Source organism: Pristiophorus japonicus, chromosome 27 (genome assembly GCF_044704955.1).
Source record: "Pristiophorus japonicus isolate sPriJap1 chromosome 27, sPriJap1.hap1, whole genome shotgun sequence".
Classification (NCBI taxonomy): Eukaryota; Metazoa; Chordata; class Chondrichthyes; family Pristiophoridae; genus Pristiophorus; species Pristiophorus japonicus.
The window spans coordinates 8,191,478-8,262,052 of NC_092003.1; the positions used below are offsets into that span (position 1 = coordinate 8,191,478).

At 54.8% G+C, this 70,575-nt stretch overlaps 2 protein-coding genes across 2 annotated transcripts in view; one reads left to right on the top strand and one right to left on the bottom strand.

Moving 5' to 3' along the window:
• The first annotated feature begins 9,334 nt into the window (after positions 1 to 9,334).
• Positions 9,335 to 46,449, top strand: prdx5 (peroxiredoxin 5). The gene is made up of 6 exons (XM_070868222.1): positions 9,335 to 9,491; positions 36,571 to 36,705; positions 38,740 to 38,871; positions 40,136 to 40,174; positions 41,800 to 41,864; positions 46,222 to 46,449. Exons 1-6 carry the CDS (start codon positions 9,393 to 9,395, stop codon positions 46,325 to 46,327), a joined length of 576 nt encoding a protein of 191 aa, XP_070724323.1. The 5' UTR covers positions 9,335 to 9,392; the 3' UTR covers positions 46,328 to 46,449.
• A 22,627-nt stretch (positions 46,450 to 69,076) lies between these two features.
• Positions 69,077 to 70,575, bottom strand: part of LOC139239341 (protein sel-1 homolog 1-like) — a 36,039-nt gene continuing 34,540 nt past the window's right edge. The window contains exon 9 of the mRNA XM_070868016.1: positions 69,077 to 69,223. Coding sequence (XP_070724117.1) covers positions 69,077 to 69,223 — 147 coding nt within the window. The remainder of the gene's footprint in view (positions 69,224 to 70,575) is intronic.

Here is a 70,575-nt window from a genome sequence, read left to right on the forward strand (position 1 = left end):
GGGGGGCAGTGCTGTGCGGCGAGGACAGGCTGATGGAGGACCTTTGTCTTACGGATGTTTAGTGTAAGGCCCGTGCTCTCGTTGACGATGGCTTGGAGTTCGGCCTCTGAATGTGCGCAGACACAAGATGTCGTACTGTACTGGAGCTCGACGACAGAGGTTGGGATGACCTTGGACCTGGCCTGGAGATGGCGCAGGTTGAACAGATTCCCACCGGTTCTGTAGTTTAGTTCCACTCCAGCGGGGAGCTTGTTGACTGTGAGGTGGAGCATGGCAGCGAGGAAGATTGAGAAGAGGGTTGGGGCGATGACGCAGCCCTGTTTGACCCCGGTCCAGACATGGATTGGATCCGTGATGGATCCGTCAGTCAGGATCACGGCCTGCAGGTCATCGTGGAGCAGGCGGAGGATGGTGACAAACTTTTGGGGGCATCCGAAACGGAGGAGGACGTTCCATAGACCCTCGCGGTTGACAGTGTCAAAGGCCTTTGTCAGGTCAAAGGAGGCCACGCACAAGGGTTGGCGCTGCTCCCTGCACTTCTCCTGTAGTTGTCTCAGGGTGAAGAGGGCGAAGTATTGGCCCCAGGACACGGGGGAAACCCCCCTGCTCTTCTTCCAATAGTGGCCGAGTAATTTGTTATATCCACCTGAGAGAGCAGATGGGGCCTCGGTTTAATGTCTCATCTGAAAGACGGCCCCTCCGACAGTGCGGGGCTCCCCCAGTACTGCCCCTCCGACAGTGTGGCGCTCCCTCAGTACTGCCCCTCCGACAGTACGGTGCTCCCTCAGTACTGCCCCTCCGACAGTGCGGCGCTCCCTCAGTACTGCCCCTCCGACAGTGCGGCGCTCCCTCAGTGTCGGTCTGGATTGTGTGCTCAAGTCTCTGGAGTGGGACTCGAACCCACAACCTGCTGACTCAGAGGCGGGAGAGAGGGAGATACCCACTGAGCCTGGACTGACAGAAAGATGGTTTGTGCTCAAAAGAAAACATTCTAATGTTGATAGAACTTTTTGTTTCATAGTTGATCCTTTTGTTCCTCCAGCATTGCCAACTTTAATGTACTATGTTTGTGTGTTTTGGCATATTTCCCTTGGAAGTTTAAAAAAAATATTTAAAAATATTTAAAAGATTACCACTTCACTCGAGCCCTGCTTGGTCTCTAAATTGTCAGGCTGCTTGTCCGACATCCCGTTCTGGATGAGCAGAAATGTTCTCCAATTCAATATTGGGAAGACCGAAGCCATTATCTTTGGTCCCCGCCACAAACTGCATTCCCTAGCCACCGACTCCATCCCTCTCCGTAGCATCAATCTGAGGGTGAACCAGGCTGTTCACAACCTTGGTGTCATACTTGATGCTGAAATGAGCTTCCAGCCACATATCCGTGACATAACTAAAACTGCACTTTTCCACCTCTATAACCTTGCCCGTCTCCGCCTCCTGCCTCAGCTCTTCTGCTGCTGAAGCCCTCATCCATGCCTTTGTTACCTCCAGACTTGACTATTCCAACTCACTCCTGGCCGGCCTCCCACATTCTACCCGACGTAAACCAGAGCTGATCCAAACCTCGGCTGCCCCGTGTCCTAACTCGCACCGAGTCCCGCTCACCCATCACCCCCTGTGCTCGCTGCCCCGTGTCCTAACTCGCACCGAGTCCCGCTCACCCATCACCCCCTGTGCTCGCTGACCCGTGTCCTAACTCGCACCCAGTCCCGCTCACCCATCACCCCCTGTGCTCGCTGCCCCGTGTCCTAACTCGCACCCAGTCCCGCTCACCCATCACCCCCTGCGTTATGTCTTTAATACTCTTATGAATGACTCCACGAGGACTAGTATTGTACTTGAGCTGTTGTGACCTTAGTCCCATTTATTGTATCTCCAGAGTGAGGCACAAGTGTGGTGGGCAGCCTTTTATACTGGGCCCAGCACACCTATACAGGTGACCCTCAGGTCTCCCACTGCAGTGCCCTCTGGTGGCACACCGTATGTGACTATACAGTTAGTATACATGGTCTACATACATGACATCACTTCCCCCCCCCCCCCAAGTCTTTAATGCAAATTGACCGGTACATTGACGGTGACCTGGGCTTTGCTCTTCCTGGTTGACCATTGGAGGGTCGTTTCTAACTTGGGTGGGTTGCTAGTGAGATTTGTTGCCAGTGGAGGTCCCAGTGGTTTCTGGTTGTGAGTCCATGACTACTCCATTCTCCCTCCCCCCCCACACAGAGATCATGCTAATGGCCCGTTACATACAAGTTCCATTCAAGTTCATCACATGGGTTTTACATTTATATCTTGGTACATTTTTGGGTGGATTACAGTTGCGTTTCTTTTTGTGTGGTACGTTTACATGATCAGTCCAGGTATCTCAGTACAGGTACTCAAGGACAGTCTAGTTCCAGCACGGCCGGATCAGATCCGGGTCGTCTGGTGGCGGTGCAGTGTCCCATGCTAGTGGGTCTGTGGGCGAGGTGAGCCCATTTTGCTCGAGTTGCCGGAGCTCAGGGCTCTTGCCGTTGCTCCTAGTGTCGGGCAGGCCCAAAGACAGCCGATGTGTCTGTGACCTCCCTGTCCATTTCGCCTGCACAGTGTCGCTGCTGCTCCCTGGGGAAGCGGTCTGAGCGAGTGAGCGTTCTGTCTAAGCGACGGTGGGGCTGCCTGGTCTTGTCTAGCAGTTCGCAGGGGACCGCTGACTCGTTTTCCTCGCGGGCACCGTTGTGAGCAGTCTCCAGTTTGGGATCCTGGCTGGTCCAGGTCCCGTTCGGAGGAGCCGTTGCAGGTGGCCCTTCGCTCTTGGGCATTGCCGTGGTGGCGAGTGGGCTTGTGGGCTGTGCCTTTTCCACCCGGTTGCTGGGCGACTGCGAGCATAGGCGCAGTTTACTGTTTCTGGCCCGTGGGGGTTCATGCCATCGGGTGCCTGCAATGTTAAACCGATCTGAGGCAGGGTATCGCTACCGGTGCCTCTGATCTCCGGGATCGTTTACTCTGCGGCTTGTCTACTTCTGTCAGCTGTGGGGACACTTTACGATCCATCGTTCTGGTCCCGGGGACGCAGGCTACAGCATTGGGTTACCCGCTGGACCTGTATACGACCGTTAGGTGTTCGCCCGCTACATTGGCTGATTGCAATTTGCACCCGACATCGCTCAACAACATTTTGCTCGTTACAGCTGGACTTTTACATTGGTGAACAATTTCAAGCAGCTCATTCAAAAATGGCGGGTTGCTGGCCTCCTTTAAAATGGCCTTACTACTTTTGCCCCAATGGTCTTCCTTGCGTGGAACCACGTGTCATTGCCCCATTGGCGCTGCACCTTGTGGTTGGACGCCATCTTTTCCCTGTCCATGATGTCGACTGCCGCGATCTTCTTTCCCAGGGATTCTGCCACTGAAGCTGGGAAGGCGCCCTCGGATCCAATCTTCCTCCCCAGGAGTTCTGCCACTGAATCCGGGAGGCTGTGTTCGGGCCGCCTCGGCCGGATCATCGCCACGCGGTCGTGATGAGCGGTCTGTGCCTCGGGGGGCTGGGCGGATCTGCTCTCCAGTGACCGGGCCAACCGAAGGTGGGGGCTTTCTCTGCCTCTGAGCACGGGGGACGTCGATCGATGGAGGGATGAAGTTCCAATGAATCTTCCCCATCCATCTTCTTCCAAGTAGCGTTGGTCCAGCACCTGAAACAATCCACAATGGTAAATTGTGCACCGCGCCATCCTGGAATACACTTACACCCGCACTACCAACAACTGATATCAGTTCCTTGGTGTAGGTGTGCAGCTTTGCCTGAACCGGGATAAGCTTGGGTCATTCAGCTTGATCCTTCCATAGCCTCTCAAAGGCCTCCTGGCTCATTACTGACTGACTCGCCCCCGGGCCCACTTCCATGAAGACTGGAACGCCATTTATCTCGACTTCCATTATCACTGGAGGACAATCTGTGGTGCAGGTGTATACTTATTTTAAAATTTCAAAATATACTTTATTCATATAAAAATGTGTACGGTACATTCAAAAGCAGTTCAGTCCGTTTAGCTGCGGTCAGCAATCCCATACACTACATTTGGGTGCTGACGGCCATTCCGTTCGATACATTTCCTTGCTTTTCAGCTCAAGTACAATTCGGTACAATTCGGGATACACTGCGGTACATTCAACAAATGACATTACACGTGTCACTATACGGTACACGGAATGGGTGACGGTACATTTACATTTTTTCTTTTCAACGTGCATTATGAAACAGACCTTGCATTGTACATGGGACTACATAGGTGTTTACAGATCATGGTGCTCCATGTACACAAAGAAGTTACAAGTACGGCCCGAGGGGGGTTTTGCGCTGATTCCTGCCCCCGGGTTGACCGCGGCAGGAGGGCTTTAGACTGCGGCCCTTCCCCACCGTGCCTTTGCGGCGACTGCACCAATTTTCAGTGCGTGCCTCAGCACGTACTCCTGGATCTTGGATCGCGCCAGTCTGCAACACGCAGACGTGGACATCTCCTTGCTCTGGAAGACCCGCACGTTTCGGCAAGACCAAAGGAGCGTCTTTGACCGAGTCGATGGCCCTCCAGCAGCAGGTGATGTCAGTCTCGGTGTGTGTCCCTGGGAACAGCCCGGAGAGCACAGAGTCCTGTGTGACGCAGCTGCTCGGGATGAACCTCGACAGCAACCACTGCACCTCTTTCCAGACCTGCCTCGCGAAGGGGCAGCCCTGAAGGAGATGGGTGACAGTCTCGTCCGGCCCGCAGCCGGCCCGGGGGCACCGTGCCGTGTTGCCGAGACGTCGGCTGTGCATGAACGCTCTGACGGGTAGGGCCCTCCTCACCGCCAACCGAGCTACGTCTTGGTGCAGGTACATACTCCATGCACTTCGTCCTGGGACTGAGCTGCCTCTCTAACCATCTGCTCGTAATCCGCGCTGGATTCACGGCCTCCTGCTGACTCCTCTTCCACGGGGTGAGTCACAGCCCTTTTGCACATTCGCTGGAGGTGGCCCTTTGTGCTGCAGACCTCGCTCACACACAGTCTCTGAACCGACACTGATGAGCCCTGTGATTACCTCCGCAACGCTAGCATGGTGCTACTCAACTTACGTTTGCAACCCTCGGTGGACTCTGAGTTAAAGGCCCTGGGGGGGGGGGGGCCTGTACGCTCTGCCCTGGGCACTCTGCCCTGGGCAGATTCACGTTCAACAGTTCTGCCTGTGAAAGGCACCATTCTATTTACAGGACTTGCCGGGTTTGAGTCCCGAGAGTGAGTCATCATCTGCTTGGAGCTGCAGCGTGAGGTCAGGAACGCCTGGCTGATGCCGACGGCCCTCTGCAGAGTGACGGTGGTCTCGGCCGACAGCAGCCTGTGAAGAAGGGCCTCACGACCGATGTCAATTACGAAGACGTCCCACAATGCATCGGCGAGGGATGCGCCGAATTCACACGGTCCTGCCAGCCTCCTGAGGTCGGCAGCGTACTTCGCGATTTCCTGGCCCTCGGAGCGGCGGTGTGTATAAAACCGATGCCTGGCCGTGAGGATGCTCTCCTTCGGTTTGAGTTGGTCCCGAATTAGCACTTTCAGCTCCTCGTGTGACTTGGTCGTTGTTTTCTCCGGTGCAAGCAAGTCCCTGACAAGGCCGTAGACCGCGGGCCCACAACTGGTCAACGGGATAGCTCTGCGTTTATCTGCCAGTGTGGCCGGGTCATCGCCCACCAGGTCGTTTGCTCCGAAATATTGGTCGAGCCGCTCCGTAAAGGCTTCTCAATCTTCACTCTGAGAACTTTTCTAACGCACCAACGTTAGTCATTTTTGCGTGAAAGTTCGTAATCTCGTCGCCAGTTGTTACATCTTTAATGCTCCTATGAATGACTCCACGAGGTCTAGTATTGTACTTGAGCTGTTGTGACCTTAGTCCCATTTATTGTAACTCCAGAGTGAGGCACAAGCATGGTGGGCAGCCTTTTATACTGGGCCCAGCACACCTATACAGGTGACCCTCAGGTCTCCCACCGCAATGCCCTCTGGTGGCACACCGTATGTGACTATACAGTTAGTATTCATGGTCTACATACATGACGCACTCTGTTTTCTGACCTACATTGGCTCCCGGTTAAGCAACGCCTCGATTTCAAAATTCTCTTCCTTGTTTACAAATCCCTCCAAGGCCCTCGCCCCCTCCCTATCTCTGTAATCTCCTCCAGCCCCACAACCGCCCCCCCCACCCCACAACAACCCCCCGAGATGTCTGCGCTCCTCTAATTCTGCCCTCCTGAGCATCCCTGATTATAATCGCTCCACCATCGGTGGCCGTGCCTTCTGTTGCCTGGGCCCCAAGCTCTGGAACGCCCTCCCTAAACCTGTCCGCCTCTCTCTCCTCCTTCAAGACGCTCCTTAAAACCCACCTCTTTGACCCAGCTTTTGGTCTCCTGCCCCTAATTTCTTCTTTTGTGGCTTGGTGACAAATTTATCTGTTTGTCTGTCACGCTGCTGTGAAGCATCTTGGGACGTTTTACTACGTTAAAGATGCTATATAAAATACAAGTTATTATAAAGTTATTATTATTAGTGTTATTGGAAAATAAGAGTCTAACTGGGATTAAGATGCAAAGGGATCCAGGGTACATATTCAGAAATCACCGGCGTGGACACGATGGGCTGAAATGGCCTCCTTCTGCGCTGTAAATTTCTATGTTTCTAGAGGTGGCGGGTTTGTGAGGTGCTGCTGAAAGAAGCCTTGGCGAGTTGCTGCAGTGCATCTTGTAGACGGTGCACCAGGGGGCGCCGGTGGTGGAGGGAGTGAGTGTTGAAGGTGGTGGGTAGCGTGGCCCATCAAGCGGGCCGCTTAGCCCTGGATGGTGTCGAGCTTCTCGAGTGTTTGTTGGAGCTGCAACTCATCCAGGCAAGTGGGGAGTGTTCCATCACACTCCTGACTTGTGCCTTGTAGATGGTGGGAAGAAGGTTCACCAGACTGATTCCTGGGATGGGGGGATTGTCCTATGAGGAGAGATTGAGCAGACTGGGCCGATATTCTCTAAAGTTTAGAAGAATGAGAGGTGATCTCATTGAAACACACACAATTCTTACAGGGCTTGGCAGGGTAGATGCCGGGAGGGTGGGGAGTCTAGAACCAGGGGTCACACAGTCTCAGGATAAGGGCTCGGCCAGTGAGGACTGAGATGAGGAGGAATTTCTTCACTCAGAGGGTGGTGAATCTTTGGAATTCTCTGCCCCGGGGTCTCTGAGTATATTCAAGGCTGGGATCGCGAGATTTTTGGATATTAAGGGAATCGAGGGATTAGGCGGGAAAGTGGAGTTAAGGTCGAAGGTCAGCCGTGATCGTGTTAAATGGTGGAGCAGGTTCGAGGGGCCGAATGGCCTGCTCCTAATTCTTATGTTTTTATGTTAAAGGCTTTGGGGAGTCAGGAGATGAAACACTCACCGCAGAATACCTCTGACCCGCTCTTGTTGCCACAGTATTTGTGTGGCTGGTCCAGTTAAGTTTCTGGTCAATGGTGACCCCCAGGATGTTGATGGTGGGGGATTCGGCGATGGTAATGCCGTTGAATATCAAGGGGAGGTGATTAGACTCTCGCTTGTTGGAGATAGTTGTCGCATGGGGCACTTGTTTGACGTGTGTCATGTATCGTACATGACTACTGTTGGTACTATATCAAGGGGTGCCACCAGAGGGCAGCGCAGTGGGAGACTCGTAGGTTACCTGTACAGGTGTGCCAGGCCTAGTGTAAGAGGCAGGCCACCAGGTGTGATCCTCACTCTGGAGTTAACAAATAAAGGACTAAGGTCACTACAGTTCAAGTACAACACACTGCCTCGTGGAGTCATTGTCCGAGCATCTAAAGACATAACAATTGGCGACGAGATTACGGACTTTCACGCGGAAATGGCTACCCTCGATACGTTGCAGCAGTTCGCCCATGGTGATGATCGGGACGCCTTTGTGGAGAGGCTGGAACATTTCTTCACAGCAAGCGACCCGGCCACACTGGCTGATCAGCGCAGAGCTATCCTGCCGACCAGTTGTGGGCCCACCGTCTATGGCCTCGCCAGGCACTTGCTGGCACCGGCGAAGACAACGCCCAAGACAGACGTACGAGGAGCTCGTAACCCTGGTCCAGGAGCAGCTCGAGCCCCAAGGGCAGCACCCTCACAGCCAGACACCGGTTGTACACCCAGCGACGGCCCGGAGACCAGGGCGTCCAAGGACAGAACAGCGCGAACCTTACTTGCCGCTGGTCAGCCCGAGCCTGGGCCTTGCCCAGAGCGTGCTGCAGGCAGGCTCGGACTGCTCCGCTATCGGAGGGGTTGCGAATGGCACTGAACACTGCACAGTCACCAGCGAACGAACTCCCCCACCTCTCACCTTATGGTTGTGAGTTGTGCAATTGTGTGTGCAGAGGGAGGAGGGTGCGGGCGCGGGCAAATATGTGACCGTGCACATTGTGTGCCAGCAGCGAGGGCGAGATAACGGCTCAATGCTCTCGTTATCAGTCGCTGTTTGCAATGGGGGAGGCAGTCCACATACTTTAATGCCAGTCACTGAGGAGGGGCAGCGCGCATGCTCAGTACCAATACATTTGCAGCGCCGGCGAGTGTGCAGGCTCAATGCCAGCACTCCCTGCAGAAGGGAGCAGAGCGCATGCTCCATACCAGCACTATTTGTAAAAGGATGCAGTGCGCATGCACCCTGTCGGCACTAGTTGTAGAAGGGAGCAGAGCGCATGCTCCACACCCGCACTATTTGTAAAAGGATGCAGTGCGCATGCACTTTGTCGGCATTAGTTGTAGAAGGGAGCAGAGCGCATGCTCCATACCAGCACTATTTGTAAAAGGATGCAGTACGCATGCACCCTGTCGGCACTAGTTGTAGAAGGGAGCAGTGCGCATGCTCCATGTCAGCACTATTTGAAGAAGGGAGCAGCGCGCATGCTCCATGTCAGCACTATTTGTAGAAGGGAGCAGCGCGCATGCTCCATGTCAGCACTATTGGTAGAAGGGAGCAGTGCGCATGCTCCATGTCAGCACTCCCTGCAGAAGGGAGCAGCGCGCATGCTGCATGCCAGCACGCCAGGCAGCAGGGAGCAGTGCGCATGCTCCTTGTCCGCACTATTTGGAGAAGGATGCAGTGCGCATGCTTCATGCCACGCACACCGACTGTAGAAGGGGAAAAGTGCGCATGCTCTATGCCAGTCACGCTGGAGGCGCACTGCGCACGCTCGGTGGCCAGTCATCCTGAGTGAGCAACTCTGCGGGTGACGTCAGCCGGGGGCGCGGGGGGGGGGGGAGAGAGTGCGCGGCGCAGGCGCGCTGGGGGGCCCCGGGTGGCCTTGGTTGTCAGTGGTGACGGCGCAGGCGAGGCGGGAGAGGCGCATAAAGGGCGGAGGATGAGGCTGCTGTTGTGTCAGAGGCTTCGGGGCGTCGTCAGCTGCAGTCACATTCACAGAGACATCCATCGCACCGCAGCCGCTGCAATGCCCTTCAAGGTAAGGGGGGAGAGAGAGAGAGAGAGGGAGAGGGAGAGGGAGAGGGAGAGAGAGAGGGAGAGGGAGAGGGAGAGGGAGAGGGGGAGGGGGAGGGGGGCCATGGCGGCAGGGGGGGGGGTCAGAGGTCACCCGCACTTGACCATTTTCTGGGCTTTTTTCGATTGCCTCGATTTCCCGGGGGTTGCCCGCAATCGTGGCACGCTGGACCCCCCCCCACGGGCCGTGCCCGAGCTCGCCCGCCACCTCTGCATTTGTATAGCGCCTCTCGCGACCGCTGCTCGTGCTCCGCTCGCGCTCCGCGGCCAATGGCGCTCGGTCGCTGTTGTGACGTTGGGGCAACCGCGGCGGCCGATTTGCGTGCATGGCCATCTCCCGCCAAGCGGCGATGTGATCACGGCCCGCGTCGTCTGTGTTTTTTTTAATTTTAGTGATGTCGGTCGAGGGATAAATATTGCCCCCCCCCCCCCCGGGGACATCGGGGCGCACTCGCCCCTTCCCCCTTCCCCCCCCCCCCCCCCCCCCCCCGCTCTTCTTTGAAATAGTTCCCGCGGGATCTTTTGCATCTGCCCCGAGAGAGCAGACACGGCCTCGGTTTATCGCCTCATCCGAAAGACTGCCCCTCCGACAGTGCAGCACTCCCTCAGCACTGCCCCTCCGACAGTGCGGCGCTCCCTCAGCACTGCCCCTCCGACAGTGCGGCGCTCCCTCAGCACTGCCCCTCCGACAGTGCGGCGCTCCCTCAGCACTGCCCCTCCGACAGTGCGGCGCTCCCTCAGCACTGCCCCCTCCGACAGTGCGGCACTCCCTCAGTACCGCCCCTCCGACAGTGCGGCGCTTCCTCAGTACCGCCCCTCCGACAGTGCGGCGCTCCCTCAGTACTGCCCCTCCGACAGTGCGGCGCTCCCTCAGTACTGCCCCTCCGACAGCGCGGCGCTCCCTCAGCACTGCCCTGGGAGTGTCGGCCGAGATTTCTGTGCTCCAGTCTCTGGAGTGGGGCTCGAACCCACAAACCCATGACTCCGGGGTGTGAGAGAGAGAGAGAGAGCGCGAACCAACTGAGCTGCGGCGGACACCTTCAGAAGCGGCTCCTCTCCCACGAGGAGGTCCCTATTGTTCCCCAATCCCCCCGGGCCGGGTCATTCTCAGCCCCGCCAATGGCCGGCTTCGCATGAGCGTTGGGCGCTTGTGATATCTGTCGCTGTTTTGCGGTGATTGTGTGAGCGCCCCTCCGATTTTTAAACCCACAGCTCCCTGCTCGTACAAGGAAAGCGTAGCTGATCGCGTGTCTGTTTGTGACGCATGGCCACTGTTTCTCTGAGGTCAGATGCAGCAGTGTGTTGTGGGAGGACACCGTGTTGCCAAACGTGTTAAACGTTTGTGGTTTTTTAGGCCAGCACGAGGGCAGACTTGATTTGAAGTTGAGCTGTGGCTGACGGGAGCATTCTGAGCTTCGAGTCTGGTTCTGTTGTAAACTCTGGAGCTGTAAATTATGAGAGCGTCCCAAATAAACCCAACGGGGAATTCAGGAGAAACTTCTTCACCCAGAGGGGGGGGGTGAGAGTGTGGAACTCGCTGCCGCAGGGAAGGGTTGGGGAAGAATAGCAGAGATATTTAAGGTGAGGCTGGATAAACACTCGAGGGAGAAAGGAATGGAAGGGTAGGGTGGGAGGAGGCTTGTGTAGGAGCATAAACACCGGCATGGAGCGGTGGGGCCAAATGGCCTCTTTCTGTGCCGTAGTCTCTGGCACGAAATCTGCAGAAGGCACGAAGGGATGAATTCACCTCCCTGGCCACGAGACTCCCAGAGCAAGCGCTCTACTCGGAACTCCTACACTGCAAGCGAGCCAAAGGTGGGCAGAGGAAACGTTACAAGGGACACCCTCAAAGCCTCCCTGATAAAGTGCAACATCCCCACCGACACCTGGGAGTCCCTGGGCCAAAGACCAGTCCGCCCTAAGTGGAGGAAGTGCATCCGGGAGGGCGCTGAGCACCTCGAGTCTCGTCGCCGAGAGCGTGCAGAAACCAAGCGCAGGCAGCGGAAGGAGCGTGCGGCAAACCAGTCCCACCCTCCCCTTCCCTCAACCACTGTCTGTCCCACCTGTGACAGGGACTGTGGTTCCCGTATTGGACTGTTCGGTCACCTAAGGACGCATTTTTTGGAGTGGAAGCAAGTCTTCCTCGATTCTGAGGGACTGCCTATGATGTGATCATGGATAGGACGGACCTGTTTCTCTTAGCAGAGGGGTCAACAACCAGGGGGCATGGATTTAAAGTAATTGGGGGGAGGTTTAGAGGGGATTTGAGGGGAAATGTCTTCACCCAGAGGGTGGTGGGGGTCTGGGGCGGAACTCGCTGCCTGAAAGGGTGGTAGAGGTAGAAACCCTCACCACATTTTAAACAGTACTTGGGATGTGCGCTTGTAACCTACAGGGCTACGGACCGAGAGCGGGAAAGTGGGATTAGGCCGGGTAGCTCTTGGTCGGCCGGCGCGGACACGATGGGCCGAAATGGCCTCCTTCCGTGTCATAAGTCGCTATGATTCTAAGACCACCTTGCAGGAGGACGTGGCTTTGGCTGAGGTGGGAGAAAGCGTCTGGCAGTGAGAGCCTTCGGAAGTGGGGGGGGGGGGAGATATTCGGGGAGGGAGATGGGAACCAAATTGTTGGTGCATCTCTTTATCAGGAGAAACCGTTACATAGCGAACTTTCGCGATGTGTTTAGGAGAAAGCTCTCTCTCTCGAGTGTGACTGCTATTGTTGTACAGCCGCGATAGCGATCTTTCTTTATCTCCGATCTGTATCTAAACCACTGTCTTTATTGACTGTACAACAGCTCTGACCGCATCGCTCGCATGATGAAAGAAAGACAGACTTGCATTTATATAGCGCCTTTCACGGCCAACGGACGTCCCAAAGCACTTTACAGCCAATGACGTACAGTTTTGGAGTGCGGTCACTGTTGTAATGTGGGAAACGCGGCAGCCATTTTGTGCCCAGCAAGCTCCCACACACAGCGATGTGATAGTGACCCAGATCGTCTGTTTTGCTCCCTCAGCACCGCCCCTCTGACAGCGCAGTGCGGCGCTCCCTCAGCATTGCCCCTCTGACAGCGCAGTGCGGCGCTCCCTCAGCATTGCCCCTCCGACAGTGCGGCGCTCCCTCAGCATTGCCCCTCCGACAGTGCGGCGCTCCCTCAGCATTGCCCCTCCGACAGTGCGGCGCTCCCTCGGCACCGCCCCTCCGACAGCGCAGTGCGGCGCTCCCTCGGCACTGCCCCTCCGACAGCGCAGTGCGGCGCTCCCTCGGCACTGCCCCTCCGACAGCGCAGTGTGGCGCTCCCTCAGCACCGCCCCGGGAGTGTCAGCCTGGATTTTTGTGTCCAACTCCCTGGAGTGGGACCTGAACTCCACAGCCTTCTGACCCCGAGGTGAGTGTGCTGCCCACTGAGCCACAGCTGACACACCATGTGGTGTAAAGGGTCACTGAGGGAGTTAGGGGAGGGTGGGGTTACCTCCTGTGTTTCTCTCATTCCCCCCCACCCTTCCCTCCCTCCTGTCAGTGTCCAGACTGCACTCCCAGCGGGCAGGGCCTCTCTCTCTGGCCGCTGAGCCCTTGGCGAACAGCTCAGGCAGTGACCCTGCTGTGTGCTTGTCCGCAGGTGTAGAGAGGGGGAGGGGAAGCTGGGGAGAGAGCTGAGTCACTGAGGTTGACTGAGACGCTCCTACCCTTGCCAAGTTGAAACTGGCCCAGTACTGGCTCTCGGGGCTGTGCCGTGATGTTTCCAACACAGTGAACACGTTCTACCAGTTTTGGGATGGGCAGAGCTCGAGAAGCCTGCACTCCTGGAGGTGGTTTACAGCGATCCAAAGTCTGCTCGAGGTAACAACAACTTTGTATTTATATAGCAACTTTTAAAGTCCCAAGGTGCTTCACAGGAGCGTTATGTGACACACAAATTGACACTGAGCTGACCATAAGCTTGGTGAAAGAGGCAGGTTTGAGGAGAGGAGAGGAGAGGAGAGGAGAGGAGAGGAGAGGAGAGGAGAGGAGAGGAGAGGAGAGGAGAGGAGAGATATAGGGAGGGATTTCCAGGGCAACAGAAGGCACGGCTACCGATAGTGGAGCGACTATAACCAGGGATGGTCAGGAGGAGCGCAGAGATCTCGGGGGTTGTGGGGCTGGAGGAGATTATAGAGATGGGGAGGGATCTGCAAACCAGGATGAGGAGAATTGTGAAATCTAGGCGTTGCTTAACCGGGAGCCAATGTAGGTCGGCGAGCACAGGGGGTGATGGGTGAGCGGGACTCGGTGTGAGTTAGGACACGGGGCAGCGAGCACAGGGGGTGATGGGTGAGCGGGACTCGGTGCGAGTTAGGACACGGGGGCAGGGAGCACAGGGGGTGATGGGTGAGCGGGACTCGGTGTGAGTTAGGACACGGGGCAGCGAGCACAGGGGGTGATGGGTGAGCGGGACTCGGTGCGAGTTAGGACACGGGGCAGTGAGCACAGGGGGTGATGGGTGAGCGGGACTCGGTGCGAGTTAGGACACGGGGCAGTGAGCACAGGGGGTGATGGGTGAGTGGGACTCGGTGCGAGTTAGGACACGGGGCAGCGAGCACAGGGGGTGATGGGTGAGCGGGACTCGGTGCGAGTTGGGACACGGGGTCAGCGAGCACAGGGGGTGATGGGTGAGCGGGACTCGGTGCGAGTTAGGACACGGGGGTAGCGAGCACAGGGGGTGATGGGTGAGCGGGACTCGGTGTGAGTTAGGACACGGGGTCAGCGAGCACAGGGGGTGATGGGTGAGTGGGACGCGGTGCGAGTTAGGACACGGGGGCAGCCGAGTTTTGGATCACCTTTAGTTTACGTTGGGTAGAATGTGGGAGGCCGGCCAGGAGTGCGTTGGAATAGTCAAGCCTGGAGGTAACAAAGGCACGGATCAAAATATTCGTCCGAAAACCTCACATCATCTTGAGAGGCAAAAGCAGAATCCACGAGTTTCCAGAGCGGGAGTGTCGCAAATGGTTTCGGTGACCCTTTGGGCTTTGGAGGATGGAAAGAACCTACCCCTTCGCTTTAATCCCCAGGTCCTTCCCACAGACCTTAGTTAACCTTTTTCCAATGATGACCACATTACAGGAAAGATGTGATTGCACTGGAGAGGGTACAGAGGAGATTTACCAGGATGTTGCCAGGACTGGAGAATTTTAGCGATAAGGAAAGATTGGATAGGCTGGGGTTGTTTTCTTTGGAACAGAGGAGGCTGAGGGGAGACCTTTTATTGAGGTGTATAAAATGATTTCCCTTAGCAGAGGTGTCAACAACCAGGGGGCATGGATTTAAAGTAATTGGTAGGAGGGTTAGAGGGGATTTGAGGAGAAATGTCTTCACCCAGAGGGTGGTGGGGGTCTGGAACTCACTGCCTGATGCGCGCGAGAGAGAGCGCGTGCCGCACTGTCAGAGGGGCAGTACTGAGGGAACGCCGCACTGTCAGAGGGGCAGTACTGAGGGAACGCCGCACTGTCAGAGGGGCAGTACTGAGGGAGTGTCGGAGGGGCAGTACTGAGGGAGCGCCGCACTGTCAGAGGGGCAGTACTGAGGGAGTGCCGCACTGTCGGAGGGGCAGTACTGAGGGAGCGCCGCACTGTCAGAGGGGCAGTACTGAGGAAGCGCCGCACTGTCAGAGGGGCAGTACTGAGGGAGTGCCGCACTGTCGGAGGTGCCGTCTTTTGGATGCCCTGTCTGCCCCCTCGGCTGGATGTAAAAGATCCCATGGCCACTATTGGAAGAAGAGCAGGGGGAGTTCTCCCCGGTGTCCTGGGGCCAATATTTATCCTTCAACCAACATCACTGAAACAGATGATCTGGGTCATTATCACATTGCTGTGTGTGGGAGCTTGCTGTGCGCAAAGTGGCTGCTGCGTTGCCCACATTACAACAGCGACCACACTTTCGAAACATGTCTCACTGTAAAAGCGTTTTGGGACATAAGGAGATGGTGAAACCCGTTATTGAAATGCAAGTGCTTTCTTTTGAAGTGAGGAAACGACAGGATTGTATCTTTGGAAGTTAGCATGTCGCTTAAAACAGAGAGAGAGAGAGAGAGAGAGAGAGAGAGAGAGAGGGGGAATCCCAGAATCCGAAATACTGGAACCCGAGGAGGAAGTATTGTTCCACTCCGTGGGTGGGGCCCAGGACGGGCGCCGTGCCAGCAGGTCTGGCATCATCCAGCCCGCTCCTCCGCCACCCAGCAGGTCCCTGACCCTGGTCACCTCGCCAGCCACAGCCCTCGCGCCCGCCTGCCAGCTAAAACCGCGGTCGTGGAGGTACGGATTCCTGATCAGCGGCTCCCGCAGGACAGCCGCCACGCCAGCCGTCGGAGAGCTGCGCTCGGTGGCGACTCTGTTCCAGACCCCGATGAGCTTCCTGGTAAAAGACAGGCAGCCCCTGGACGGCGGTCCTGATGTCCCCCACCCCCCCCCTCCAGGCTCACAAACAGGAGCTGCGTGTCGTAATTGAGGCTGTACTGCTGGCGGAAGAAATACGTCGCCACCTAGGGAGGGGGACTCGACGTACAGGGTCTGAAGACGTGAGCCTGGGTGCTCACACGCACCAACACCTGAGAGCCTTCTCTCCGATGCATATATTTCAGCGGGAAACCAGTGTGGGGAGATTTTCAGCTGGGAGATTTTCGGAAGAGAGAAATGATTGAGAAAAGTACAGGATTGCACAGGGAGGAAGCGTTTGAGGACAAGAGACAGTGTGGCAAGACCTGATTTCAACACAAGGAGGCGGGAATGATGCGTGTCATTTTCTGGCCCATCGTCATCATAGGCAGTCCCTCGGAATCGAGGAAGGCTTGCTTCCACTCAAAGTGAGTCCTTAGGTGGCTGAACAGTCCAATACGAGAGCCACAGTCCCTGTCACAGGAGGGACAGACAGTGGTTGAGGGAAAGGGATGGGTGGGACTGGTTTGCCGCACGCTCCTTCCGCTGCCTGCGCTTGGTTTCTGCACGCTCTCGGCGACGAGACTCGAGGTGCTCAGCGCCCTCCCGGATGCACTTCCTCCACTGAGGGCGGACTGGTCTTTGGGCCCAGGGACTCCCAGGTGTCGGTGGGGATGTTGCACTTTATCAGGGAGGCTTTGAGGGTGGTCCCTTGTAACGTTTCCTCTGCCCGCCTTTGGCTCGCTTGCCGTGAAGGAGTTCCGAGTAGAGCGCTTGCTTTGGGAGTCTCGTATCTGGGGGCATGCGGACAATGTGGCCCTGCCCAGCGGAGCTGGTCGAGTGTGGTCAGTGCTTCGATGCTGGGGATGTCGGCCCGGTCGAGGACGCTAACGTTGGTGCGTCTGTCCTCCCAGGGGATTTGCAGGATCTTGCAGAGACATCGTTGGTGGTATTTCTCCAGCGATTTGAGGTGTCTGCTGTACATGGTCCACGTCTCTGAGCCATACAGGAGGACGGGTATCACTACAGCCCTGTAGACCATGAGCCTGGTGCCGGGTTTGAGGTTCTGGTCTTCAAACACTCTCTTCCTCAGGCGACCGAATATTACACTCCCGAGGTATGGGAAATGGTCCACGTTGTCCAAGATCATGCTGTGGATCTTGATGACTGGGGGTCAGTGCTGTGTGGCAGGGTCCGGTTCATGGAGGACCTTTGTCTTCGGAATGCTTAGTGTAAGGCCCATGCTTTTGAATGCCTCGGTGAAGGTATTGACCTTGGCCTGATGATCAGCCCCTGAATGTACGCAGACGCAGGTGTCGCCTGCGTACTGTAGCTCGACGACAAGAGGATGGGACGACCTTGGATCTAGCCTGGAGGCGACGCAGGTTGAACAGGTTCCCGTTGGCTCCGAGGCGCAGACTCGAGCCTTGGCTCCACCATCACCGGGCCAGCTAACAGCGCAGACCAGGGGTCGAGCGTGGGACCAGGCCTGATTTTGTAGGGCGCGGAAATAATCGGACGCCCTCGCGTCATCTTCAAGCGGCACAATGCACGTTCAAAAGTGGAATCCACGAGAGCTTTTCTAAGGGGACGTGGGTATAGAAACTTAGAAATTCACAGCACGGAAGGAGGCCATTTCGGCCCATTGTGTCCGCGCCGGCCGACCAAGAGCTACCCAGCCTAATCCCGCTTTCCCGCTCTCGGTCCGTAGCCCTGTAGATTACAAGCGCACATCCAAGTACTTTTTAAATGTGGTGAGGGTTTCTGCCTCTACCACCCTTTCAGGCAGTGAGTTCCGTCCCAGACCCCCATTTCCCCTCAAATCCCCTCTAAACCTCCCCCCCCAATTACTTTAAATCCATGTCCCCTGGTTATTGACCCCTCCGCTAAGGGAAACCGGTCCGTCCTATCCACTCTATCCAGGCCCCTCATCATTTTACGCAGGAGTCCTCGCTCTATTTATCGGGGACTTGGCCTGGAGGCTGGTGCACGGAGCAGTCCCGTGCAATCGGTTTTTAAGTCGGCTCACGGGCTCCCAGGCCGCCTGTAAGTTCTGCGGTCTGGAGGAGTCCTTGTTCCACGTGTACGTTCAGTGTGTGAGGTTGTAGCCCCTCTTCCAATATTTGAAGGGGCTGCTCCTCAAATTCTGGTTGCACTTCAGTTCCACACTCCTGATCTTTGGGCACCCTGTGCGGAGGGGAGCGGGTAGGTCGGAGGGCCTCCCAAGGGGGCCATCAGCCGGTCCAGGCAGCGGGCGGTCGAGGGGAGTCGTTCAGCCCAACTGCCTGCCTCTCTTCCGCGGTTACATCCGAGCCCGGGTGTCCCTGGAGATGGAGCACGCGGTGTCCACCGGTACGCTCGCGGCCTTCCGCGAGAGGTGGGCACCGGAGGGACTGGAGTCCATCATCACCCCCGGCAACCAAATTTTAATTTGATTTAAGGTTCCGTTGAAAGTTTAAATTGTTAATTTGTGGATTCTGGCGCCCTTGTCAAAGGGAGTACTTGATTTAAGTTTCAACAAAAATAGTTGTAGAGCTGTTGAGTTGGGAGGGGCTTAGCCAGTCACGTGACATTCACAAGACTCAATAAAACCCCGGCCAGTTGGGTTCGGGGGGGGGAGAAATCCACGATGGGGCAGGTGGTTGTGAGCCTGGTGGATGAACTGGTAATGTGTCGTGTGAGTGTTAAACCTTTTGCTAGTTCTTAACTTGTTCGTAATAGCAATGTGTTGCTATGAATTCTTAAGCAAAGAACCCATGAGGATACCACTGCGACCTCAGCCCTTCAAAGAAAGACTTGCATTTATATAGAGCCTTTCACGGCCACCAGACGTCAAAAGTGTTTCACAGCCAATGAACCACTCCAAGGTTGGCGGACTGCCTGGACCCCGCTCTCTCGCTCTCTCGCTCTCTCGCTCTCTCGCTCTCTCGCTCTCTCGCTCTCTCGCTCTCTCGCTCTCTCGCTCTCTCGCTCGCTCCTCCTCTCGTGCGCTCGCTCTCCCCTCCCTTTTTAGACGCTCTTTAAAACCTACCTCTTTGAAGTTATTGGGTCACCTCGGTGTCTCAATTATCAAAAGAACAGACTTCCTTTTCATTCAGTGCTTGAATGCAAACCCCTTTCCCGGGTGTAGCTTGTCACGCTATTCCCCAGAGGGCGGTTTGAGCTCCTACTATTGCTGGAGAACAGTGGCCTCCTTTGTGCAGCCTGCTCCAGTCGAGGCACCTGACTGTAATGGAGAGCGCCGGGCCCCGTTGCAGTGACTGAGGAGTGACAGTCCGTGCCTAACCCTGTAACTGGAGACCAGGTCCACGTGCGTGTGTGGACAACGTGGCTCCCTATAAAAGAAAGCCATGCATTTACACAGTGCCTTTCACAACCACCCGGTGTCTCCAAGCGCTTTACAGCCAATTTGGAGTCGCTGTTGGAGGGTAGTCACTGTTGTATTGTGGGAAACGCCAATATGCGCACAGCAAGCTCCCACACACAGCAAAGTGATAATGACCCAGATCACCTGTTGATTGAGGGATTAAATATTGTCCCCAGGACACCGGGGAGAAACTCCCCCTGCTCTTCTTCCAATAGTGGCCCCGGGACCTTTTACATCCACCCGAGAGGTTTAACGTCTCATCCGAAAGAGGGCCCCTCCGACAGTGCGGCGCTCCCTCAGTACTGCCCCTCCGACAGTGCGGCGCTCCCTCAGTACTGCCCCTCCGACAGTGCGGCGCTCCCTCAGCACTGCCCCTCCGACAGTGCGGCGCTCCCTCAGTACTGTCCCTCCGACAGTACGGCGCTCCCTCAGTACTGTCCCTCCGACGGTGCGGAGCTCCCTCAGTACTGCCCTTCCGACAGTTCGGGGCTCCCTCAGTACTGCCCCTCCGACAGTGCGGCGCTCCCTCAGTACTGCCCCTCCGACAGTGCGGCGCTCCCTCAGTACTGCCCCTCCGACAGTGCGGCGCTCCCTCAGTACTGCCCCTCCCATAGTGCGGGGCTCCCTCAGTACTGCCCCTCCCACAGTGCGGGGCTCCCTCAGTACTGCCTCTCAGTACTACCCCTCCGACAGTGCGGCGCTTCCTCGAAGGAGCTTCAGTGTCAGCCGTGGTTCAGTGGGCAGCACCTTCGCCTCCTGAGTCAGAAGGTTGTGGGTTCAAGTCCCACTCCAGGGACTTAAGCACAGAAATCTAGGCCGACGCTCCCAGTGCAGTGCTGAGGGAGCGCCGTACTGTCGGAGGTGCCGTCTTTCGGATGAGACGTTAAACCGAGGCCCCGTCTGCCCTCTCAAGTGGATGTAAAAGATCCCACGGCCACTATTGGAAGAAGAGCAGGGGCAGTTCTCCCCGGTGTCCTGGGGCCAATATTGATCCCAGAGCCAACATCACTAAAACAGATGATCTGGGTCATTATCACATTGCTGTTTGTGGGAGCTTGCTGTGCGCAAATTGGCGTTTCGCACATTACAACAGTGACTGCACTCCAAAAGTACTTGATTGGCTGTAAAGCACTTTTGGGGACGTGTGGTGATCCACGAGACGTCTGTGAAAGGCGCTATTTAAATGCAAGTCTTTCGTTCTCCCTTTTAATCCATACGCTCTCGCCGTGTGTCTAACCCCTAGCGTGCCAAGGCTATTGAACCGCAAACAGTCAGTGTTTGAGCAGCCCTGTCCTGGCTTTACTTCTGTTTTTAATCTCTGTGGTTACTGAGCTATTAAAGCGCGACAGGGCTGCACAGGTTTGTCGAGGGTGGTTGCTGGAGATTGCCACAAGAGAATTATCGCAATCTGTTGCTCAAGGAGTGGTTTCGGGAGATTACCAACAGCCAGTCCTAGCTCTCCCACCACAAGACGTTGAGACACACACTGATTTCAACGTTCTGGAATTCCCCACACCCCTGCCCTCTGTCCTCCCCACCCACTGACTGGAAAAATACTTCCTCCTCCGTTTCCAGTATATAAGATTCTGCGATTATTTCCCCCCAACCTCCTCTCTCTCTCTCTTCTCTCTCTCTCTCTCTCTCTCTCTCTCTCTCTCTCTCTCTCTCTCTCTCTCTCTCTCTCTCTCTCTCTCTCTCTCTCTCTCTCTTTTGTTAACAATTATGTTTCTGTTTCAGGAAGTTTTAACCGAAAGGCTAACTTCCAAAGATACAACCCTGTCGTTTCCTCACTTCAAAGAAAGCACTTGCATTTCTATAGCGCCTTTCTCGACCTCCCGGATATCCCGAAACACTTTTACAGTGAGACGCTTTTTGAAAGTGCGGTCACTGTCGTAATGTGGGCAACCCGGCAGCCGCTTTGCGCACAGCAAGCTCCCACACACAGCAATGTGATAATGACCCAAATAATCTGATGTTGGTTGAGGGATAAATATTGGCCCCAGGACACCGGGGAGAACGCCCCCTGCTCTTCTTCCAATAGTGGCCGCGGGATCTTTTACATCCACCTGAGAGGGCAGACGGGGCCTCGGTTTAGCGTCTCATCGGAAAGACGGCCCCTCCGACAGTGCGGCGCTCCCTCGGCACTGCACTAGGAGTATCAGCCTGCGTTTTTGTGCTCCAATCTCTGGACTAGCGACGAGGAGTTGGACTGTAGAACCGGTGTCGGTTGTGGCTCAATGGATAGCTGTCTCTCTGTCTCTCTGTCTCTCTGTCTCTCTGTCTCTCTGTCTCTCTGTCTCTCTCTCTCTCTCTCCCCCTCCTGTGTCAAAAGGATCTGGGTTCAATTCCAGAGACTTGTACAAATATCTCGGCTGACACTCCGGTGCAGTACTCGATGGATGGGGAGAGATTGCACAAACCAGGGGAAGGGCATAACTAGAGGCCATCAATATAAGGCAGTCACTGATTAAACCCAAGGGGGGAATTCAGGAGAAACTTCTTTACCCAGAGAGGGGTGAGCATGTGGAACTCGCTGCCACAGGGAGGGGTTGAGGCGAATAGTATCGGTGCATTTAAGGGGAGGCTGGACAAACACATGAGGGCGAAGGGAATAGAGGGTTGTAGTGATAGAGTTGGATGAGGAAAGGCGGGAGGAGGCTCGAGTGGAGCATAAACGCCGGCACGGACTGGTTGGGGCCGAGCGGCCTGTTTCTGTGTCGTGTTGTCGAATGGAGGGACAGACTCGAGGGGCTGAATGGCCTGCCCTGTTCCTATGACCAGAGATGTTGTTCCCTGCCTGTTGCCGACTGTAGCAGCTTTGTTTGGCAAACGCATTGTTCTCCGCTTTTGAGGCGCGGCCCGAGTGACTAAGCACTCGCGTCAGTCAGTCCGTCCGTTCGCTGTTGGGACATTTGGAGCCCGGGGACTTTGTACAGCCTTCTCGCGGACACTGCCACGCCCAGTGACTGGGCAGATTTGAGCTGATGTAATCTGTCCGTCCAACATTCCGCACCTTGGGTGGCAATCCTGGTCCCCAGTCCTTCTTCTTTTTTTGTTTCTTTAGCCCCGCTGCGATCGCTCCCCGGGCCGAGGAGCTGGCTTGGTTTGGAGCCTGCCTGCCGTGCCTCGTTGACCGTTTCTCCCAGCGAAAGGGCGATTTTCCCCGTCTCTCGCGCTCGCTTGCGAGCCATCGCCTCAGGTCTCCGACTGGTTGCAGCACAGTCGGAGACCATTCATACAGCGCCAGTAATGTGGTGAAATGCACCCAAGGCGCGTCACAGGATCGTTATGAGATTTAAAAAAAAAAAATGTTGACACCTGAGCTGCATAATCTCACACATTCACAGCACGGAAGGAGACCATTTCGGCCCATCGAGTCCGTTCCGGCCGACCAAGAGCTACCCGGCCTAACCCCACTTTCCCGCTCTCGGTCCGTAGCCCTGTCGGTTACAAGCGCACATCCCAAGTACTGTTTAAATGTGGTGAGGGTTTCTGCCTCTACCACCCTTTCAGGCAGCGAGTTCCGCCCCAGACCCTCTATTAAATGTAGTATCTCCAAATTTGCGGATGACACTAAGTTGGGTGGCAGTGTGAGCTGCGAGGAGGATGCTATGAGGCTACAGAGTGACTTGGATAGGTTAGGTGAGTGGGCAAATGCGTGGCAGATGAAGTATAATGTGGATAAATGTGAGGTTATCCACTTTGGTAGTAAAAACAGAGAGACAGACTATTATCTGAATGGTGACAGATTAGGAAAAGGGAAGGTGCAACGAGACCTGGGTGTCATGGTACATCAGTCATTGAAGGTTGGCATGCAGGTACAGCAGGCGGTTAAGAAAGCAAATGGCATGTTGGCCTTCATAGCGAGGGGATTTGAGTACAGGGGCAGGGAGGTGTTGCTACAGTTGTACAGGGCTTTGGTGAGGCCACACCTGGAGTATTGTGTACAGTTTTGGTCTCCTAACTTGAGGAAGGACATACTTGCTGTTGAGGGAGTGCAGCGAAGATTCACCAGACTGATTCCCGGGATGGTGGGACTGACCTATCAAGAAAGACTGAATCAACTGGGCTTGTATTCACTGGAGTTCAGAAGAGTGAGAGGGGACCTCATAGAAACGTTTAAAATTCTGACGGGTTTGGACAGGTTGGATGCAGGAAGAATGTTCCCAATGTTGGGGAAGTCCAGAAGCAGGGGTCACAGTCTAAGGATAAGGGGTAAGCCATTTAGGACCGAGATAAGGAGAAACTTCTTCACCCAGAGAGTGGTGAACCTGTGGAATTCTCTACCACAGGAAGTAGTTGAGGCCAATTCACTAAATATATTCAAAAGGGAGTTAGATGAAGTCCTTAGTACTCGGGGGATCAAGGGGTATGGCGTGAAAGCAGGAAGTGGGTACTGAAGTTTCATGTTCAGCCATGAACTCGTTGAATGGCGGTGCAGGCTAGAAGGTGAGAGGGGAGCGACCTGTCAAAAGCCCAGCGGGAGATCCAGCCAGCGGCAGTTGGTGAGAGGGGAGCGACCTGTCAAAAGCATACCGGTGCAGCTACAGCGGGAGAGAAAGCAAAATAGAAGTAGAAAGTAATCAAAAAGTGACGTAACAGCCAATGGGGTAAGTGATTGGCTGGTGTTGGGTGAGTAGCTTTTCTTTTATTTTTTATATCAGTAAGTGAACTATAACATTGTTATTACCAATTTAAGGGTATCTAAGGTTAAGACATGGCAGGAGAGCTCAGTCATGTGATATGCTCCTCCTGTACCATGTGGGAACTCGGGGACACTTCCGGTGTCCCTGACGACTACGTGTGTGGGAAGTGTATCCGCCTCGAGCTCTTGACGGTCCGCGTTGCAGAATTGGAGCTGAAGGTGGATTCACTCTGGAGCATCCACGATGCTGAGAATGACGTGAGTATCACGTGTAGTGAGTTGGTCTTACCGCAGGAGAAGGGTCCACAGCCAGATAGGGAATGGAAGACCAACAGGAAGAGCAGTGCAAGAAAGATAGTGCAGGAGTCCCCTGTGGTCATCCCCCTGCAAAACAGATACACTGCTTTGAGTACTGTTGGGGAGGATGACTCATCAGGGGAGGGCAGCAGCAGCCAAGTTCATGGCACCGTAGGTGGCTCTGCTGCAAAGGAGGGCAGGAAAAAGAGTGGGAGCGCGATAGTGATAGGGGATTCGATGGTGAGGGGAATAGATAGGCGTTTCTGCGGACGCAACCGAGACTCCAGGATGGTATGTTGCCTCCCTGGTGCAAGGGTCAAGGTTGTCTCGGAGCGGGTGCAGGACATTCTGAAATGGGAGGGAGAACAGCCAGTTGTCGTGGTGCACATTGGTACCAACGACATAGGTAAAAAAAGGGATGAGGTCCTACGAAAAGATTTTTAGGAACTAGGATCTAAATTAAAAAGTAGGACCTCAAAAGTAGTAATCTCGGGATTGCTACCAGTGCCACGTGCTAGTCAGAGTAGGAATCGCAGGATAGCGCAGATGAATACATGGCTTGAGCAGTGGTGCAGCAGGGAGGGATTCAAATTCTTGGGGCATTGGAACCGGTTCTGGGGGAGGTGGGACCAGTACAAACCGGACGGTCTGCACCTGGGCAGGTCCGGAACCAATGTCCTAGGGGGAGTGTTTGCTAGTGCTGTTGGGGAGGAGTTAAACTAATATTGCAGGGGGATGGGAACCTATACAGGGAGACAGAGGGAGACAAAAAGGAAGCAAAAGCAAAAGACAGAAAGGAGATGAAGAAAAGTGGAGGGCAGAGAAACCCAAGGCAAAGAACAAAAAGGGCCACTGTACAGCAAAATTCTAAAAGGACAAAGGGTGTTAAAAAAACAAGCCTGAAGGCTTTGTGTCTTAATGCAAGGAGTATCCGCAATAAGGTGGATGAATTAATTGTGCAAATAGATGTTAACAAATATGATGTGATTGGGATTACGGAGACGTGGCTCCAGGATGATCAGGGCTGGGAACTCAACATCCAGGGGTATTCAACATTCAGGAAGGATAGAATAAAAGGAAAAGGAGGTGGGGTAGCATTACTGGTTAAAGAGGAGATTAATGCAATAGTTAGGAAAGACATTAGCTTGGATGATGTGGAATCTATATGGGTGGAGCTGCAGAACACTAAAGGGCAAAAATCGTTAGTGGGAGTTGTGTACAGACCTCCAAACAGTAGTAGTGATGTTGGGGAGGGCATCAAACAGGAAATTAGGAGTGCATGCAATAAAGGTGCAGCAGTTATAATGGGTGACTTTAATATGCACATAGATTGGGCTAGCCAAACTGGAAGCAATACGGTGGAGGAGGATTTCCTGGAATGCATAAGGGATGGTTTTCTAGACCAATATGTCGAGGAACCAACTAGGGGGGAGGCCATCTTAGACTGGGTGTTGTGTAATGAGAGAGGATTAATTAGCAATCTCATTGTGCGAGGCCCCTTGGGGAAGAGTGACCATAATATGGTGGAATTCTGCATTAGGATGGAGAATGAAACAGTTAATTCAGAGACCATGGTCCAGAACTTAAAGAAGGGTAACTTTGAAGGTATGAGGCATGAATTAGCTAAGATAGATTGGCTAATGATACTTAAGGGGTTGACTGTGGATGGGCAATGGCAGACATTTAGAGAACGCATGGATGAATTACAACAATTGTACATTCCTGTCTGGCGTAAAAATAAAAAAGGGAAGGTGGCTCAACCGTGGCTATCTAGGGAAATCAGGGATAGTATTAAAGCCAAGGAAGTGGCATACAAATTGGCCAGAAATAGCAGCGAACCTGAGGACTGGGAGAAATTTAGAACTCAGCAGAGGAGGACAAAGGGTTTGATTAGGGCAGGGAAAATGGAGTACGAGAAGAAGCTTGCAGGGAACATTAAGGCGGATTGCAAAAGTTTCTATAGGTATGTAAAGAGAAAGAGGTTAGTAAAAACAAACGTAGGTCCCCTGCAGTCAGAATCAGGGGAAGTCATAACGGGGAACAAAGAAATGGCAGACCAATTGAACAAGTAATTTGGTTCAGTATTCACTAAGGAGGACACAAACAACCTTCCGGATATAAAAGTGGTCAGAGGGTCTATTAAAGAGGAGGAACTGAGGGAAATCTTTATTAGTCGGGAAATTGTGTTGGGGAAATTGATGGGATTGAAGGCCGATAAATCCCCAGGGCCTGATGGACTGCATCCCAGAGTACTTAAGGAGGTGGCCTTGGAAATAGCGGATGCATTGACAGTCATTTTCCAACATTCCATTGACTCTGGATCAGTTCCTATCGAGTGGAGGGTAGCCAATGTAACCCCACTTTTTAAAAAAGGAGGGAGAGAGAAAGCAGGGAATTATAGACCGGTCAGCCTGACCTCAGTAGTGGGTAAAATGATGGAATCAATTATTAAAGATGTCATAGCAGCGCATTTGGAAAATGGTGACATGATAGGTCCAAGTCAGCATGGATTTGTAAAAGGGAGATCATGCTTGACAAATCTTCTGGAATTTTTTGAGGATGTTTCCAATAAAGTGGACAAAGGAGTACCAGTTGATGTGGTGTATTTGGACTTTCAGAAGGCTTTCGACAAGGTCCCACACAGGAGATTAATGTGCAAAGTTAAAGCACATGGGATTGGGGGTAGTGTGCTGACGTGGATTGAGAACTGGTTGTCAGACAGGAAGCAAAGAGTAGGAGTAAATGGGTACTTTTCGGAATGGCAGGCAGTGACTAGTGGGGTACCGCAGGGTTCTGTGCTGGGGCCCCAGCTGTTTACATTATACATTAATGATTTAGACGAAGGGATTAAATGTAGTATCTCCAAATTTGCGGATGACACTAAGTTGGGTGGCAGTGTGAGCTGCGAGGAGGATGCTATGAGGCTACAGAGTGACTTGGATAGGTTAGGTGAGTGGGCAAATGCGTGGCAGATGAAGTATAATGTGGATAAATGTGAGGTTATCCACTTTGGTGGTAAAAACAGAGAGACAGACTATTATCTGAATGGTGACAGATTAGGAAAAGGGAAGGTGCAACGAGACCTGGGTGTCATGGTACATCAGTCATTGAAGGTTGGCATGCAGGTACAGCAGGCGGTTAAGAAAGCAAATGGCATGTTGGCCTTCATAGCGAGGGGATTTGAGTACAGGGGCAGGGAGGTGTTGCTACAGTTGTACAGGGCTTTGGTGAGGCCACACCTGGAGTATTGTGTACAGTTTTGGTCTCCTAACTTGAGGAAGGACATACTTGCTGTTGAGGGAGTGCAGCGAAGATTCACCAGACTGATTCCCGGGATGGTGGGACTGACCTATCAAGAAAGACTGAATCAACTGGGCTTGTATTCACTGGAGTTCAGAAGAGTGAGAGGGGACCTCATAGAAACGTTTAAAATTCTGACGGGTTTGGACAGGTTGGATGCAGGAAGAATGTTCCCAATGTTGGGGAAGTCCAGAAGCAGGGGTCACAGTCTAAGGATAAGGGGTAAGCCATTTAGGACCGAGATAAGGAGAAACTTCTTCACCCAGAGAGTGGTGAACCTGTGGAATTCTCTACCACAGGAAGTAGTTGAGGCCAATTCACTAAATATATTCAAAAGGGAGTTAGATGAAGTCCTTAGTACTCGGGGGATCAAGGGGTATGGCGTGAAAGCAGGAAGTGGGTACTGAAGTTTCATGTTCAGCCATGAACTCGTTGAATGGCGGTGCAGGCTAGAAGGGCTGAATGGCCTGCTCCTGCACCTATTTTCTATGTTTCTATGTTTCTATAAATCCCCTCTAAACCTCCCCCCCAATTACTTTAAATCCATGCCCCCCCCTGGTTGTTGACCCCTCTGCCAAGGGAAACGGGTCCGTCCTATCCACTCTATCCAGGCCCCCTCATCATTTTATACACCTCAATCAGGGCTCCCCTCAGCCTCCTCTGTTCCAAAGAAAACAACCCCAGCCTGTCCAATGTTTTCCTCATCGCTAAAATTCTCCAGTCCCGGCAACATCCTCGTAAATCATAATGCCCAAGTAGAAATTAGCGCAGGTGACCAAAAGCTGGGTCAATGAGGTGGGTTTTAAGGAGCGTCTTGAAGGAGGAGAGAGAGGCGGAGAGGTTTAGGGAGGGAGCTCCAGAGCTTAGGGCCCAGACAGCTGATGGTGGAGCGATTATAATCAGGGATACTCAGGAGCGCAGAGATCTCGGGAGGGGTTGTGGGGCTGGAGGGGATTACAGAGATAGGGAGGGGGCGAGGGGTTTGAAAATAAGGATGAAATTCGGCCCGTCGAGCCCGTACCAGCTCTCAGCCAGTCCCACTCCCCCCCCGCCCTTTCCCCGTTGCCCTGCAATGTTTTCCCTTCAGGTACTTATCCAACTCCCTTTTGAAAGCCACGATTGAGTCTGCCTCCACCGCCCTCTCAGGCAGCGCATTCCAGATCCTAACCACTCGCTGCGTAAAAACGTTTCTCCTCGTGTCGCCTTTGGTTCGTATGCCGACCACCTCGATTGACTCAATGCTACTTGCACTTTCAACATGTGGTGGTGATAATCTGTGTGCTGGTGCAGGCAGGATGGAACTTGCATTTTATACAGCCCTTCGCAGCCAAGGAAGCATTTTTGGCCTCTGAAGCACTGTCACTGCTGTAATGCAGGCAACCCGGCGGCCAAACTCCACACAGCAAGCTCCCACAAACAACAAGACCAGAGAATCTGTTTTTTTTTTTGTATCTGCGCCGACTGGCAAAGATCCTAATCCCACTTTCCCGCTCTCGGTCCGTACCCCTGTAGGTTACAAGTGCACATCCAAGTACTTTTTTAAATGTGGTGAGAGTTTCTGCCTCTACCACCCTTTCAGGCAGTGAGTTCCGCCTCAGACCCCCACCACCCTCTGGGTGAAGACATTTCCCCTCAAATCCCCTCTAAACCCCCCCCCCCCCAATTACTTTAAATCCATGCCCCCTGGTTGTTGACCCCTCTGCTAAGGGAAACAGCTCCGTCTCTGTGTCTCTCTCTCTCGCGCTCTCTCTTTCTCTTTTTCTCTTTCTCTCTCTTTCTCTCTCTCTTTCTCTCTCTCTTTCTCTCTCTCTTTCTCTCTTTCTCTTTCTCTTTCTCTCTCTCTTTCTCTCTCTCTCTCTCTCTCTCTCTCTTTCTCTCTCTCTCTCTCTCTCCCCCTCTCTCTCCCTCTCTTTGATGAGTGTTACTGTGGTCGCTGCTTGCCCGTGCTTTCCTCTTCTCTACTTCTCCCCGAACTGCAACCGCGCCCTCCCCCACGGGCAGCTGCTTCCTCCCAGCCTCACCGCGATAACATCTTCACACACCAGGCAACGGAAATGTGGAACTCTCTCTTTACCCCCCCCCCCCCCCTTCCCCTCGTAAAAGCTGTCACCGCCGGGGCTCCATCGAAAATCTCCGCGCTGCGACGGATCGATTTTCATTGGGTAAGGGTGTTGAGGGTTACGGAACCAAGGCGGGCAAGGTGACTCGAACATCAGGGGTCGGCCATTCGGCCCCTCGAGCCTGCTCTGCCATTCAATATCACGGCTGACCTTCGACCTCAACTCCACTTTCCCGCCCGCTCCCCATAATCCCTTGATTCCCTTAATATTCTAAAACGAGACTCCCTGAGCAAATGCTCTACGCGGAGCTCCTTCACCGGTAAACGAGCCAAAGGTGGGCAGCGGAAACGTTACAAGGACACCCTCCCTGGTGAAGTGCGACATCACCACCGACACCTGTGAGACCCTGGCCGCAGACCGCCCGAGGTGGAGAAAGTGCATCCGGGAGGGCGTTGAGCTCACCAAGTCTCAGCGCAAAGAGCGTGAAGAGGTCACGCGCAGACAGCGGAACGAGCGCGCGGCAAACCTGCCCCACCCACCCCTTCCCTCGACGAATGTCTGTCCCACCTGTAACAGGGTCTGTGGCTCCCGTATCTGTGGACTGTTCAGCCACCAGAGAACTCCCTTTGGGAGTGGAAGCAAGTCTTCCTCGATTCCGAGGGACTGCCGATGCTGATGATGATGAAACGCAAATAAGATGCCGATCAACCGAGAGATAAATGGATGGCCTCTTCCTGTTCTTATGGCTTCGTGTACCCTCTCCACAAGTTCTCGCTGACCGACATTGGCTCCCGATCAAGCAATGCCTCGATTTCACAATTCTCACCTTCGTTTTCAAATCCCTCCCAATCTCTGTAATCTCCTCCAGCCCCACAACCCCCAGAGATGTCTGCGCTCCGCTAATTCTGCCCTCTTGAGCATCCCTGATTATAATCGCTCCTCCATCGAAACGTATAAGATTATGAGGGGGATTGACAAGGTGGATGCAGAGAGGATGTTTCCACTGATGGGATGAGGGGTGGGGGGGAAGACTAGAACTAGGGGGCGTGATCTTGGAATAAGGGGCCGCCCATTTAAAACTGAGATGAGGAGGAATTTCTTCTCTCGGAGGGTTGTAAATCTGTGGAATTCGCTGCCTCAGAGAGCTGTGGAAGCCGGGACATTGAATAAATTTAAGACCGAAATAGACGGTTTCTTAACCGACAAGGGGGCGGGCGGGGAAGTGGAGCTGAGTCCATGATCGGATCAGCCATGATCGTATTAAATGGCGGAGCAGGCTCAAGGGGCCTACTCCTGCTCCTATTTCTTATAATCCGGGATAAGGACATAATCGCTCAGCCATTGGGGGCCATGCCTTCTGTTGCCTGGGCCCTGAGCTCTCTGCCTCTCTACCCCTCTCCCCTCCAAGACGCTCCTTAAAACCTACCTCTTTGACCAAGCTTTTGGTCACCTGCGCTAACTTCTATTTATGCGGCTGGGTGTCCAATTGTTAGCGCATATTACGGATTTGGAAATAAGGGTGTAAGGTGTGCAACCTTCCAGGCGGTAGAGGTGGCGGGTTGCTGCAGTGCATCTTGTAGCCGGTGCACACTGCAGCCAGGGGGCGCCGGTGATGGAGGGAGAGGCACTCCATTCGCAGCGGTTACAGGCCTCACTCGATGGTAGGGTTCATAGAAAATAGGAGCAGGAGTAGGCCATTCAGCCCCTCGAGTCTGCACCACCATTCAATATGATCACGGCTGATCATCTATCTCAACACCATATTCCCGCTTTTTCCCCATACCCCTTGATGCCTTTTGTGTCTAGAAATCTATCTGTCTCCCTCTTAAATATATTCAGTGACTTGGCCTCCACAGCCTTCTGTGGTAGAGAATTCCACAGGTTCACCACCCTCCGAGTGAAAACATTTCTCCTCATCTCGCTCCTAAATTTCCCACCCTGTATCCTGAGACTGTGACCCCTTGTTCTAGACTTCCTAGCCCCGGGAAAACATCCTCCCCGCATCCAGTCTATCCAACCCAGTCAGAATTTTATGTTTCCATGAGATCCCCTCTCATTCTTCTAAACTCGAGTGAATACAGGCCCAGTCCACCCAATCTCTCCTCATACGACAGTCCTGCCATCCCAGGAATCAGTCTGGTGAACCTTCGCTGCACTCCCTCTCTGGCAAGTATATCCTTCCTTGGGTAAGGAGACCAAAACTGTACACAATACTCCAGGTGCGGTCTCACCAGGGCCCTGTATCATCATCATAGGCAGTCCCTCGGAATCGAGGAAGACTTGCTTCCACTCTTAACCCATTCTTGGGTTACTGAACAGCCCAATACCAGAACCACAGTCCCTGTCACAGGTGGGACAGATAGTCGTTGAGGGAAGGGGAGGGTGGGACTGGTTTGCCGTACGCTGTTTCCGCTGCCTGCGCTTGGTTTCTGCACGCTCTTGGCGATGAGACTCGAGGTGCTCAGCGCCCTCCCGGATGCACTTCCTCTGTTATGTATGGAGAAAAAGTCAGACTGAATACTGAGCTCAAAGTAAAGTGAGACCGTACTCTTTTATTGCAGGTCTCTGGAGTGCCCCTCCAACCTGCGAGGCCTCCATAAATACCTGTGCTCCCAAGGGATTATGGGTTCCGTTGAGACTCCAGGGGATGAGCCCTCTGGTGGCTGTACAGAGTAAATACAAGTTTACATATATAACATTCTCCACTTCGGGCGGACTGGTCTTTGGCCCGGGACTCCCATGTGTCGGTGGGGGATGTTGCACTTTATCAGGGAGGCTTTGAGGGTGTCCCTTGTAACGTTCCCTCTGCCCACCTTTGGCTCGCTTGCCGTGAAGGAGTTCCGAGTAGAGCACTTGCTTTGGGAGTCTCGTGTGTGGGGGCGTGTGGACAATGTGGCCCTGCCCAGCGGAGCTGGTCGAATGTGGTCAGTGCTTCGATGCTGGGGATGTTGGCCTGGTCGAGGACGCTAACGTTGGTGCGTCTGTCCTCCCAGGGGATTTGCAGGATCTAATGCCCTGTATAACTGTAGCAAGACATCCTTGCTCCTGCACTCAAATCCTCGCGTACCAGGGGCAGACCCTGTGGACAGGAGGGGCGAGGAGCTCGCGTAAAGGCCCAATGTCGGCCCTCTGCCGTCTCTAGGCTTCGAGCTCCTTGAAACGGATGACAAATTGACTGGGCAAGGCTGTGGCGTGACCCATGCTCCCAGGAGCTTGGCCTGCCACGGCAGGTTGTTCCATTACAGTGACTGGGCCTGCTCCCTGGTGGCTCCTGGGCGAGATAAACATGTTTTCTTGTGTTGGCTAACCTCTCTACTCCGCATCTTTTCATTAATGGGGCAATGTTCCTCCCGAAGCAGCAGCCTTTTAATTATAAATGGCTGCCTGTGCGGCCCGGAGGCTCTCTGGTTTGTCGAGTCCCCGATTTAACGCTGTGCGGCGGGGGATTAAATTGTAGGGGGGGAGTTTGTAAGCTGGGTTCCTTGCTTAAGAATTCATAGCAACGTCATCATAGATGGCCCCTCGAACGAGGATGACTTGCTTCCACGTGAGTTCACCGATGTTCCAGTGAAGGACCCGATGTTCCAGTCCTGAACTCCAATTGAACATAGAAAATAGGTGCAGGAGTAGGCCATTCGGCCCTTCGAGCCTGCACCGCCATTCAATACGATCATGGCTGATCATGCAACTTCAGTACCCCATTCCTGCTTTCTCTCCATACCCCTTGATCCCTTTAGCCGTAAGGGCCACATCTAACTCCCTTTTGAATATATCCAACGAACTGATCTCAACAACTTTCTTTGGTAGACAATCCCACAGGCTCACAATTCTGAGTGAAGAAGTTTCTCCTCATCTCGGTCCTAACTGGCTCACCCCTTATCCTTAGACTGTATGACCCCTGGTTCTGGACTTCCCCAACATCGGGAACATTCTTCCTGCATCTAACCTGTCCAGTCCCGTCAGAATTTTATATGCTTCTATGAGATCCCCTCTCATCCTTCTAAATTCCAGTGAATGTAAGCCTAGTCGATCCTTCAATGAAGGACCCGATGTTCCAGTCCTGAACTCTAATTGAAGGGTGGAAGATGCCTGTGGGTGGGTTTTGTTAACGTGGGGTGACCGTTGCACACCAGCCACCACACGGGCTTGACAGAGCGAGGTCTTGGTCCAGGGGCAAGGGTTAACCAGGACGACTGAAGACCAGCTCTGCTGCACTGACCCAGTGCGCGCACATATCGCACAGTGTGGGCTGGGCCCTCGCCTCTTCTGGGCCCCGTACCCTCATTCGCCGCACCTCCGCCACGATCCCGCACCGCACCTCCGCCACGATCTAATACGTCAGTGTGATCTCCTGGACTAGTTTCGATCGCCTGGTTGGGTCGGAGAGGGCTTTTCCCAGATATTTTTTTCCCAATTGGGCTGGGTTTTGATCTCTTTTTGCCTCTCCCAGGAGATCGCATGGCTCCATGTGGGGCGAACTCTTCCACAATAGCAACCCATTGCTATTAAGAACGAATACAAAAGCAAAATACAGCGGAGGTTGTAATCTGAAAGGGGGGGAAAAAACCCCCCCAGAATTCTGGAAATCTCAGCAGGTCAGGCAATGTCTGTGGCGAGAGAAACAGAGTTGACGTTGCAGGTCTGTGACCCGACCCTTCGTCAGAACTGGCGAATGTTCCAAACGAACAGATTCTTGAGCACAGAGGGGGAGGGGAGAAAAGAACACCAGGGAAGGTTGTTGATCGGGTGGAAGGCAGGAGAGATTCGAGAGACAAAAGGGGATGATGGGCTGACTTGAGATGGTAATGGCTGGAGTTAGAAAAAGTGAGTGTCTCGATAGGGTGGGAATGGCGGGATAATTACCAGCTGCCTTTGGAGACAAAGAGAAAAAAAATTAGATACGATCACGAAGGAGGGGAGGAGCCAAATGTCGGCAGAGGTTATGGTCTGAACGGCTATTCAGAACTAGTTGGTTTATTAGCAAAAGGTTTAATAATCACACTACACGTTACCAGTTCATCCACCAGGCTCACAATCACCTGCCCCATCGTGGATTCCCTGAACCCAACTGGCCGGGGTTTTATTGAGTCTTGTGAACATCACGTGACTGGCTAAGCCACTCCCAACTCAACAGCTCTACAACTATTTTAAGTTGAAATTATGAATCAAGTGCCCCCTTATTAAAGGGGCGCTAAAACCGACAAATTAAACTTTTAACATTAAATGGATCAAACTTTGAATTTGGTTGCCGGGGGTGACGATGCACTCCAGACCCTCCGGCGCGGAAGGCCGCGAGCGTACTGGTACCGTGTGCTCCGTCTCCAGGGACATCCGGGCTCGGATGTAAGCGCGGAAGAGAGGCAGGCAGTCGGGCTGAACGACTCCCCTCGACCGCCCGCTGCCTGGACCGGCTGATGGCCCCCTTGGCCAGGCCCAGGAGCAGGCCCACGAGGCGGCCCTCGGACCTGCCCGCTCCCCTCCGCACCGGGTGCCCACAGTTCTACAAACCTGTGAGCATACTCACCGGTGCATACGTTAGAGTTGACCTGGGCAACTCCTGCACAAAAGGCCAAAAGCTCAAAATAGCAGGAGAGCATTCGGTGTTTGCAAAGTTGGGAAATGAGGTGAGACCTTGCAGCCCACCGGCGATTTGAGTTGTGGAATAGTTCACCAGAGAAGGCTATAGGAGCGGATAATATAAATTGACTACAGGGTCTGTGTGTTTCTGGAGCAAGAGAGAAGGGATTGAAGGGTCTGGTGAGAAGATTGCGACTATTTCTGGAGCAGGAACGGCTAAAGGGAGCTTTAATCGAGTTTTTTATGGTTTTGCCCTCTTAACTCTGCTTCCTCTGGTTGGACAATCAAGTGACGAGGGCGGGGATCATCAAAACATAAGAATCAGGAGAAGGCCACAAGGCCCCTCATACGCTCTGCCATTCAATGAGATCACAGCTGATCTTTGACCTCAACTCCACTTTCCCGCCCGATCCCTTGATTTCCCCCAGCGTCCAAAATTCTATCGATCTCGGCCTTGAATATACTCAACGACTGAGACTCCACAGCCCTCTGGGGCAGAGAATTCCAAAGATTCACCACCCTCTGAGTGAAGAAATTCCTCCTCATCCCAGTCCTCAATGGCCGACCCCTTATCCTGAGACTGTAAAGCGCCTGGGGGGGTTTCACTACGTTTACGGTGCTAGAAAGTACAAGTTGTTATGTAATCCCTGACTGACACCTGCTGCAATCGGTCTATCGGATGAGATGTTAAACCGAGGACCTGGTCTGCCCTCTCGGGTGGACGTAAAAGATCCCACGGCCACTATTGGAAGAAGAGCAGGGGGAGTTCTCCCCGGTGTCCTGAGGCCAATCATCACAGGCAGTCCCTCGGAATCGAGGAAGACTTGCTTCCACTCTAATAGTGAGTCCTTTGGTGGCTGAACAGTCCAATACGAGAGCCACAGTCCCTGTCACAGGTGGGACAGACAGTGGTTGAGGGAAGGGGTGGGTGGGACTGGTTTGCCGCACGCTCCTTCCGCTGCCTGCGCTTGGTTTCTGCACGCTCTCGGCGACGAGACTCGAGGTGCTCAGCGCCCTCCCGGATGCACTCCCTCCACTTGGGGCGGACCGGTCTTTGGCCCAGGGACTCCCAGGTGTCGGTGGGGATGTAGCACTTTATCAGGGAGGTTTCGAGGGTGTCCTTGTAACGTTTGCACTGCTCACCTTTGGCTCATTTGAGAGAGAGAGAGAGAGAGAGGTGGGTGGGTGGGTGGGTGGGTGGGTGGGAGAGAGGGAGGGGAGAGAGAGAGGGAGGGGGGTAGAGAGAGAGAGGGGGGAGGGGAGAGACGCGGGGCGCCAAAGCGAGTGAGACTCGGGCGAGTAAGGGCCCCGCACACAGTAGTAGTGTTGAACTCACGGGGAGGCCGGGACATTGACCGGTAATGTTTCTGATTAATTCATTGTCGCAGGTTGGTGACAAGCTGCCCTCCATTGATGTTCATGAGGAGGACCCCCATACCATCGTCAACATCGCCAAGCTCTTCGAGAACAAGAAGGGCGTTCTCTTCGGCGTCCCAGGAGCCTTCACTCCAGCCTGCAGTAAGGTAGGTGGCAGTGGTCCTCTCCCTGTGGTGCCAAACCTCTCTCTTCCTCCCCCCCCCCCCAGCAACTTTCAGTACACTCGCTTGATGGGCACGGTACCCACCACCTTCAACACTCTCTTCCCTCCACCACCGGCGCCCCCTGGCTGCAGTGTGCACCGTCTACAAGATGCTCCGCGGCAACTCGCCAAGGCTTCTTCGGCAGCACCTCCCAAACCCGCGACCTCTACCCGCCTAGAAGGACAAGGGCAGCAGGCGCACGGGAACACCACCACCTCCACGTTCCCCTCCCAGTCACACACACACACCATCCCGACTTGGAAATATATCGGCCGTTCCTTCATGGTCGCTGGGTCACAATCCTGGAACTCCCTCCCTAACAGCACTGTGGGAGCACCTTCACCACACGGACTGCAGCAGTTCAAGAAGGCGGCTCACCACCACCTTCTCAAGGGGCGATTAGGGACGGGCGATAAATGCTGGGCCTTACCAGCGACGCACACATCCCATGAATGATTTTGTTAAAATTACCATCTCTCCAGTCCTCTCCAGAGCCTGGGCTGTGTACATCGAGAGGCTATTGGATATGGGGAGTCACCGAGCAAACCTTGCGAGCTCCGGTTTTTAGACAGCATCGATCACTTCGCGTGATGTTTCCTCCTCCGTAGCATCGCCCGTCTCCGCCCCTGCCTCAGTTCATCCACTGCTGAAGCCCTCATCCGTGCCTCTGTTACCTCCAGACTTGACTCTTCCAATGCACTCCTGCCTGGCCTCCCACATTCTACCCGACGTAAACTAGAGATGATCCAAAACTCGGCTGCCCCGTGTCCTAACTCGCACCGAGTCCCGCTCACCCATCACCCCCTGTGCTCGCTGCCCCGTGTCCTAACTCGCACCGAGTCCCGCTCACCCATCACCCCCTGTGCTCACTGCCCCGTGTCCTAACTCGCACCGAGTCCCGCTCACCCATCACCCCCTGTGCTCGCTGCCCCGTGTCCTAACTCGCACCGAGTCCCGCTCACCCATCACCCCCTGTGCTCCCTGCTCCGTGTCCTAACTCTCACCGAGTCCCACTCACCCATCACCCCCTGTGCTCACTGCCCCGTGTCCTAACTCGCACCGAGTCCCGCTCACCCATCACCCCCTGTGCTCGCTGACCCCGTGTCCTAACTCGCACCAAGTCCCACTCACCCATCACCCCCTGTGCTCGCTGACCCCGTGTCCTAACTCGCACCGAGTCCCGCTCACCCATCACCCCCTGTGCTCGCTGACCCCGTGTCCTAACTCGCACCGAGTCCCACTCACCCATCACCCCCTGTGCTCACTGACCCCGTGTCCTAACTCGCACCGAGTCCCACTCACCCATCACCCCCTGTGCTCGCTGACCGATACTCAGTGCCAGTTAAGCAACGCCTCGATTTCAAAATTCTCATCCCTCCATGACTTCGCCCCTGCCTGTCTCTGTAATCTCCTTCAGCCTCAAAACCCACTTCCCCCGCCCTCGCCAAGATATCTGCACCACTCTAATTCTGCCCTTTTGAGCTTCCCGGATTATAATCGTTCCAGCAATGGTGGCCGTGCCTTCTGTTGCCTGGGCCCCAAGCTCTGGAACTCCCTCCCTAAACCTCTCCAGCTCCCTCAGCACCGCCCCTCCGACAGCGCAGTGCGGCGCTCCCTCAGCACCGCCCCTCCGACAGCGCAATGCGGCGCTCCCTCAGCACAGCCCCTCCGACAGCGCAGTGCGGCGCTCCCTCAGCACAGGCTCTGGGAGTGTCAGCCTGGATTTTGTGCTCCAGTCTCTGGAGCAGGACTGGAACCCACAACCTTCTGACTCTGAGGGAGAGATCCGATTGGGGTCCTTGCTGAAAACTTCGGGGAAAGCGAGAATTCCAAAGGTGGTGGACCCGGATGCCCCTCGCTGTACAGCGCCATTCTTCCCTTTAAATGGGCCTAGGTCTGGCTGGGTCGGCTCGCTGGATCTTGTAACTTTCTTCAGGCGCTTCACTAACTCTGTTGTGTTTTTTTTTAAACTTCCAGACCCACCTGCCGAGCTACCTTAAATTTCGTGATGAACTGACGAAAAAGGGAATTGAAATTGTCGCTTGTGTCGCGGTCAATGACTCCTTTGTCATGAAAGCATGGGCAGCGGAAATGAAAACCGAGGGAAAGGTAGGCTCTGTCATGTGTCGTGCATGGATACTATTGGTACTATATCAAGGGGTGCCACCAGAGGGCAGCGCAGTGGGAGACTCGTAGGTTACTTGTACAGGTGTGCCTGGCCTAGTATAAAAGGCAGGCCATCAGGTCTGATCCTCACTCTGGGTCCAGGGTCGCTACAGTACAAGTCCAACACACTGCCTCCTGGAGTCATTGTTAGAGCATCCAAGGACACAACAGGTTCAGCCACGAGAGGCGCGAGGTTATTAAGCTTCGTCCTGTGACCGTGACCATCGCCATCACTGGCAGTCCCTCGGAATCGAGGAAGACTTGCTTCCACTCCAAATCACTCCTTCGGTAACCGAACAGTCCAATACGAGAACCACAGTCCCTGTCACAGGGTGGGACAGACAGTGGTAGAGGGAAGGGGAGGGTGGGACTGGTTTGCCGCACGCTGCCTGCGCTTGGTTTCTGCACGCTCTCGGCAACGAGACTCGAGGTGCTCAGCGCCCTTCCGGATGCACTTCCTCCACTGAGGGCGGACTGGTCTTTGGTCCAGGGACTCCCAGGTGTCGGTGGGGGATGTTGCACTTTATCAGGGAGGCTTTGAGGGTGGTCCCTTGTAACGTTCCCTCTGCCCGCCTTTGGCTCGTTTGCCGTGAAGGAGTTCCGAGTAGAGCGCTTGCTTTGGGAGTCTCGTGTCGGGAGCTGGTCGAGTGTGGCCAGTGTATGCACCGGTGAGTACGCTCACACAGGTTGGCCGAGCAGTTGAGTTGGGAGGGGCTTAGCTGGTCACGTGATGTTCACAAGACTCAATAAAACCCCGGCCAGTTGGGTTCGGGGGATCCACGATGGGGCAGGTGGCCGTGAGCCTGGTGGATGAACTGGTAACGTGTCTTGTGATTGTTAAATCTTTTGCTAATAAGCCAACTCGTCCTTAACAGCAACGTGTTGCTGTGAATTCTTAAGCAAAGAAGTCACGCGGCAAATACATTAGACGGGTAACCGAGGGGCGGGAAAGTGGAGTGGGGGTCGAAGGTCAGCCATGAGCTCATTGAAGGGCGGAGCAGGCTCGAGGGGTCAATTGGCCGACTCCTGCTCCTAATTCTTGTGTAGCGCCCCAATGTCCACCTCCGTACCGAGGACACCAAGCTGTGAGTGCCGGGGTGGGAGGGGAGCGGTGGGTCTGGAGCCGGATGCCTTGCGCCTCGGTTTGCCTGGCTGTGGTTGTGTGGGACTAATACCTCTCGTGCTCTCTCTCTCCCTCCCTCACCAGGTGCGGATGCTGGCTGACCCCACCGGAGCCTTGACACGGGTGAGTCCAGAGCCCGTCCCTAACCGCAGGCGGGAAACGCGGCCACCAATCTGCGCACAGCGCGCTCCCGCAAACAGCACTGTGTGATGACGATCAGATCGTCTGGTTCTGCAGATATTGATTTGAGGAATAAAGTTGGCCACAACAGCGGGGAGAACTCCCCTGCTCTTGCAATCGTGGCCGCGACATCTTTAATGCCCACTGGAGAGGGCAGACGGGGCCTCGGGTTTAACGTCTCGTCCGAAAGACAGCAGCTCCGACAGTGCGGCGCTCCCTCCGTGCCGCCCCTCCGACAGCGCAGTACGACACTCCCTCAGTACTGCCCCTCCGACAGCGCAGTACGACACTCCCTCAGTACGCTCTCCCTCAGTGCCGCCCCTCCGACAGCGCAGTGCGGTGCTCCCTCAGTACTGCCCCCTCCGACAGTACGGCGCTCCCTCAGTACTGCCCTTCCGACAGCGCGGTGCTCCCTCAGTACTGCCCCTCCGACAGTACGGCACTCCCTCAGTGCTGCCCCTCCGACAGCGCAGTGCGGCGCTCCCTCAGTACTGCCCCTCCGACAGTACGGCGCTCCCTCAGTACTGCCCTTCCGACAGCGCGGTGCTCCCTCAGTACTGCCCCCTCCGACAGTACGGCGCTCCCTCAGTACTGCCCTTCCGACAGCGCGGTGCTCCCTCAGTACTGCCCCTCCGACAGTACGGCACTCCCTCAGTACTGCCCCTCCGACAGTGCGGCGCTCCCTCAGTACTGCCCCTCCGACAGTGCGGCGCTCCCTCAGTACTGCCCCTCCGACAGCGCAGTACGACACTCCCTCAGTACGCTCTCCCTCAGTGCCGCCCCTCCGACAGCGCAGTGCGGTGCTCCCTCAGTCCTGCCCCTCCGACAGTGCGGCGCTCCCTCGGTACTGCCCCTCCGACAGTGCGGCGCTCCCTCGGTACTGCCCCTCCGACAGTGCGGCGCTCCCTCGGTACTGCCCCTCCGACAGTGCGGCGCTCCCTCGGTACTGCCCCTCCGACAGTGCGGCGCTCCCTCGGTACTGCCCCTCCGACAGTGCGGCCCTCCCTCGGTACTGCCCCTCCGACAGTGCGGCCCTCCCTCGGTACTGCCCCTCCGACAGTGCGGCGCTCCCTCAGTACTACCCCTCCGACAGTGCGGCGCTCCCTCAGTGCCGCCCCTCCGACAGTGCGCCGCTCCCTCAGTACTGCCCCTCCAACAGTGCGGGGCTCCCTCAGTACTGCCCCTCCGACAGTGCGGCGCTCCCTCAGTACTGCCCCTCCGACAGTGCGGCGCTCCCTCAGTACTGGGACTGATTGGAAGATTGGGGTGGCGGGAGATCCAAACGCAAGGGAATACAATCCATTTATGAAACCCGCTCATGGTTTAACAGTCTTAGCCCACCTGAGCGAGCTGACGGCGGGGGCGGGGGGAGGGGCCTCTGTTTAACCGCGCAGCCGACAGTCGGCCCAACCTTCGCTCCGAAGACAATCCCTCCATCTCTGGAATCTACCTCGTGAACCTTCTCTGAGCTGCCTCCGATGCAAGTGTACCCCTCCCTCCAGGCAGGGGGGGGTGGTGTGCGATCTACCTGCTGCCCGTACGCTAACCTTCCCTCCCTCTCTCTACAGGCCTTGAATCTAGAGCTGGACAAGGAGCAACTAATCGCCGCGCTGGGGAACAAGCGATGCAAGAGGTACAGCTCTCATTCTTTCTTCTGCGAGTCTCGCCTTCGGTGTTTCCAGACGAGGGCAGGGCCGCGTTGCCTGGCTGTTACCCCTTCCCGCCCCCCTCCTTCACCCCCCCCCCCCCCCCCCCCCCATTGGAAGTCCATGGTGGGACCTTTTGTTGGACTGGTGCATTATGAGGCTGCTTGAGGGACAACCACATGTAAGGGTGCCCGGCTTCTGGGCCATGCCCACGTGGGGCTGTACCTGGAATGTATTTGCTTCATGCGTTCTTTGCTTAAGAATTCATAGCAACGCATTGCTCTTAAGAACTAGTTGGTTTATTAGCAAAAGGTTTAATCACACGACACATTACCGGTTCATCCACCGGGCTCACAACTGCATACCTCATCCCCCGAACCCAACTGGCCGGGGTTTTATTGAGTCTTGTGAACATCACGTGACTGGCTAAGCCCCTCCCAACTCAACAGCTCTACAACTATTTATTTTAGATCGCACTTTTAAATCCAGTGCCCCTGTCTTTTAGTGAGGGCGCCAGAACCCACAGATTTCCAAATTAACTGGGAACTTTACATAGAAACATAGAAAATAGGTGCAGGAGTAGACCATTCGGCCCTTCGAGCCTGCACCGCCATTCAATGAGTTCATGGCTGAACATGCAACTTCAGTACCTCATTCCTGCTTTCTCGCCATACCCCTTGATCCCCTAGTAGTAAGGACTATATCTAACTCTATTTTGAATATATTTAGTGAATTGGCCTCAACAATTTCTGCTGTAGAGAATTCCACAGGTTCACCACTCTCTGGGTGAAGAAGTTTCTCCGCATCTCGGTCCTAAATGGCTTACCCCTTATCCTTAGACTGTGACCCCTGGTTCTGGACTTCCCCAATATTGGGAATATTCTTCCTGCATCTAACCTGTCTAAACCCGTCAGAATTTTAAACATTTCTATGAGGTCCCCTCTCATTCTTCTGAACTCCAGTGAATACAATCCCAGTCGATCCAGTCTTTCTTGATGTGTCAGTCCTGCCATCCCGGGAATCAGTCTGGTGAACCTTCGCTGCACTCCCTCAATAGCAAGAATGTCCTTCCTCAAGTTAGGAGACCAAAACTGTACACAATACTCCAGGTGTGGCCTCACCAAGGCCCTGTACAACTGTAGTAAAACCTCCCTGCCCCTGTACTCAAATCCCCTCGCTATGAAGGCCAACATGCCATTTGCCTTCTTAACCGCCTGCTGTACCTGCATGCCAACCTTCAATGACTGATGTACCATGACACCCAGGTCTCGTTGCACCTCCCCTTTTCCTAATCTGTCACCATTCAGATAATAGTCTGTCTCTCTGTTTTTACCACCAAAGTGGACAACCTCACATTTATCCACATTATACTTCATCTGCCATGCATTTGCCCACTCACCTAACCTATCCAAGTCACTCTGCAGCCTCATAGCATCCTCCTCGCAGCTCACACTGCCACCCAACTTAGTGTCATCCGCAAATTTGGAGATACTACATTTAATCCCCTCGTCTAAATCATTAATATACAGTGTAAACAGCTGGGGCCCCAGCACAGAACCTTGTAGTACCCCACTAGTCACTGCCTGCCATTCTGAAAAGTACCCATTTACCAAATCAACAGCTCGACAAACCTGTGGGCATACTCGCATGTGCACACATGACATTACCGGACATTGATCAGGAGCAGATACTCTCGCGTTCTTTCTCCGCCTTCCTGTCCCGTGCTGTACCTGCCCTGGGAGTGTTTGATGGGACAGTGTAGAGGGAGCTTTACTCTATCTAACCCCCTGTACCTGCCCTGGGAGTGTTTGATGGGACAGTGGAGAGGGAGCTTTACTCTGTATCTAACCCCGTGCTGTACCCGCCCTGGGAGTACATAAGAATTAGGAACAGGAGTAGGCCATCTAGCCCCTCGAGCCTGCTCCGCCATTCAACAAGATCATGGCTGATCTGGCCGTGGACTCGGCTCCACTTACCCGCCCGCTCCCCGTAACCCTTAATTTCCTTATTGGTTAAAAATCTATCTCTGTGATTTGAATACATTCAATGAGCTAGCCTCAACTGCTTCCTCGGGCAGTGAATTCCACAGATTCACAACCCTCTGGGAGAAGAAATTCCTTCTCAACTCGGTTTTAAATTGGCTCCTCCGTATTTTGAGGCTGTGCCCCCTAGTTCTAGACTCCCCTACCAGTGGAAACAACCTCTCTGCCTCTATCCTGTCTATCCCTTTCATTATTTTAAATGTTTCTATAAGATCACCCCTCATCCTTCTGAACTCCAACAAGTAAAGACCCAGTCTGCTCAATCTATCATCATCAGGTAACCCCCTCATCTCCAGAATCGGCCTAGTGAATCGTCTCTGTACCCCCTCCAAAGCTAGTATATCCTTCCTTAAGTAAGGTGACCAAAACTGCACGCAGTACTCCAGGTGCGGCCTCACCAATACCCTGTACAGTTGCAGCAGGACCTCCCTGCTTTTGTACTCCATCCCTCTCGCAATGAAGGCCAACATTCCATTCGCCTTCCTGATTACCTGCTGCACCTGCAAACTAACTTTTTGGGATTCATGCACAAGGACCCCCAGGTCCCTCTGCACCACAGCATGTTGTAATTTCTCCCCATTCAAATAATATTCCCTTTTACTGTTGTTTTTTCCAAGGTGGATGACCTCACATTTTCCGACATTGTATTCCATCTGCCAAACCTTAGCCCATTCGCTTAACCTATCTAAATCTCTTTGCAGCCTCTCTCTGTCCTCTACATAACCTGCTTTCCCACTAATATTTGTGCCATCTGCAAATTTTGTTACACTACACTCTGTCCCCTCTTCCAGGTCAACTATGTATATTGTAAACAGTTGTGGTCCCAGCAACGATCCCTGTGGCACACCACTAACCACTGATTTCCAACCCGAAAAGGACCCATTTATCCCGACTCTCTGCTTTCTGTTCGCCAGCCAATTCTCTATCCATGCTAATACATTTCCTGTAACTCTGCGTACCTTTATCTTCTGCAGCAACCTTTTGTGTGGCACCTTATCGAATGCCTTTTGGAAATCTAAATACACCATATCCATCGGTACACCTCTATCCACCATGCTCGTTATATCCTCAAAGAATTTCAGTAAATTAGTTAAACATGATTTCCCCTTCATGAATTCATGTTGCGTCTGCTTGATTGCACTATTCCTATCTAGATGTCCCGCTATTTCTTCCTTCATGATAGCTTCAAGCATTTTCCCCACTACAGATGTTAAACTAACCGGCCTATAGTTACCTGCCTTTTGTCTGCCCCCTTTTTTAAACAGAGGCGTTACATTAGCTGCTTTCCAATCCGCTGGTACCTCCCCAGAGTCCAGAGAATTTTGGTAGATTATAACTAATGCATCTGCTATAACTTCCGCCATCTCTTTTAATACCCTGGGATTCATTTCATCAGGACCAGGGGACTTGTCTACCTTCAGTCCCATTAGCCTGTCCAGCACTACCCCACTAGTAATAGTGATTGTCTCAAGGTCCTCCCTTCCCACATTCCCGTGACCAGCAATTTTTGGCATGGTTTTTGTGTCTTCCACTGTGAAGACCGAAGCAAAATAATTATTTAAGGTCTCAGCCATTTCCACATTTCCCATTATTAAATCCCCTTTCTCATCTTCTAAAGGACCAACATTTACTTTAGTCACTCTTTTCCGTTTTATATATCGGTAAAAGCTTTTACTATCTTTTTTTATGTTTTGCGCAAGTTTACTTTCGTAATCTAACTTTCCTTTCTTTATTGCTTTCTTAGTCATTCTTTGCTGTTGTTTAAAATTTTCCCAATCTTCTAGTTTCCCACTAACCTTGGCCACCTTATACGCATTGGTTTTTAATTTGATACTCTCCTTTATTTCCTTGGTTATCCACGGCTGGTTATCCCTTCTCTTACCACCCTTCTTTTTCACTGGAATATATTTTTGTTGAGCACTATGAAAGAGCTCCTTAAAAGTCCTCCACTGTTCCTCAATTGTGCCACCGTTTAGTCTGTGTTCCCAGTCTACTTTAGCCAACTCTGCCCTCATCCCACTGTAGTCCCCTTTGTTTAAGCATAGTACGCTCGTGTGAGACACTACTTCCTCACCCTCAATCTGTATTATAAATTCAACCATACTGTGATCACTCATTCCGAGAGGATCTTTTACGAGGAGCTCGTTTTATTATTCCTGTCTCATTACACAGGACCAGATCTAAGATAGCTTGCTCCCTCGTAGGTTCTGTAACATACTGTTCTAAGAAACAGTGGGACAGTGTCGAGGGAGCTTTACTCTGTCTCTCACCCTTTATTTTGCGAGGCTGTTTTCTCTCTCAGGTTTGTGATGTTGGTGGAGAACGGTGTTGTGACAAAGATGAACGTTGAAGAGGACGGGACTGGTCTCTCCTGCAGCTTGGCCAACCATGCCATGGAATTTCTCTGAGCAGTCTCCAGCAGCTTGTTCCGTAGCGCGCAGCGTGCAGTCAGTGCCTGCTGACCGTGCCTGGAACCCAATGTTGTGTGTGATCTGCTGAGCGTAACCCGATATTAAAGTAATCATAAGTGCACGGACTCTGCATTGGCTTCCTCCTCGTATATGAACATTTTCTGGTTGGCACCCAGCACGAGACACGTTTCACAAAAAAAAGGCTCACATTAATTGGCACCTTTTTTTTTTCTTGTGTTTTTTTTTCCAATCTGGCCTTGATCGGGCCCTTGCAAACCGAGAAGGACCATCATCGCCTCCCCTTTCCGCCCCCCACCCCATCTTTTGTCCTCCCTCCCTCTCTTTCACCCCCCCCACCCCTGCCCACCACGGCCCTGGAGTCTGCGGTAACCCAAGATTTGGCTCCGGGGCCCAGTGCCGTGAGCAACCGCTCCCAGGGAGGCAAAATCCTTGCGTAGGCCCCCCGTCACAAAACTGCTTTCAAACAGCTTTCATTTATCAGTTGTGAACGTACCGTAAGGAGGGATGGAGTTTGATTTCAACCGACAGTCAAGATTAAGAACTTGCCAATTAGCAGGCCGCTCGGCCCCCCCTCGAGCCTGCTCCACCATTCAATCAGATCACGGCTGATCTCCCTGATATGTCCTTACTGCACAGTATAAATGCACACGAGTCCCAGGCTTGAGAGAAGGTCACTCTGTGACCAGTTACCTTTATTACCAAGACCTCAAGTGATGAAGGTGGGTGGAGCTTCCCCTTTTATACCTGAAAGTCCAGGTTAGGAGTCTCTCCCACAAGTTCGCCCCCTTGTGGTCAGTGTTCTCAAGGTGTACAACTTAGGTCAGTTTATACATGGGTTACAATGCTGGTTGAATACATGACATCACCACCCCCCCCCCCCCCCAAAGTCTTATTGGGATCACCGGTTGAGTCTCTCTGGTGGTTTACGCTCCCTTGTAGAGCGCCTGAGTTGGGGCTCCGGTTGTTGGGCGCTGGCCTGAGTGTCTGCTGTTTGCGGTGCCTCAGGCCTGTCCGGACTGCCCACAGTGACTGGGCTCTCCTCCATTTGGTTCCGCTGTTCGGTCACCTGTGGTGGAGTGAACTCTATATCGTGTTCTTCCTCTGCATCTTCTATGGGGTTGCTGAACCTCCTGTTAGTTTGATCCACGTGTTTGCAGCAGATTTGTCCATTGGTAAGTTTAACTACCAAAACCCTATTCCCCTCTTTGGCGATCACAGCGCCTGCGAGCCATTTGGGCCCTGCAGAGTAATTAAGGACAAAAACAGGATCATTGACGTCATTACATCACGCCCTTGCATTCCTGTCATGGTAGTCACATTGTGACTGACGCCTGCTCTCAACAGTTTCTTTCATGGCGGGGTATATAAGGGATAACCTGGTTTTGAGCGTCCTTTTCATTAGCAGCTCTGCGGGTGGAACCCCTGTGAGCGAGTGTGGTCGGGATCTATTGGCCAACAGGAGGTGTGATAAGCGGCTTTGTAGGGAACCCCCTTGGAATCTGAGCATCCCCTGTTTGATTATCTGCACTGCTCGTTCCGCCTGGCCGTTTGAGGCCGGCTTGAACGGTGCCGTTCTGACATGGTTGATACCATTTGCCTGCCATGAAGTCCTGGAATTCAGTGCTTGTAAAGCACAGGCCATTGTCACTAACCAAGACGTCCAGTAGACCATGGGCAGCGAACATTGCCCGTAGACTTTCTACCGTGGCAGAGGATGTGCTTGAATTTAAAATGTCACACTCAATCCATTTGGAGTAGGCGTCTACTACAACCAAAAACATTTTTTCCATGAAAGGACCTGCGTAGTCCACATGGATGCGTGACCAAGGCTTGGTGGGCCAGGGGCTAAGGGGGGCTTCCCTGGGCACATTGCCCAACTGGGCACATGTGTTGCACCTGCGAACACAAAGTTCCAGATCTGCGTCTATCCCTGGCCACCAAACGTGTGACCTGACAATTGCCTTCATCGTGACAATGTCCGGGTGCTCATTGTGGAGTTCTCTGATAAACACCCCTCTGCCCATCTGGGGCATGACTACGTGGTTTCCCGACAGTAGGCAATCGGCCTGAATCGAGAGTTCATCCTTGTGCCTATGAAACGGTTTAAATTCCTCAGGGCATGCCCCATATGTGGCTGCCCAGTCCCCATTCAGGACACATTTCTTAACTAAAGACAGTAGCGGGTCTTTATTTGTCCAGACTTTAATCTGACGGGCTGTCAGAGGTGAGCTTTCGCTTTCGAAAGCTTCAACAGCCATGACCATCTCAGCAGCATGCTCGGTTACCCCCTCAGTGGTGGCTAGTGGGAGCCTGCTGAGTGCATCGGCACAGTTTTCGGTGCCCGGTCTGTGCCGAATTGTGTAGTCATAGGCGGCTAACGTGAGTGCCCACCTCTGTATGTGGGCCAACGCATTCGCATTTATGGCCTTGTTGTCGGCCAAAAGGGACGTTCGGGGTTTGTGATCCGTCTCCAGCTCAAATTTCTTGCCAAACAGGTACTGGTGCATTTTTTTTTACTACATATACACATGCGAGCGCTTCCTTTTCTACCATCCCGTAGCCCCTTTCTGCCTGGGACAGACTTCTGGAGGCATAAGCTACCGGCTGTAAGTGACCCTTGGCATTGACATGCTGCAACACACACCCGACACCATAGGACGACGCATCGCACGTTAAAATTAGTTTCTTACACGGGTCATATAACGTTAACAGATTGTTGGAGCATAACAAATTGCGTGCTCTATTAAAAGCCCTTTCCTGGCTGTCACCCCAGACCCATTCGCGACCTTTGCGTAGCAGCCCGTGTAGCGGCTCTAGCAGCGTGCTCAATTTGGGAAGAAAGTTACCAAAATAGTTCAGGAGCCCCAGGAACGAACGCAGCTCCGTCGTGTTACAGGGTCCGGGTGCTCTCTGGATCGCTTCCGTTTTGGACGCAGTAGGTCTGATCCCGTCTGCTGCTACCCTCCTCCCCAGGAATTCTACCTCTGGAGCTAAGAAGACGCACTTCGCCTTTTTCAGTCGCAGACTTACCCGGTCAGCAAAGCACCTCCTCCAGGTTGTGGAGGTGTTCTTCAGTATCGTAACCCGTGATGAGGATGTTGTCTTGAAAAACCACCATTCTTGGAATCGACTTGAGGAGGCTTTCCATATTTCATTGGAAGATCGCGGCGGCCGAGCGAATCCTGAACGGACATCTGTTATACTCAAACAACCCCTTGTGTGTCGTGATGGTGGTCAGCTTCTTTGACTCACTCGCCAGCTCCTGGGTCATGTAAGCTGAGGTCAGGTCCAATTTTGAAAAAGGTTTGCCACCGGATAGCGTCACACAGAGGTCCTCCGCTCTCGGTAGCGGGTACTGGTCTTGGAGTGATACCCGATTGATGGTGGCCTTGTAATCGCCACATATCCTGACCGACCCATCCGCCTTGAGCACCGGCACAATCGGGCTCGCCCAGTCACTGAATTCGACTGGCGAGATGATGCCTTCCCTCAGCAGGCGGTCCAATTCGCCTTCTATCTTTTCCCGCATCACGTACGGCACCGCTCTGGCCTTGTGGTGTACTGGTCTGGCGTCCGGGTTTATGTGAATCACTACCTTGGCCCCCATGAAAGTGCCAATGCTGGGTTGAAATAATGAGTCAAATTTGTCCAGGACCTGTGAGCATGATACTCGCTCCACAGAAGAAATTGCATTGACATCGCCCCATTTCCAGTTCATGACAGCAAGCCAACTCCTCCCCAGTAGTGCGGGACCATACCCCGGGACAATCCAGAGTGGCAACCTGTTCTCCGAATCTTTGTGGGTCACGACTACCGTGGCGCTGCCTAGCACTGGACTGATCTCCCTTGTTTATGTCCGTAGCTGTGCTTCAATCGGCAATAATTTTGGCCGCCTGGCCTTGGACACCCACAACCTTTCGAACTGTTTGATACTCATCAGGGACTGGCTGGCCCCCGTGTCTAGCTCCATTAATACTGGGATGCCATTGAGGAGCACTTTCATCATTATCGGTGGCGTCCTGGTATATGAATTGCATCTGTGCTCCACATGAACTCGCTGAACTTCAGCTTCCAGCGATTTCCCCCAGTATTCATTTGGCCTCGTAGGGCTTACATCGGGCCAGTCCTCCTCGTACATCAACCTGGCTGCAGGCTTCCTGCACATACGCGCCAAGTGACCGCTGACGTTGCAGTTTCTGCAGGTATATTGCTGATACCTGCAAGCTCTGGCTGGGTGTTTGCCTCCACACCTCCAGCATGAGCTGGAGGCCCCGTTGTTGGAAACAAAAGGTCCATTACCAGTCGATCGTCTCTGACTGTCTCTGTGACTGTCCTTAAACGCACCATTAACATGTGTTGATGGCCCCGTTACTGGCCGCATTGTCCCTTGCGATGGCATGAAGCGCCGTTCAGCTAGCCATTGTCTCTGTTGAATTCCCCCTTTGGGTTCGACTGCATGCTGGGGCATGTCCGATTGCCCTTGTCTGCCTGGAGAACTGTGCCGCGTTAACAATGTTGACTCCCTGGTTGTTTGCCGCATTTGAGCCAAGATTTTTGTCATACATCATTCTGGTCTCTTCCTCCCCTGAGATAAATGTCTGCGCTATCAGAACCGCCGCTTCCAAGGTCAAGTCTTTGGTCTCAATCAGTTTCCTGAAAACCCCAGCGTGCCCGATGCCCTCAATAAAAAAGTCTCGCAGCATCTCCGCTCTGCATGCATCTGGGAACTCACACAGGCTCACCAGTCGCCGGAGATCTGCCACGAAGTCTGGAACGCTTTGCCCTTCTCGCCGCCGGTGCTTGTAAAACCGGTGTCTCGCCATGTGCATGCTGCTCGCCGGTTTAAGATGTTCCCCGATCTCTTCAAAAGTCTTGTCCGCCGGCTTCTCTGGCGCTGGAAGGTCCTTCATCAGGGAGTAGGTTCTGGATCCACAAACCGTCAGGAGATGAGCCCTGCGTTTGTCGGCCGAATCCTGTCCCAACCATTCCTTAGTGACAAAACTTTGCTGTAGTCTCTCAATAAAATCGCCCCAATCATCACCAACACATTACCTCTCTTCTGTGCTGCTAGTGGCCATGCTCGCGTGGTTTAAATCCCAGTTTCTCGTCGCCAATGATATGTCCTTACTATACAGTATAAATGCACATGAGGCCCATACTTGAGAGACGGTCACTCTATGACCTGTTACCTTTATTACCAAGACCTCAAGCGATGAAGGTGGGTGGAGCTTCCCCTTTTATACCTGAAAGTCCAGGTTAGGAGTGTCTCCCACAAGCTCGCCCCCTTGTGGTCAGTGTTCTCAAGGTGTACAACTTAGGTCAGCTTATACATGGGTTACACTGATAGTTGAATACATGACACTCCCGACCTCAACTCCACTTTCCCGCCCGATCCCTCGATTTCCCCAGAGACTCCAAAAATCTATCGATCCCAGCCTTGAATATACAACGACCGAGCCTCCACAGCCCTCTGGGGCAGAGAATTCCAAAGATTCACCACCCTCTGAGGGAAGAACTTCCTCCTCATCTCAGTCCTAAATGGCCAACCTCTTATCAACAACAACCTACATTTATATAGCGTCCGCTGTTAACTTAGTGAAACGTCCCAAAGCAATTCACAATGAAAGACTTGCATTTATATAGCGCCTTTCACGACTACCGGACCGCTTTGAGCTTTACAGCCAATGAAGCACTTTTGAAGTGTAGTCACTGTTGTAACGCGGCAGTCAATTTGTGCACAGCAAGCTCCCACAAACAGCAATGTGATAATGACCCAGATCATCTGTTTTTACTGATGTTGATTGAGGGATAAATATTGGCCCCAGGACACCGGGGAGAACTCCCCTTGCTCTTCTTCAAAATAGTAGCCTGAGAGGGCAGGCGGGGCCTCGGTTTAACATATCATCATCCAAAAGACGGCACCTCCCACAGTGCAGCACTCCCTCAGTACCACCCCTCTGACAGTGCGGCATTCCCTCAGTACTGCCCCTCCGACAGTGCAGCACTCCCTTAGTACTGCCCCTCCGACAGTGCAGCACTCCCTCAGTACCGCCCCTCCGACACTCCCTCAGTACTGCCCCTCTGACAGCGCAGTACGGCGCTCCCTCAGTACCGCCCCTCCGACAGCGCACCCTCAGTACTGTCCCTCCGACAGTGCGGCGCTCCCTCAGTACTGCCCCTCCGACAGTGCGGCGCTCCCTCAGTACTGCCCCTCCGACAGTGCGGCGCTCCCTCAGTACTGCCCCTCCGACAGTGCGGCGCTCCCTCAGTACTGCCCCTCCGACAGCGCAGTGCGGCGCTCCCTCAGTACTGCCCCTCCGACAGTGCGGCGCTCCCTCAGTACTGCCCCTCCGACAGTGTGGCGCTCCCTCAGTACTGCCCCTCCGACAGTGCGGCGCTCCCTCAGTACCGCCCCTCCGACAGTGCGGCGCTCCCTCAGTACTGCCCCTCCGACAGCGCAGTGCGGCGCTCCCTCAGTACTGCCCCTCCGACAGTGCGGGGCTCCCTCAGTACTGCCCCTCCGACAGTGCGGCGCTCCCTCAGTACTGCCGCTCCGACAGTGCGGGGCTCCCTCAGTACTGCCCCTCTGACAGTGCGGCGCTCCCTCAATACTGCACTGGGATTGTCAGCCTGGATTTATGTGCTCAAGTGCCGGGAGTGGGACTCGAACCCTCAACGTTCTGACTCCGAGGGGAGCGTGCTACCCACTGAGCCATGGCCGAGCCGGCTCACAGGAGTATTTGGCGAGGGCAGTCCCACCCAGCTGGATGACGGAGGAGAGGCGTTGGAGGGGGGCGGACTGGCCAATCGTGCCGAAGGCTGTCGACGGGTGGGGAATGATCGGGCGGGACAGTGTACCACAGTCACATTTGTAACTTTGACGAGAGCCGCTCGGGTCCTGCGGCAGGTGCGGAAACCGGATCCGAGGGATTCAAACCTGGAACTGCGGGAAAGATTGGCGCAAATTTGGGAAGCGACAACACGCTCAAGGATATTGGAGCGGAAAGGGAGGTTGGCGACAGGGCAGTAGTTTGCAAGGACGGAAGGGGTCGAGCGTTGAGGAGAGGGGTGATGACGGCAGATTTGAGGGAGAGGGCAACAGTCATCATCATCGGCACTCCCTCGGAATCGAGGAAGACCTGCTTCCACTCTTAACACGAGTCCTTAGGTGGCTGAACAGCCCAATACGGGAGCCACAGTCCCTGTCACAGGTGGGACAGACAGTGGTTGAGGGAAGGGGAGGGTGGGACTGGTTTGCCGCACGCTCCTTCCGCTGCCTGCGCTTGGTTTCTGCACGCTCTCGGCGACGAGACTCGAGGTGCCCAGTGCCCTCCCGGATGCACTTCCTCCACTTAGGGCGGGACTGGTCTTTGGGCCCAGGGACTCCCAGGTGTCGGTGGGGGATGTCGCACTTTATCAGGGAGGCTTTGAGGGTGGTCCCTTGTAACGTTTCCTCTGCCCACCTTTGGGCCCGTTGGCCCGTGAAGGAGTTCCGAGTAGAGCGCTTGCTTTGGGAGTCTCGTGTCTGGGGGACATGCGGACAATGTGGCCCTGCCCAGCGGAGCTGGTCGAGTGTGGTCAGTGCTTCGATGCTGGGGATGTTGGCCTGGTCGAGGACGCTAACGTTGGTGCGTCTGTACCCGAGAGGTGAGAACCGTCAACAATGTCGGCCAACGTGGGGGCCAGGGAAGGGAAGTTGGCTGGTCAGCATTTGGGCAGGAATAGGAACATAAGAACGAGGGGCAGGAGTCGGCCATTCGGCCCCTCGAGCCTGTTCCGCCATTCAAGAAGATCGTAGCTGACCTTCGACCTCAACTCCACTTTCCTGGGATGGTCAAGGGAGGTGGAGGTGGGCCTGATGGACAAAGTGAGCTGGGAGAAGGCCTGACTGGAGATAGGAGAGTCATTGTAAGTTCAGGGTGGGGGAATTCTGAGGGGAGGTGTGGCCCAGTGGGCTCGGGGGACGGGAGGGCAGAGGCAGCTGAACAGATGGTTTGCATCTTAGAACCTAAGTGTTGGGAGCAGGAGTCGGCCATTCGGCCCCTCGAGCCCGCTCCGCCATTCAATGAGATCACGGCTGACCTTCGACCTCAACTCCACTTTCCCGCCCGATCCCTCGATTTCCTTAATATCCAAAAATCTATCGATCCCAGCCTTGAATATACTCAGAGACTGAGCCTCCACAGCCCTCTGGGGCAGAGAATTCCAAAGATTCACCCCCCTCTGAGTGAAGAAATTCCTCCTCATCTCAGTCCTAAATGGCCGACCCCTTATCCTGAGACTGTGTGACCCCTGGTTCTAGACTCCCCAGCCCGGGGGGGAAACACCCTCCCTGCATCTACCTTGTCAAGCCCCTGTAAGAATTGTGTCTGTCTCAATGAGATCACCTCTCATTCTTCTAAACTCCAGAGAATATCGGCCCAGTCTGCTCAATCTCTCCTCATAGGGCAATCCCCCCATCCCAGGAATCAGTCTGGTGAACCTTCGCTGCACTCCCTCAATGGCAAGTATATCCTTCCTTAGGTAAGGAGACCCAAACTGTACACAATACTCCAGGTGCGGTCTCACCAGGGCCCTGTATATTCTTAGAGACAAAGAAGTGTTTGAGCTTCTCGTGCTTGATGGGGCGGTGGTGGAGGGGAAAAATAGAAACATAGAAAATAGGTGCAGGAGTAGGCCATTCGGCCCTTCGAGCCTGCACCACCATTCAATAAGATCATGGCTGATCATTCACCTCAGTATCCCTTTCCTGCTTTCTCTCCATACTCCTTGATCCCTTTAGCCGTAAGGGCCACATCTAACTCCCTTTTGAATATATCTAACGAATTGGCCTCAACACCTTTCTGTGGTAGAGAATTCCACAGGTTCACAACTCTCTGAGTGAAGAAGTTTCTCCTCATCTCGGTCCTAAATGTCTTACCCCTTATCCTTAGACTGTGACCCCTGGTTCTGGATTTCCCCAACATCGGGAACATTCTTCCTGCATCTAGCCTGTCCAATCCCATCAGAATTTTATATGTTTCTATGAGATCCCCTCTCATCCTTCTAAATTCCAGTGAATATAAGCCGCGTCGATCCAGTCTTTCTTCATATGTCAGTCCCGCCATCCCGGGAATCAGTCTGGTGAACCTTCGCTGTGCTCCCTCAGTAGCAAGAACGTCCTTCCTCAGATTAGGAGACCAAAACTGAACACAATATTCCAGGTGTGGCCTCATCAAGGCCCTGTACAACTGCAGTAAGACCTCCCTGCTCCTACACTCAAATCCCCTCGCTATGAAGGCCAACAAGCCATTTGCCTTCTTCACCGCCTGCTGTACCTGCATGCCAACCTTCAATGACTGATGTACCATGACACCCAGGTCTCGTTGCGCCTCCCCTTTTCCTAATCTGCCGCCATTCAGATAATATTCTGCCTTCCTGTTTCTGCCACCAAAGTGGATAACCTCAGGATGTAGTTCGGGATCTGGAATATTAGGTCCTTCGTTGGAACACCTGTGGACTCACCCCTTTTTGTCCTGGAAGCAAGTCATCCTCGTTTCGAGGGACCGCCTATGATATCATTGCATTGCAGCGTGACCCTGGAATAGTGAATCGTTTTGGCACTCCACCCCGACTATGCTCACCTCACTCCCTCACTACACCCGTCTAAGTACCACCTATGTGAAGGATGACCAGTTGGTTAATGTATTTGCTTCATGGGTTCTCTGCTTAAGAATTCATAGCAACATATTGCTATTAAGAATTAGTCGGTTTATTAGCAAAAGGTTTAACACTCACACTACACATTACCGGTTCATCCACCAGGCTCACAACCACCTGCCCCATCGCGGATCCCCCCGAACCCAACTGGCCGGGGTTTTATTGAGTCTTGTGAACATCACGTGACTGGCTCAGCCAATCACAATGCCACAGCTCTATTTTGAGCATAACTTTAAATAATGTGCTCGGAAGGGCATTTGATCCCCACAAATTTCCAAATAAAACGTCAACGGAAAGTTAGCTCAAATTAAGATTTGGTTGCCGGGGGCGATGATGCACTCCAGTCCCTCCGGCGCCCACCTCTCGCAGAAGGCCGCGAGCGTACCGGTGGACACCGCGTGCTCCTATCTCCAGGGACACCCTGGCTCGGATGTAACCGCGGAAGAGAGGCAGGCAGTTGGGCTGAACGACCCCTCGACCGCCCGCTGCCTGGACCGGCTGATGGCCCCCTTGGCCAGGCCCAGGAGCAGGCCCACGAGGAGGCCTTCCGACCTGCCCGCTCCCCCTCCGCACAGGGTGCCCAAAGATCCGGGGCGTGGGACTGAAGCGCAACCAGAATCTGAGGAGCAGCCCCTTCAGATATTGGGCAAGAGCTCGCCAAACCTGTGAGCATGTTACAGGCCCATCTGAAGACCACCCCAGAATCGGGGCCTATCTGCTCCCCTGGCCATTGTCTGGGAGGGTTGGCCCAGCACCTTCTGTCGATCCACGTCACAGGGGCCGCAGGCTCAGGTCGTGACCCTCGACCCCTGCCCCTCCTGCACACAGCAGCAGGCGATAAAGTGCCTGCAGTCGGCAAAGGATAAACGCGCCGGGCGTGGGAGAAAGCCTTGCATTTATATAGCGCCTTTCACAACCACCGGACGTCCCGAAGTGCTTTCCAGCCAATGAAGTACTTTTTGAAGTGCAGTCACATTTGTAATGTAGGAAACGCGGCAGCTAATTTGCGCACAGCAAGCTCCCACACACAGCAATGAGGGAGCGCCGCACTGTCGGAGGGGCAGTACTGAGGGAGCGCCGCACTGTTGGAGGGACAGTACTGAGGGAGCGCCGCACTGTCGGAGGGGCGGTACTGAGGGAGCACCGCACTGTCGGAGGGACAGTACTGAGGGAGCACCGCACTGTCGGAGGGGCAGTACTGAGGGAGCACCGCACTGTCGGAGGGGCAGTACTGAGGGAGCGCCGCACTGTCGGAGGGGCGGTACTGAGGGAGCACCGCACTGTCGGAGGAGCCGTCTTTCGAATGAGACGTTAAACCGAGGCCCCGTCTGCCCTCTCAGGTGGATGTAAAAGATCCCGGGGCCACTATTGGAAGAAGAGCAGGGGGAGTTCTCCCCGGTGTCCTGGGGCCAATATTTATCCCTCAATCAACATCACTAAAACTGATGATCTGGTCATTATTGTTATGTTCAGAATAACTTCACAAGACTGTATATCTTAAGCTCAAACTGTTGTGACCTTGGTCTCATTATTGTAACTCCAGAGTGAGAAGGCAGCGTGGTAGTCTACCTTTTATACCTGCTTACCCAGGTGTGCAGGTGACCCTTGGGTCTCCCACAGGTGCGCCCCCTGGTGGCAAGTCTTACACACTGGTAAAGTTCACATCATCATCGTCATCGGCAGTCCCTCGGAATCGAGGAAGACTTGCTTCCACTCCCAAAGGGAGTTCTCTGGTGGCTGAACAGTCTGACTCGGGAGCCACAGACCCTGTGACAGGTGGGACAGACAAGCGTCGAGGGAAGGGGTGGGTGGGGCTGGTTTGCCGCGCGCTCCTTCCGCTGCCAGCGCCTGACCTCTTCGCGGTCTTTGCGCTGAGACTCGAGGAGCTCGACGCCCTCCCGGATGCGCTTCCTCCACCTCGGGCGGGTCTTTGACCAGGGTCTCCCAGGTGTCAGCGGCGGTGTCGCACTTTACCAGGGAGGCTTTGAGGGTGGTCCTTGCAACGCTCCCGCTGCCCGCCTTTGGCTCGTTTACCGCGAAGGAGCTCCGCGTAGAGCGCTTGCTTCGGGAGTCTCGTGTCGGGGGCATGCGGACAGTGTGGCCCTGCCCCGCGGAGCTGAGCGAGTGTGGCCAGTGCTTCCAACGCTGGGGATGTTGGCCTGGACGGGGACGCTGATGTTGGTGCGTCTGTCCTCCCAGGGCATTGAATTCTGCCCAGCTCGATCTCGGCTTTCTCTCACATCGCGCGTGGAACCGCTCGGGCCGTGTGACAAATGGGCCGTGCATCAGGGACCAGGTGGACCTGCACTTTGGCGCCTGTGAAGTTGCCGACGCCTGGCTGGAACAGCGACGGGAATTTGGTTAGCACTGGGCGCACGAGGCGTCATCCACCGAAGACAGAGCTTTGATGTCGTCCCAGTTCCGTCGGATCTTTCCCAGCCAGCTTCTGCGTTGGGCCATCGCCTGGTACAATCCATAGCGGTAAATCACGCGCAGCTCCAACGTACGATACCTTCACTGCCGCACTGCCGATGACTGGTATGAGCTCTTTGGTGTGAGTGCGCAGCTTGGTGCGGATTGGGCCTTTGTGCCTTGTTGCCCCACAGTTTCTCAAAAGCCTTCTGGCTCATAGTTGACTGACTCGCCCCCCCGCCCACCCCCCCGTGTCCAATTCCACGGAAACTGGAGTGCCATTTAATTTGACTTTCAACATTATCGGAGGGCTTTTGATGGTGAAGGTGTGTCACCCCCATACACTTCCAATTCAGCCTCGGGTTGAGTTGCCTCTCTTACTTGTTCAGCGTGATCCGCGCCGGATCTGTCATCTCCTGCCGACTCTGCCACGTGGTGAGTCGAAGGGCGCCTCTTCCCCCCCTCCCTCAGTACTGCCCCTCCGACAGTGCGGCGCTCCCTCAGTACTGCCCCTCCGACAGTGCGGCGCTCCCTCAGTACTGCCCCTCCGACAGCGCGGCGCTCCCTCAGTACTGCCCCTCCGACAGTGCGGCACTCCCTCAGTACTGCCCCTCCGACAGTGCGGCGCTCCCTCAGTACTGCCCCTCCGACAGTGCGGCGATCCCTCAGCACTGCCCCTCCGACAGCGCAGTACGGCGCTCCCTCAGCATTGCCCCTCCGACAGTACGGCGCTCCCTCAGTACCGCCCCTCCGACAGTGCGACGCTCCCTCAGTACTGCCCCTCCGACAGTGTGGGGCTCCCTCAGTACTGCCCCTCCGACAGTGCGGCGATCCCTCAGTACTGCCCCTCCGACAGTATGGGGCTCCCTCAGTACTGCCCCTCCGACAGTACGGCGCTCCCTCAGTACCGCCCCTCCGACAGTGCGACGCTCCCTCAGTACTGCCCCTCCGACAGTATGGGGCTCCCTCAGTACTGCCCCTCCGACAGTACGGCGCTCCCTCAGTACCGCCCCTCCGACAGTGCGGCACTCCCTCAGTACTGCCCCTCCGACAGTGCGGCGATCCCTCAGTACTGCCCCTCCGACAGTACGGCGCTCCCTCAGTACTGCCCCTCCGACAGCGCAGTACGGCGCTCCCTCAGCATTGCCCCTCCGACAGTACGGCGCTCCCTCAGCACTGCACTGGCAGCGCCAGCCGAGATTGACGTGCTCGGGTGCCTGGAGTGGGACTTGAACCCACGGCCCTGTGACCCAGAGGAGAGAGAGATGCCCACTGAGCCCGGGCCGACAGCCACAGAGAGATACGGGGACACGCAAAGCCGCGGGCGCGCCCTGGGCAGGTGCTGCCGGATATTAGCACGGTAAATGTGATGCTGACGGCTTGCGGGGGGGGCTGGTCACAGCACGGATTGTCGTCCTGTCGGATAGATCGGAGAGGCACCCACCCGACCGAGGTGAGCAGGGGCGGTGCTGCCCATGCTGGTCAGACAAGGTATTGCAACCTGATTGTGGCTCCTACTTCGCGGCAAGCGAGCCCCAGGCGGGCAGAGGAAACGTTACAAGGGACCACCCTCAAAGCCCTCCCTGATAAAGTGCAACATCCCCCACCGACACCTGGGAGTCCCTGGGCCCAAAGACCAGTCCGCCCTGAGTGGAGGAAGAGCATCCGGGAGGGCGCTGAGCACCTCGAGTCTCGTCGCCGAGAGCGTGCAGAGACCAAGCGCAGGCAGCGGAAGGAGCGTGCGGCAAACCAGTCCCACCCACCCCTTCCCTCAACCACTGTCTGTCCCACCCTGTGACAGGGACTGTGGTTCTCGTATTGGACTGTTCAGCCACCTAAGGACTCATGTTAAGAGTGGAAGCAAGTCTTCCTCGATTCCGAGGGACTGCCTCTGATGATGAGGAAGACACACAATAGAATTGAAAGGTCTGCTTGACCTGTATGGAACCACTTGGAGCACTGCGCACAGTTCCGGTCGCCGTGTTATACAAAGCAGATCGAGACACTGGAGAGGGTGCAGAGAAGATTTGCAAGGATGATACCAGAAACACGAGTGTATACATAATCAGGAAAGGGTGGACAGGCTGGGTCTCTTTTCTCTTGAGGGGTGTCCTACTAGAGGTCTTTAAACTGATGAAAGGTTTGGATAGAGTGGATACAGAGAGAATGTTCCCACTTGTGGGGAAGGGCATAACTAGAGGCCATCGATATAAGATCGTCACCCAGAAACCCAATGGGGAATTCAGGAGAAACTTCTTCACCCAGAGAGGGGTGAGAATGTGGAACTCGCTGCCACAGGGAGGGGTTGAGGCGAATAGTATCGATGTATTTAAGGGGAGGCTGGACAAACACACGAGGGAGAAGGGAATAGAGGGTTACGCTGATAGAGTTAGATGAGGAAAGGCGGGAGGGGGGCTCGAGTGGTGCATAGACACCGGCACGGACTGGTTGGGCCGAACGGCCTGTTTCTGGGCCGTGTATCCAGTGTAATGAAGAACTTAGTGGAGAAAAAGTGAAGAGGAAACGTGGAGATGGACATCACACGCTAATCGGGACAACAGCTTACTCCCAACTCCTGTCCGAAGCTGAACCAGACGGTTCGCGACCTCGGTGTCTCATTTGACCCTGAGATGAGCTTCCGGCCACATAGCCGCGGTATAACTAAAACCGCCTATTCCCCACCTCCGTAACATCGCCCGTCTCCGCCCCCCCCCCGCCTCAGCTCATCCGCTGCTGAAGCCCTCATCCGTGTCCCTGTTACCTCCAGACTTGACTATTCCTTCAATCTTCTTACACAGTCCTCCCTCGGAGTCGAGGATAACTCGCTTCCACACTAACACGCGTTCTGAGGTGGCCGATGAGACCAATGTGGGAGCCACAGTCTCGGACAAAAGGCGGTGTCTGGGGCAGACGGTGGTTGGAGGGACGGGTGGGTGGGGGGGGGGGGGCCTGGGTTTGTCGTGCGCTCCTTCCGCCGTTTGCTCTTGGCCTCCGCGTGCTCCCGTCGAAGAGACTCGAGGTGTTCGGCTCCTCCTCCACTTTGGGCGGTCTGGGGCCGGGGATTCCCAGGTGTCGGTGGCGGCGCGGGGAGGGGGATGTGACATTTGTTTTCCAGGAGGGTGTCCGCGAAGCGTTTACTCTGCCCTCCTGGGGCTCACTTGCCGTGACGGAGCTCGGAGGAGAGCGCTTGTTTCCGGGGTCCAGTATCGGGCGAGCGGACAATGGGGCCCCGCCCAGCGGAGCTGATCGAGTGTGGTCAATATATCGATGCTGGAGATGTTGGCCTGGGCGAGAACACTGACGTTGGTACACCTACCCTCCCATTGAATTTGCAGGATCTGGTGCGCTATATATGCAGACTATAGATATACCCTCTGTGTAGTCACTGTCTAGTTGCATAAGATGGAGGCTTGTTATCTGATGTACTGTCAATAAGGTTCACACTGTGATAAATACTATGCTGGGACCACTAGAGGGCGCAACTGGTGGAGACCGGGGTTTCATAGAAACATAGAAACATAGAAAATAGGTGCAGGAGTAGGCCATTCGGCCCTTCTAGCCTGCACCGCCATTCAATGAGTTCATGGCTGAACATTCAACTTCAGTACCCCATTCCTGCTTTCTCGCCATACCCCTTGATCCCCCTAGCAGTAAGGACCTCATCTAACTCCTTTTTGAATATATTTAGTGAATTGGCCTCAACAACTTTCTGTGGTAGAGAATTCCACAGGTTCACCACTCTCTGGGTGAAGAAGTTCCTCCGCATTTCGGTCCTAAATGGCTTACCCCTTATCCTTAGACTGTGACCCCTGGTTCTGGACTTCCCCAACATTGGGAACATTCTTCCTGCATCTAACCTGTCTAACCCCGTCAGAATTTTATATGTTTCTATGAGGTCCCCTCTCATTCTTCTGAATTCCAGTGAATACAAGCCCAGTTGATCCAGTCTTTCTTGATAGGTCAGTCCCGCCATCCCGGGAATCAGTCTGGTGAACCTTCGCTGCACTCCCTCAATAGCAAGAATGTCCTTCCTCAGGTTAGGAGACCAAAACTGTACACAATACTCCAGGTGTGGCCTCACCAATGCCCTGTACAACTGTAGCAACACCTCCCTGCCCCTGTACTCAAATCCCCTTGCTATGAAGGCCAACATGCCATTTGCTTTCTTAACCGCCTGCTGTACCTGCATGCCAACCTTCAATGACTGATGTACCATGACACCCAGGTCTCTTTGCACCTCCCCTTTTCCTAATCTGTCACCATTCAGATAATAGTCTGTCTCTCTGTTTTTACCACCAAAGTGGATAACCTCACATTTATCCACATTATACTTCATCTGCCATGCATTTGCCCACTCACCTAACCTATCCTGTCCCTGTGGCAGTGACTGTCCACCAGAGGGCACTGCGGTGGGAGACTTGAGGGTCACCTGCATAGGTGTGCAGGACCCAGTATAAAAGGCTGCCCACCAGGATGGTGCCTCACTCTGGAGTTACAACTAAAGGACCAAGGTCACTACAGTTTGAGTACAACACATTGCCCCGTGGAGTCAGTCACAAGTGCGTTACAGACATAACGTTGCGGAGGCAGCGTTGGTGGTACGTCTCCAGAGCTTGAGGTGCCCGCTGTACACGAGCCACGTCTCCGAGCCAGACAGGAGGGCAGGTATCACCACTGCTCTGTCGACCGTGAGCTTGGTGTCGGGTTTGAGGGGCATGGTCTTCGAACACTCTCTTCCTCAGGCGACCTTAGTTGGCCCACTGCACAAGCGGAGTCCCAGCCCGGCTTTCCAGCAAGCTCCTTGGAACAGGCAAGGCCAACCTCGGACATCGAGAGGTTGAACACGTGCATCAGTCTGACCAAGATTGCATCTCCAGTTTAAGGAGTGCGCTTGAATCAAATTGGGATTCAGACAACCCGAACCGTGCTTATTTGAGACTCCTATTGGCCGATTATGATAAAAGGAAAACTTGCATCTATATAGCGCCTTTCTCGACCAACGGACGTCCCAAAGCGCTTTACAGTCAATGAAGCACTTTTTGGAGTGTCGTCACTGTTGTAATGTGGGAAACGTGGCAATTTGCACACAGCAAGCTCCCACACACAGCAATGATCAAATCGTCTGTTTTTAGTGATGTTGCTCGAGGGATAAATATTGGCCCCAACGGTAACGCCCCCTGCTCTTCTTCCAATAGTGCCCATGGGATCTTTTACATCCACCTGAGAGAGCAGATGGGGCCTGGGTTTAAGGTCTCGTGGAAAAGATGGCACCTCCGACAGTGCGGCGCTCCCTCAGCACTGCCCCTCCGACAGTGCGGCGCTCCCTCAGCACTGCCCCTCCGACAGTGCGGCGCTCCCTCAGTTCTGCCCCTCCGATAGTGCGGCGCTCCCTCAGCACTGCCCTTCCGACAGTGCGGCGCTCCCTCAGCACTGCCCCTCCGACAGTGCGGGGCTCCCTCAGTACTGCCCCTCCGACAGTGCGGCGCTCCCTCAGCACTGCCCCTCCGACAGTGCGGGGATCCCTCAGCACTGCCCCTCCAACAGTGCGGCGCTCCCTCAGTTCTGCCCCTCCGACAGTGCGGCGCTCCCTCAGCACTGCCCCTCCGACAGTGCGGGGCTCCCTCAGCACTGCCCTTCCGACAGTGCGGGGCTCCCTCAGCACTGCCCCTCCGACAGTGCGGGGCTCCCTCAGCACTGCCCCTCCGACAGTACGGCGCTCCCTCAGCACTGCCCCTCCGACAGTGCGGGGCTCCCTCAGCACTGCCCCTCCGACAGTACGGCGCTCCCTCAGTACTGCCCCTCCGACAGTGCGGGGCTCCCTCAGCACTGCCCCTCCGACAGTGCGGCGCTCCCTCAGCACTGTCCCTCCGACAGCGCAATACAGCGCTCCCTCAGTACTGCCCCTCCGATAGTACAGCGCTCCCTCAGTACTGCCCCTCCGACAGCGCAGTACGGTGTTCCCTCAGCACCGCCCCTCCGACAGCACAGTACAGCGCTCCCTCAGCACTGGCTCTGGGAGTGTCGGCCTAGATTTACGCGCACAAGTCTGTGGAGTGGGAAGCGAGAGAGAGAGAGTGTTACCCACGGAGCCACGGTTTGCTCGAAGGAACGGCGACACACAACTGGTCAACACCGCCTGGTCAGCGTAAACCCAGCTTCGGCTGACCCTGGCGGACATGACCTTCCTGGGAGACGTCGGCCACAACCCAACGTCGGAGATCGAGGGCCCAAAGTGGCTGCAAACATCCGCGACTGGCTCGGTGAAAAATGACGGCGACATAAACAGGCAACTTGAAACACTGGCTGTTCTCCCCCGGGGCGTAAAGTCAGCACACGTGAGCATGCTCGGCTCGCGGGTTTGTCGAGTAGTCGCGGCCGATGTCATCGAGTCGCTAAAAACTGCTCCGGGCCCTGACTCCGTTAGGTGCGTCGAGGAGGCTCCAGCACGTGGGGGAGATCCCGCCCGAGCCGATCCCCCCCACCGTCCGGACGGAATTCCTCATCGGCGCCAAGCCCCGGAACCTCCCTCGGGAGCCGGCCCCTCACAACTTGAGCCACCTCCGGGGGGACATCCCCTCCGTGCCTTTCGGTTCTGCGCGGAGGGAGGGGTTTCCTGTACGGGCTGCTCCTGCGCACTCTCCACCTTGCCATCCTCGTCTGCCGTCCGGACCACGCCACGGCGCGCCGTCTCGCCATCCGGAGGAGGCGGGGGTCCCCGATGGAGGGCACTTTACGCGGGAGTCCTCCCTCTATTTATCGGGGACTTGGCCTGGAGGCTGGTGCATGGGGCAATCCCGTGCAATCGGTTTTTGAGTCGGTTCACGGGCTCCCAGGCCGCCTGCAGTTTCTGCGGTCTGGAGGAGTCCGTGTTCCACGTGTATGTTCGGTGTGCGAGGGTTGCAGCCCCCTGTTCCAATATTTGAAGGGGCTGCTCCTCAAATTCTGGTTGCACTTCAGTCCCCACGCTCCTGATCTTTGGGCACTCTGTGCGGAGGGGAGCGGGTAGGTCCGAGGGCCTCCTCGTGGGCCTGCTCCTGGGCCTGGCCAAGGGGGCCATCAGCCGGTCCAGGCAGCGGGCGGTCGAGGGGGTCGTTCAGCCCGACTGCCTGCCTCTCTTCCGCGGTTACATCCGAGCCAGGGTGTCCCTGGAGATGGAGCACGCGGTGTGCATCATCACCCCCGGCAACCAAATTTTAATTTGATTGGTTTAATGTTCCAAAGTTTTATTTGTTAATTTGTTGGTTTTAGTGCCCCTTTGATTTTACGTTTTTCAAAAATAGTTGTAGAGCTGTTGAGTTGGGAGGGGCTTAGCCAGTCACGTGATGGTCACAAGACTCAATAAAACCCCGGCCCGTTGGGTTCGGGGGATGAGGTATGCAGTTGTGAGCCTAGTGGATGAACCGGTAATGTGTAGTGCGATTGTTAAACCTTTGTTAAGATCCTACAAATCCCCTGGGAGGACAGACGCACCAACGTTAGCGTCCTCGACCAGGCCAACATCCCCAGCATCGAAGCACTGACCACACTCGACCAGCTCCGCTGGGCAGGGCCACATTGTCCGCATGTCCCCCAGACACGAGACTCCCAAAGCAAGCGCTCTACTCGGAGCTCCTTCACGGCAAACGAGCCCCAAGTGGGCAGAGGAAACGTTACAAGGGACCACCCTCAAAGCCTCCCTGATAAAGTGCAACATCCCCACCGACACCTGGGAGTCCCTGGCCAAAGACCAGTCCGCCCTAAGTGGAGGAAGTGCATCCGGGAGGGCACTGAGCACCTCGAGTCTCGTCGCCGAGAGCGTGCAGAAACCAAGCGCAGGCAGCGGAAGGAGCGTGCGGCAAACCAGTCCCACCCTCCCCTTCCCTCAACCACTGTCTGTCCCACCTGTGACAGGGACTGTGGTTCTCGTATTGGACTGTTCAGCCACCTGAGGACTCGTGTTAAGAGTGGAAGCAAGTCTTCCTCGATTCCGAGGGACTGCCTATGATGATGATGAAGGATGAACCAGTAATGTGTAGTGCGATTGTTAAACCTTTTGCTAATAAACCAACTCATTCTTCATTGCAATGCGTTGCTATTGATTCTTAAGCAAAGAAGCCTTGAAGCAAATACATTACAGAGCGTAAGGGATGTAAAGTCACCAAGCAACACGGGACAAGCTTACGACAACATTCGTAAACTGGGCCACGCTGGACCGAGGAGCGTGTCTGACATCTGGTGGTGGAACAAGGCAGATGGATTCCAGTCCTCTGCCAACCAGAGTGATACGACACACCTCACAACGCGCTTACAACCATGCATGGCTACTTCCGCCACTGTTATGGGTGCTGGTCTCTTGCCCATTCCCCCAATTTCCATCGCTCCACCATTGGTGGCCGTGCCTTCAGCTGCCTGGGCCCCAAGCTCTGGAACTCCCTCCCTCAGTGGGCAGCTCCCTGTCTCTCGTCTCCGAGTCGGCAGGTTCTGGGTTCAAGTCCCACTCCAGGGGCTTCAGCAGCAAAATCTAGGCCGACACTCCCAGTGCAGTACTGAGGGAGCGCCGCACTGTCGGAGGGGCGGTACTGAGGGAGCGCCGCACTGCGCTGTCGGAGGGTCAGTACTGAGGGAGCGCCGTACTGTCGGAGGGGCAGTACTGAGGGAGCGCCGCACTGCGCTGTCGGATGGTCAGTACTGAGGGAGCGCCGTACTGTCGGAGGGGCAGTACTGAGGGAGCGCCGCACTGCGCTGTCAGAGGGTCAGTACTGAGGGAGCGCCGTACTGTCGGAGGGGCAGTACTGAGGGAGCGCCGCACTGTCGGAGGGGCGGTGCTGAGGGAGCGCCGCACTGTCGGAGGGGCAGTACTGAGGGAGCGCCGCACTGTCGGAGGGGCGGTACTGAGGGAGCGCCGCACTGTCGGAGGGGCGGTGCTGAGGGAGTGCCGCACTGTCGGAGGGGCAGTACTGAGGGAGCGCCGCACTGTCGGAGGGGCGGTACTGAGGGAGCGCCGTACTGTCGGAGGGGCGGTGCTGAGGGAGCGCCGTACTGTCAGAGGGGCGGTGCTGAGGGAGCGCCACACTGTCGGAAGGTCAGTACTGAGGGAGCGCTGCACTGTCGGAGGGGCAGTACTGAGGGAGCGCTGCACTGTCGGAAGGTCAGTACTGAGGGAGAGCCGCACTGTCGGAGGGGCAGTACTGAGGGAGCGCTGCACTGTCGGAAGGTCAGTACTGAGGGAGAGCCGCACTGTCGGAGGGGCAGTACTGAGGGAGCGCCGCACTGTCGGAGGTGCAGTACTGAGGGAGTGCCGCACTGTCGGAGGGGCAGTACTGAGGGAGCGCTGCACTGTCGGAAGGTCAGTACTGAGGGAGAGCCGCACTGTCGGAGGGGCAATACTGAGGGAGCACCGTACTGTCGGAGGGGCGGTGCTGAGGGAGAGCCGCACTGTCGGAGGGGCAGTACTGAGGGAGCGCCGCACTGTTGGAGGGGCGGTATTGAGGGAGCGCCGCACTGTCGGAGGGGCAGTACTGAGGGAGCGCCGCACTGTCGGAGAGGCAGTACTGAGGGAGTGCCCCACTGTCGGAGGTGCCGTCTTTCGGATGAGACATTAAACCGAGGCCCCGACTGCCCTCTCAGGTGGATGTAAAAGATCCTGGGGCCGCTATTGGAAGAAGAGCAGGGGGAGTTCTCCCCGGTGTCCTGGCGCCAATATTTATCCCCCAACCAACATCACTAAAACAGACGATCTGGGTCATTATCACATCGCTGTGTGTGGGAGCTTGCTGTGCGCAAGTTGTCTGCCGCGTTTCCCACATTACAACAGCGACCGCACTCAAAAAGTACTTCATTGGCTGTAAAGCGCTTTGGGACGTCCGGTGGTTGTGAAAGGCGCTATAGAAACGCAAGTCTTGTCAACCTCTCGCTCTCTCTCTCTCTCTCTCTCTCTCCTCCTTTAAGACACTCCTTAAAACCGACCTCTTTGACCCAGCTTTTGTCTCATTTGGTGTCAAATTTAGTGAATGTGAGTCCATGAGGCTCCGTGTTGGCGTACTCCGGGGGGGTAATCATTGAGCCCATCAGTGTCGATTCAAGCACTACGTGTGTACAGGCTGCAGAACAATGGGGCACCTCCAGTGAATGTGCAGGCGCCCTTTGACTCACCACGTGGCAGAGTCGGCAGGAGATGACAGATCCGGCGCGGATCACGCTGAATGAGTAAGAGAGGCAACTCAACCTGAGGCTGAATTGGAAGTGTATGGGGGTGACACACCTTCACCACCAAAAGCCCTCCGATAATGTTGAAAGTCAAATTAAACGGCACTCCAGTGTCCGTGGAATTGGACACGGGGGGGTGGGGTGGGGGGGCGAGTCAGTCAACTATGAGCCAGAAGGCTTTTGAGAAACTGTGGGGCAACAAGGCACAAAGGCCCAATCCGCACCAAGCTGCGCACTCACACCAAAGAGCTCATACCAGTCATCGGCAGTGCGGCAGTGAAGGTATCGTACGTTGGAGCTGCGCGTGATTTACCGCTATGGATTGTACCAGGCGATGGCCCAACGCAGAAGCTGGCTGGGAAAGATCCGACGGAACTGGGACGACATCAAAGCTCTGTCTTCGGTGGATGACGCCTCGTGCGCCCGGTGCTAACCAAATTCCCGTCGCTGTTCCAGCCAGGCGTCGGCAACTTCACAGGCGCCAAAGTGCAGGTCCACCTGGTCCCTGATGCACGGCCCATTTGTCACACGGCCCGAGCGGTTCCACGCGCGATGTGAGAGAAAGCCGAGATCGAGCTGGGCAGAATTCAATGCCCTGGGAGGACAGACGCACCAACATCAGCGTCCCCGTCCAGGCCAACATCCCCAGCGTTGGAAGCACTGGCCACACTCGCTCAGCTCCGCTGGGGCAGGGCCACACTGTCCGCATGCTCCCGACACGAGACTCCCGAAGCAAGCGCTCTACGCGGAGCTCCTTCGCGGTAAACGAGCCAAAGGCGGGCAGCGGGAGCGTTGCAAGGACCACCCTCAAAGCCTCCCTGGTAAAGTGCGACACCGCCGCTGACACCTGGGAGACCCTGGTCAAAGACCCGCCCGAGGTGGAGGAAGCGCATCCGGGAGGGCGTCGAGCTCCTCGAGTCTCAGCGCAAAGACCGCGAAGAGGTCAGGCGCTGGCAGCGGAAGGAGCGCGCGGCAAACCAGCCCCACCCACCCCTTCCCTCGACGCTTGTCTGTCCCACCTGTCACAGGGTCTGTGGCTCCCGTGTCGGACTGTTCAGCCACCAGAGAACTCCCTTTGGGAGTGGAAGCAAGTCTTCCTCGATTCCGAGGGACTGCCGATGACGATGATGATGTGAACTTTACCAGTGTGTAAGACTTGCCACCAGGGGGCGCACCTGTGGGAGACCCAAGGGTCACCTGCACACCTGGGTAAGCAGGTATAAAAGGTAGACTACCACGCTGCCTTCTCACTCTGGAGTTACAATAATGAGACCAAGGTCACAACAGTTTGAGCTTAAGATATACAGTCTTGTGGAGTTATTCTGAACATAACAATAATGACCAGATCATCAGTTTTAGTGATGTTGGTTGAGGGATAAATATTGGCCCCAGGACACCGGGGAGAACTCCCCCTGCTCTTCTTCCAATAGTGGCCCCGGGATCTTTTACATCCACCCGAGAGGGCAGACGGGGCCTCGGTTTAACGTCTCATCCAAAAGACGGCTCCTCCGACAGTGCGGCATTCCCTCAGTACTGCCCCTCCGACAGTGCGGCGCTCCCTCAGCACTGTCCCTCCGACAGTGCGGTGCTCCCTCAGTACCACCCTCCGACAGTGCGGCACTCCCTCAGTACTGCCCCTCCAACTGTGTGGTGCTCCCTCAGTACTGCCCCTCCGACAGTGCGGCGCTCCCTCAGCACTGCCCTCCGACAGTGTGGCACTCCCTCAGTACTGCCCCTCCGACAGTGCGGCGCTCCCTCAGTACTGCCCCTCCGACAGTGTGGCACTCCCTCAGTACTGCCCCTCCGACAGTGCGGCACTCCCTCAGTACTGCACCTCCGACAGTGCGGCGCTCCCTCAGTACTGCCCCCCCGACTGTGTGGCCTAGTATAAAAGGCAAGCCACCAGGTGTGATCCTCACTCTGGAGTT

What these genes read in the sequence shown, in the direction of transcription:
- prdx5 (XM_070868222.1), top strand. Translation starts at nt 9,393, where the DNA reads ATGAGGCTGCTGTTGTGTCAGAGGCTTCGGGGCGTCGTCAGCTGCAGT. An exon ending in TCACTCCAGCCTGCAGTAAG is followed by an intron (nt 36,706 to 38,739) that starts GTAGGTGGCAGT and finishes TTAAACTTCCAG; the next exon opens with ACCCACCTGCCGAGCTACCT. An exon ending in GGGAACAAGCGATGCAAGAG is followed by an intron (nt 41,865 to 46,221) that starts GTACAGCTCTCA and finishes TTTCTCTCTCAG; the next exon opens with GTTTGTGATGTTGGTGGAGA.